Source organism: Ylistrum balloti, unplaced genomic scaffold, assembly GCF_031769215.1.
Source record: "Ylistrum balloti isolate Yb309-2 unplaced genomic scaffold, AGI_CSIRO_Ybal_v1 Utg369882, whole genome shotgun sequence".
In the NCBI taxonomy this organism is placed as follows: domain Eukaryota; kingdom Metazoa; phylum Mollusca; class Bivalvia; order Pectinida; family Pectinidae; genus Ylistrum; species Ylistrum balloti.
This window is the reverse complement of record NW_026782019.1, coordinates 1,745,187-1,802,555: the sequence shown is the minus strand read 5'-3', so window position 1 is coordinate 1,802,555 and position 57,369 is coordinate 1,745,187. Positions and strand designations below refer to the sequence as shown.

The 57,369-nt window shown below is 34.7% G+C and overlaps 3 protein-coding genes across 3 annotated transcripts; 1 reads left to right on the top strand and 2 right to left on the bottom strand.

Annotated features, from left to right (window-relative positions):
- Nucleotides 1–11,842: 11,842 nt before the first annotated feature.
- Nucleotides 11,843–33,040, bottom strand: LOC132546286 (ATP-binding cassette sub-family F member 1-like). The gene is made up of 19 exons (XM_060209996.1): nt 32,798–33,040; nt 30,745–30,828; nt 30,413–30,530; nt 29,640–29,716; nt 28,653–28,769; nt 27,938–28,038; nt 27,592–27,677; nt 26,786–26,925; nt 26,199–26,431; nt 24,892–25,016; nt 24,419–24,531; nt 17,282–17,456; nt 15,612–15,686; nt 15,262–15,332; nt 14,967–14,999; nt 13,924–13,995; nt 12,958–13,119; nt 12,598–12,670; nt 11,843–12,189 (listed from the first exon to the last, which is right to left on the bottom strand). Exons 1-19 carry the CDS (start codon nt 32,957–32,959, stop codon nt 12,011–12,013), a joined length of 2,196 nt encoding a protein of 731 aa, XP_060065979.1. The 5' UTR covers nt 32,960–33,040; the 3' UTR covers nt 11,843–12,010.
- Nucleotides 33,041–35,231: 2,191 nt separating this feature from the next.
- LOC132546317 (uncharacterized) lies at nt 35,232–36,708 on the bottom strand. The gene is made up of 4 exons (XM_060210042.1): nt 36,660–36,708; nt 36,263–36,411; nt 35,434–35,601; nt 35,232–35,302 (listed from the first exon to the last, which is right to left on the bottom strand). The coding sequence occupies exons 1-4, from the start codon at nt 36,698–36,700 to the stop codon at nt 35,232–35,234; spliced, it is 429 nt and encodes a 142-aa protein (XP_060066025.1). The 5' UTR covers nt 36,701–36,708.
- A 3,434-nt stretch (nt 36,709–40,142) lies between these two features.
- LOC132546298 (neutrophil cytosol factor 2-like) lies at nt 40,143–51,514 on the top strand. Its single transcript, XM_060210021.1, has 6 exons — nt 40,143–40,329; nt 43,914–43,996; nt 46,324–46,432; nt 47,940–48,077; nt 48,506–48,619; nt 49,808–51,514. The coding sequence occupies exons 1-6, from the start codon at nt 40,168–40,170 to the stop codon at nt 50,405–50,407; spliced, it is 1,206 nt and encodes a 401-aa protein (XP_060066004.1). The 5' UTR covers nt 40,143–40,167; the 3' UTR covers nt 50,408–51,514.
- Nucleotides 51,515–57,369: the final 5,855 nt, after the last annotated feature.

Below are 57,369 nucleotides of genomic sequence, written 5' to 3'. Positions count from 1 at the left end.
ATAGACGCCTTCAGAAATAGTTCCGGGCCAAGGAAAAACGGACCAATGACAACAAAATTGAAACAGTAACTTTATTAACAACAATAAATTGACATTCCTTGTCAAATAAAGCATATATCAAAACTAGATATACATATATCCATTATCAAAAGCCATCACTCCACAACTATTTTTTTATTTAAAACGAAGTCAGAAACACTTGCATATTTATATGTAGCCACAATGGCTTGTCTAGATAATTAAGATAATAAAAATAATTTCGAAAAGTCCCTGTGATTTTGCTACTTCTGGTTATTAATTTTGTAAATATGCTTTTTTTTCTCACATGATGTACAAAATATTGCCCCATTAGGATATTCTGACAAGGTGAAGTTAACGACGCCATCAAAAGACCATGGCTGCAATAGTAATAATGGTATTGACTTATCTGCAAATAAATTGGCAACCATACAACTTAATGCTAGAATCACTGTAATTCCTCCACCAGTATGAGTGATTTACATTATTCTGATAGTGTAACAAACAAGCTCTGTCCCGTCAGTTTATCCTAATAGGGATCTATGAAGGTATAATGGAATGCTGACAATATTCATATATTGAACAATCATTTTAATTTGTCACACGAAAAAAAAAAAACAAACAAACAAGAGCCTGTTTCAGGTCACGAAATACGCCTGTGATTTTGTCTGACTATCACCTACACTATTTATGCTGTATATAATATATTGCATTTGTTTCAATGGTAATTGCGTAATACTTTGCAAAGTTATTGCACCGACATTGAAAAGGTTACAGACATTAATGGGCCGTAACTCTAAAAGTTGTGGATCAAAAATCATGGAAATCAAACTCAATCTAGCTTTGATTGTACTTAAGCTTGCAATGAAAGTTAAAAGAAATCTGTTAAGGCTTAATAAATTCCAAAATCGCTGGGACATTGAAATGTTTACGAACAGAGGGACATACGGACGGAAGATGGACGGATGGAAGACGAGAATACCATAATATGTCCTGTCATTTGACGGATGTATAAAATACATAAATATCAAACAAAAAAAAGAAGTAAATAAATGTAAAGATCATAAATCTAAAATAATAAGCAAAATCACTTGAGGTACGCATATTGTGCATAAAAATACATTGAAAAATTAAATTAAGATTAGAAACAAGAGGCCCATGGGCCTTATCGGTCACCTTAGAATCAATCACTTCACAAGCAATGGTAAGAACTGACAGTATTTCTGATATTGATTTACATTTATTATTAACAGCTAATAGTTGTCTGCTGTTTAAAGAATTATAAAAAAAATCATCACATGTTTTGTTTTTTATTTGTCTATTTCATTATATCTAGGAACATTTATCTTATAGTGATATAGTGACAGCTGTCAGTTGCTCACTTATTATGAGTCCATACTAGTTTATGGAGAAATTACTGAAATTAGCATGTCTATGTGTGCTTGATGATGAAGATAATGATGTTGACTGTGTCTAAGAATCTGTAGCATCCTTATGCATGGAAGTTAAAGTGTGTGAAGAAGCTGATAATGAGGATGTGTGATGCTGCTGTGTGATGCTGCTGATGTTGGTATATATGATGATGTTGAGGTGTGACGATGCTGATTTGGTATGTGATAATGCGGATGTGTAATGCTGCTGAAGTGTGATGATGCTAATGTTGATAGGTGACCATAATGATGCTGATGGTATGTGATGATGCTAATGTGTGACGAGGATGATGATTGTATATGATGACGTTGATGTCAGATGCTGATGTTGTTTGTATATGTAACAATGCTGGAGTGCTAGTATGGCTGCAAGTTATAAATATATGTTTAGAGTGATTGTGTTACATAGTGTCTATGATAGTTAAGATATAGTGTGCAACTCAAAATGCTGTGTGTTTAGTGGTGAAAATGATGCATGACTATACTCTGTAAGTGTGTGACGATGGGAGTTAAAGACTGATAGTATATATGAATCTATTTATTCCTCATGTGTTTTTCGATAAATAAAAAATAAACAAATATATATAAATAAATAAAAATAAAATTGATATTATCCCTGTTAATAATTAACATTTAAAATTACTTTTGCTAAATGATTCTCTTGGCATGTTTAAATGGGTTAAAATTTCCCTTGCACCGGTTGCAGTGCGCTTCCATAAAATTCTACAACGATACTACGCGATCTCTAAAAACTACAGCTCAAGCACCATTTCATCAATTAAATAATATTAATATAATACAAAAGAACTATTACTTACGCATAAGAACTCACCACAGTTCCCCTGTAAGCAATTTCTTTCCGTGAGGTGCGCGTAATACCCGCCATGCTTACATAAAAATAAAATCAGGTAGGAAAGCTCCGTGCGGGGAGGTAACTCTGCACGAACGTCAAAAATATTCTGATATGATATGTAAAGACAAAAACTGAACTATGTGAGGCGTCCGAAGGGGCAATCAGCTGATACAGAAATATTTTTGGGGTCGAGCTAGGGATATTCCCGGTTGTCCTAAAAGGTAAACTAGCAACAAGGAAAACCACAACAAGTAGCCAGAATCGTGTCAAATACGAGAGCGACTGCTACACAATACAGGCTTTTATACTCGAAGATTCGGCCGAAATCGAAAACGTATGTAGTAAGGGTAAAACGACATCGGAATCGACTGAGGGGATTCTAACGGACAGTCTGATTGTTGGTACTCCGCTACATAATGCCAAACGCAATCAAACTGAACCAAAAGTGACAAAAACCTTTTGAAAATGAACTTTCTGAAATAGACAACAAAAGTGTTCATCATTCGTTATGTGAACGATTATAAAGCGTCAAGGCCTCCTTGAAAGAGAGCCACAAAAATGACTGTCAGATGCTGACAATATTGGAGGATTTTCGTATGGAAAACAAAGAACTTCGAGATAACCTTACAGAATTATACAGCATTTTCTCGACAGTTGTCACAGGAATGAATAGTGTGAAGTTGTACTCCGATGTAGTCACAGGCAGCGAGAACAACGTAAACAACATATACAGGTAAAGGTGAGACGACCGCTTCGGCGACCAATGAACCGCGACGATCAAGACAGTGAGCGGAAAGTATGGACGCCAATACTGACCGAAATCAGCGCAACCAACGTCAAGATAGGTCGACGGGTGACGCTATGACGAACGAAGCTAATGCGGGTGCAACACACGTTTCGAGTATAACACCGACAATATCCGAGGATAATATGATTGAAAACAACGAATCATACGGAGACTATCATAGACCAGCTAATAACAAACTGTGCTCTGTAGGAAGCGTGACGACGGGCGATATAAGGCAACCAAAATATTTGAACAAATACAAGAACAGTAGGACTAATACAGAGCAAACCAATGAGGATACAGATATATTTGTTGGTGGACAAAGGCGAAAACGGAAAGCAAGGTTTTATCTCAGTGGTATCGGACATCAAACAACTAAGACTGGTATCATCAATTATCTACACGGAAAAGGCGTTAAAGTAACTGACATACGGGTATTCGCACAACGCTTTGGGTCATATAAGGCCAAGATAAATGTTGAACATATTAACGCCGACATCCTGGACAGTCCGGGATTCTGGCCAGATAGCGTTGTATGTAGGCCTTGACTTAGCAATAGGAAATGGCAGGAAAACCTTGAGTCCCAACAACAAAACGAAAACAGGTCGCGATCAACGACACTCATTAAAGACTCTTTGTGCGATGATAACGACGAATACTATAACAGATACAATAGAGGAAACGAACGTTCTTGGAACTACAACGATGCACGCGACAACTTTTACTAGTGTACAAAACTTGAACCGACATTTTTCCCTATGAAAAAGATAACATTTCTCGCGAGTATAATGGTTTTTACTGTAATGACATGGAACGTCAGAGGAATTTTCTCCTCAAGCAAATATGTTGCAAAACTACTATGAGAAACGGATTGTGACGTTCTGGCAATTACAGAACATAATTGTGCTACACGTCCCATGAATATTTAGACTGTATCGACGGAAATAACTATGTAATATTCCAAACTGCTGTGAAAATTCCAAACGTGGAACAGGAGTTGCGTTTTTAATTAAAAAGTCTGTGCAATTTGGCATTCGAAAACTTGGCGATGTAACAAACGAACGCATAGCTACCGTTGAAATCACAGGTGCAACTCCGGACAGTCTCGTAAATATATTTGGCGTGTACATGCAAAGTGATAGCGACATAAATACATACTGGCTTTACATGATCGATGTACTGACGTTTTGTGATCGAAGAGGAAAACTTCTCGTAGCGGGAGACTCCAATGCAAGGGTATTTTGACAATCCGACGTATTCTATTGCAAAACAAAAGGCAAACGCGGTGAAAACCCTTGTTCATAACCTTAATCTGTGTGTTCTTAACAAGCATCCTTCAAGAACTGGCCAGGGTTACACGTTCAGATTCCCAGCGGAGATATTTAGATGAAAAATGACCTCTGTCACATCAATACACATGTTTGTATTTGTTTATAGTAATAAATTCGTTAGCAACCAAGCGTGTACACATCTGGACAAATATTGTGTTGACGTCTATGTTCTTCGGGATGTTCATCAAAGGTATATTTTATTATCTAGAAAATTGAAAGTCTAAAAATCTACTTTTTATCACTATTGTTAGTTGGCAATATATAGTACTGTAACGGCGTAACTCTTTACAGTGACAGTAACTGTTACCTAAATTGAATGAAAGTTGAGAACGTATTAGATTTTAAAAATGGCGCATCACTTAATTTGAACAATATTTTTATTCAATATTCAACAATTAAACACATATTCATTTGATACTTATGGGATGGGAAAACAAGCTTAGAGCTTATATGAAATCTTTTTCCGTGTACATGCTACAAGCTAAAAAAAAATAATTTAAAAAAAACAAAAACAAAAAAAACAAAAACAAAAACAGAAACCCAAAAAACAAAAAGATCCTAAATGGATCTTGGCGTCCACCATTGTTTGTTATTCATTTGTTCGTTTCTCTGTTTTTTCTCTAAGAGGGATACCTGTCGCTCATTCATTTTATTTGTCTGATCAGTCCCAAATCAAAAGGGCACAAGGGACCAAGGGGAAACTATCCATAACTTCTTAAGAAATAGCCTAATAAAACTTTCATTGTCAAAATTCTAAATGGCCGCCTGTCAACCATTTTGAATTTCTGAATATTCTCCATATCAAAATGGCACAACTTCAAATCTAGGGGAATATGTTTATGAAATTTGAGAAAGATCTATCCGATACCTGTCCAGAGACTGCGATAACAAACTTTTATTAACAAAATCTAAGAAAGTCACCTGTCGGCCATTTTGCTTTTCTGGTCATTCCCCAAAATCGAAAGAGCACAACTACGAACAAAGTGGAGTTTTCATATGAAATTTTAAAGTCATCCAGTGTCTAAAAAATTAGCGATAACAAGAAACAAGAATTGTGTACAGGTGGACGATGGTCCACTGACATAAAGCGATCTGACGATGGTAAGCGTGAAAAAAAAAATTAAGTGAAAAGCATCTGTTCCTTCTTTGAACATGAATACTTATTCGCTTTGTTAATACTAAAACTGAAACAACAAAAGTAGATTTATTCTTTTTAAATGAATTCAATGTTCCATTGCTCTTTGCTGGCAAATTAAACTACAGTTCCAAAATAAGAAAAAATAGTAAGCATTATTCAATATCTCTTATAATCTGACAACGACACATCGAAGTAATGTCATGTACACAAAATAAGAACTGGTATAGTGACAGCACTGAACCGTTCTACTTCAAAAGCAGAAAACGTTGTCTTAACGAGATTATGATGACCAACATAAAATTTCCCCCGAGCCTTTATCGTCAACCTGTACCATCAGTCAGCTCCATCATGGATATTGGGAATACGTTATTTAATATAAAATCGAGCGCTAATTATGTAGGTAAATACTGTAACATTAAGAAACTGAATGGTGACTAATAAAAAATAGTCTTAGCAATGAAATTAAAATTACCAGGTTTTCATACAACTTTTGTAGACTGTTCATGTTCTTTATGACAGAAAGAAGGGACTGATATAAAAGTAAACACGGTAATTTTTTTTCCGTGTTTAACTGGTTTTCATTCTGTGTGGGAATATGCCGAAAACTGTACGAATGATACAAAAAGTGTGTATAGTGGTGTTTTATGGCTGCAACAACACCTTTAACAAAACGAAATAGGATGTGGTCAGAATATTGCAAACGGGATGTATTTCTCCATTAAAAGGCGTCACAGATTATTTGAAATCCAAAACTGTTTGGCTGTAACCAGCTCATATATATAGAACCAGACGTTCTGTCATTGGAATACATTCATGTGTTATGGGATGAATATTCTATCTGACAGGAAATATTTCTTTCACTACGCATGTATGGAATTCATAAAATGCGCAAAATGTTAAATGTTTTTGTGAACCAAATCGTTTTTAATTTACACCAGGATGTAAATCTAACATTTTAAAACCATTAAAAATATTTTTGTGAAAAAAAAGATGAAAAATCCCCAACCACAGCCATTAGAGAGCTTAACATGGAAATCTTATCCTTTTCTAAGAAATAACGGTGGCTGTCACCTTGTGAATGACGTGGAAACGTTTGTGTATGATATTCTTAGTGGATTTTTTTATCAGCCATCACACTATACAATTTTCTGTTCTATGAATAAATTGGGTTGACTGTTCTAAACGTTAGTCACTTATATATGTGAAACATATTACTCAAACCTGGACTCAAATCACCTTCAGTTAAAATTCTTTCTGAATAGTGATAAGTGAAAAAATGAAAACTTCATCGTTTATCAATTTTACCTCCCTACTGCTTACACTGAATTCTGATTTTAATAAACACCATCAACTCCATAGTATTATTAATTCAATTTTAGTTCGTTGTCGCGTTTTAACTTCATCTACTGTTGGTGGATGTTGTTTGTATTTTCCCTTAAAGAAGCCTACACTTGTCTGACCTACAAATCACATCCCTTGTTTTTTATTTTTCTTAATTGCTCTTGGCCAACTTTTAATGGGTGGATGACTTTTCGGGATCAATGTTGTGTTTTATGTCTATTTGTCGTGATAAAAAGCCAAAATGAAACCAAGAATAAAGAGTAATTACAGAGCAGAATGAAATGTCCAAATTAGAAAAAAAAAGAAGTAAATGTGGCTCTTTTCGAGGCTACTTAAACTTTAATATTACTCCCACAGAGTTAGTCATCACAGTTGACATTAAGTCAAGTGGATCAAAAAGGGATTTTCGAACCTACGTCGCATTATCAAAGACGTAAAAGTAAATTTCCATCGCCCACAAAGTAATTAGAGCCAACTGAAAGCACTAAACACAGTCTGCATCGTAACACCGACTACAAGTTGTTCTGATGAAGAGCAGAAGTTGGCTAGGATAAACATTATGTGTTACATGTACTAGACTGTGCACTCGGCAGACACGTGCGTAAGCTTTTCTAAATAAAGCATAACTTCAGGAAATAATGAGGCGTGGTGGCCTGTCATACTCATTATAAACCAGTCCTAGAATTCAATGATTGTAAAGAATGATATGCTATTGATCTGAAGTGAAACGCAATAACTATTTCTGTTATGTTTTCTTTCTCATTAGTCAAGCCTCTCTATACCTAGAGACGTTTACAGAAACCTCAAAACGGGTTTGCCCGACGTTTCTAGTGGGAGAGGAATCCCCATACGTCATTACTGTAACTAGCAACCCTTCCTACACAAGTGTCAAATAGACGTAGTAATGTGGAGAAATTCAAATACATTGGTACACAAGTCGTTATTAGTTTGACTAATAATTTCCTAGTATTGGAATGCTGTTTTTGCGATGTGTTAAGTTACCGTTAAAGTGTAGCAGCAAGCCAAGGTAGCAAACAATATCTATATTTTCAAGCAAATGACCCGTGATAATCTTCACGACTTACTGAAAAACATAATTTTGGTTTTAGATACATTAGCAGCTAGAGAACACTTTTCAGGGCAGTTGTGAAGTTCTTCCAGTATTGACTGTAAACCATGTATACTTTTAGAAAATAAAATCATGTTATCTGTGTACAATAATAACAAGTCTTGTAATTCAACCAGCTGTATACCGGCCAGTAGGAATTCAGATTCACAATTAATAAGCTAATCAGGATCGGGGAGATTACCCCCCGCCCCCTTGCAAAACACCGCGCTTTTTGTTTCTTTTTTTTTTCTTTAAAAGAGACAGTTTTCCCTCCAATGAGGACACGGGATTTGATATGACTTTACAATGAATTTACCATGAACACCAAGCTTAGCGAATTTATACATTATTTTAAATCGCTTTTTGGTTATCGACAAAAACGACAATACAGTTTTTCTCATTACAAATAAATTAACAATAAAGTGTTACGCAAATATTGCGTCATCTGCTCTCATGCCTGAATGGAAACCAAATGGGGCATTCGATAACATGTTGTTCTCGTCTGCCCAATTACTCAATCTCGTATTGAATACACAAATCAATGGTTTTATTATGTTTTTTGAAAGGCTAATTCCTCGATAGCAACTGGGTTCAGTCGCGTTGCCTTTATTTAATGGGGTCTGTCGTGTCGCCTTTTTTAATGGGCATAATAAAAGCCTCAAACAATACTTAATGGAAATATCCAATTCTAAACACAGCATTGAAGATTTTGTGTAACAAGGGAAGAAACAAGTAATTGATTTCAATAAAAAAATAATTTAGAAACTGGTCCGATCCGTGATTTTCTATCTTTTAAGTTTTGTAATTGCCGATTCGATTTCAGAAAGTGAGATACCATACTCTATCTTATCAAATATGTCTTCAATTTACAAACAAAACTTCCATCAGTATCACCACTTTAATCAGTCAAGTTCTTAATGTAATTCTAAAAAACCATCAAGATTTGCATTTTGTTTTACTTTCGATTTCGTTTTAAAGCCTTTACAAAAATTATTTTGGGTTGTCCCCTCTCAGCAAATCCATCATATTACTTTAAGATTTCAAATATGGTTTTCTTGAGACGAGGAATAATAAGATATTTTCAAAACATACGTATTTCACTTTACCATGGCTTGTCACATGACATATAGGGCTAACCCCTCCCCTTCTTCCCTTCATAGGAGGGACTGCGTTACTCCCCCTGTTACTTTGTATAGGTGAATGTAAATGAATGAGGGATTTCACAGTATCCACAAATGAGGTAAAACAGTTTTCGATACCAATTTACGTTGATAATCGTACTCGTCCACATTCCGGTAGACAACAGGCACACTGCATTCACTCCTACGCAAGAGACCAAATCGAACCATGTCCTTACACCAATGGCTTAATCATGAACGCAGCGTCAAACACCATTATCCCTTCACAAGGCAATTACCAAAGAAGCGACCTGTTCAAACAGCGACGGCCAAACCAATTCAGTCGCAGCCATCGCCATAGACTAATAGAATATTTCACCCATTGGAGGTGAGATAGAGGAATTTCAATCACAGAGGATTTGTTTAAAGTTAGTAAACACGAGACTTGGCGAGTTTTGTCGAGGTTTGAGAGATCTATCGATGTGACGCCAGTGAATTGTTACTGTAACGTCATACAATTGTCTTAACAAGGAAATATGCCCATCTCAACACAGGTGAGACTAATAGAATATTTCACCCGATTGGGGGTGAGATAAGTGGATCTCAACACGAGGCTTGCCGAGTGTTTGCAACTTAATAATCTTTTCCTCGTGGTTGAGATCACCCTATATCACAAGCAAAGGTGTGAATGATTATTTTTCTCTTACTCTGCTGGTTTTAGTAGGTGTTTGTGTGTGTGTGTTTGTTGTCCAAATGCTTTGTATCGTTGACGTGACGTCATATCATTTGTCCAGACAGGGAAATCCACCCTCACAGCCCTAGGGTGAAAAGCGGTGATTCACCTGTCCAGGATAAGAGAATAGAACATTTCAACCCCTTGAGGTGAGATATAGATAATAGGTGAATCTCAAACTTAGGGTGACAAACTCGAGGCTTGCCGAAGACCAATTAGAACTAACTGTAAAGGACTGCCTTCCTCGCCTTGTTACACAAGTCAACATTTTGACCATAAACTTGCACCTTCAAACATCTAGGTCTCATACCACCTTATCCAATACATTGGCAACCATCACGTCTACTTTGTTATAAAGGGAACTCCCATTCATCCAACTCTCTCCCCAAACCTACTGACGCTACCACGCATCTTATCCGTGGTCTGCGTACACATGTAAATCAAATATCAAATTACCTTAAACCACAGCTACAGAAGTATCACTAGCTGCATATTGAACAACAGCACAGCCTTGTCATCTCAAAACGAAGGCTCTTACATCACTGACGAGTCCAAGGACACAATAGATCTATGGTGCAGTTTAATTCATTCTTTGTCTCTGATGTTTAAATATAAATTTGTATTAACACGTTATTGATTTGAGTGTCTTTGGTACAGAGTATAGCTGATAGCAGAGAGACAGTATTGTGCTTTCCTTTGTCCCCAGTATTGTGGTAAAGAACAACAGCTGTTGTCTACAGTCAAACGTCCACCAACACCATTACATACCGCTATACATCACCTTTGGGATGGGTAGGTATACACTACTGAAACTCATACACTACATTCACAATGCATTTCCTTAAGATCAATTTTCAGGTTTTCTTCTATTGATACTATCTTGTCCAAATAATTTTACAAACTTTTTTGGAATGTTCATATTATTGACAGGCAAATGCAACCATCTCAGAAAGTTCAGAAAATTAAATTTTATTATGGCCATTTTCTATAATACAATATGATAATTTGTTTTCACCTATATCATTTGCAGGTTCCCTTTGGTCTTTTGTTGGCTTGTTTAATTTTGTAATAGCATTAAAAAGCACAACGACAGAGAGATGTACATGTCGACACTTGCAGATTGTTGTAACTGTTTCTCAAGATGCAAAATGATGGATTGTTTTGATATCTTCCATACACAAAATATATAGACTTCACATATCATCACTTTTTACAAACAAGGAAAGATTGCACCAGAAGGGAAAACCTTGGATAAGGAGAGATGAGGCAGTTTAATTCATTTGGTTATAATGTATTTAGTTCTAAATTTATATCTACTTGTGTGTCTTTTGTACAATCCCTTCCATAGAACTATTGTTAAATTCTAACAGTGATACAAGCTATTTGTCTCTCCTGGACTGATCATACTTTTCCAGCCTCATCACACAAAGTCTGATACTAATCCTATTATCCTAATGTTATTTGTCTTTTAGTGTTCCCCTCTCCCCTAGTTACCCAGGATAGTCCGCTAAACACTATGAATATACACTGAAAATGAATCACAGTCGAGTACAGTTTGTAAAATACTGATTCAGACTGAGGATAAAGGACTTGATATAGGGCGAAAAATGTGCTAGAACAGTGATTGTGATCATAAATTGCTACTGCCTAAAATTATTTAGGGCCTAACTTTTCACCTGAAGTTATGGACAGGATTAAGGTTTTCACATATTCACAAAAATAGTCTTTACATTCCTTCAGAACATTTTAAATCTTGGTAAATTTGTGAAAGTAAGAAATAACAAAATACTTTTTGCATTGTCTGGAAGTAGCCATTTTCCCCTGTAGCTAGAAGATTAACAAATGACAGCCATGACTTAAGATGGATGATAACTAGATTTACCAGAGTGTTCATAGCTTAATACTGTAAGTTGTTTTTTACCTACTCCTTGTAGAATTGCCTTCCAGGAAACCAATTACCATACAATGAAGTAAGACATCTATCATTTTTTGAAATTTTATGATTTTATTTTCATTTTAAACAAAGATGACACATTTTTTTTCATTCTGAAACAGTTTACATATAAATAAGATTATTTCTCTAAGAAGAGACCCAATCTTTCTGCCTCGTTTGAAAGTCTTCAAATAAGTTACAATCCGTTTGTAAACACAGATTATTCAGCAAGTATTTCTGGCTGAGGTAACATCACTTCCTCTCCTAAAGATTCTAACAGTTCTCGTCTGTAGTCGTCAAACCCTCCATCGATCTCATTCACAGTCTGATCCTCTACAACCCACAGTTGACAATCCGTCTCCCGAATCAGTCTTTCATCGTGGCTAACGATGATTACTCCTGCAAAGTTAGGTATGTTTTATTGAAATTCAGGAATACAAGAGGTACAAGTGACCTGTATCAGTTTTAAATACTAATTTTAGAAATGAATACTTGAGCATTATATTGCTTTCAGTTGGTATTTGTGGGCAATATAAAAGGCGACCGAAATCAAAGTAAATTCATTCTGTCTGCTGAAAGGCTGAAAGGTCGTAAAAATGGATGTAAGACCTGTTAAACAGCTAATTCAAAAGAATATTTTACATGAAATGAAGTCTTTCACTCATAAAGTTAAAGATACTGGTCAGTTATGAATTTATACTTGGCTTTGTGGTGTATCAGAATCAGATGTATTCACGTGATATTCACCATACTAATGCTAGTGTCAGGAGTTGAGCTTGAGCCTGGTAATATTGATAAAATTCTTACCTCCTTTATATGCGTTGATGGCTTCAGCGAGAGCGTCGATAGATTCAATGTCTAAGTTGTTGGTAGGTTCATCCTGAAACAATAATTACATGTAGGTATTTACTTGTGTGATGTACAATCGTGTTTAATATGAAGTCATACTGTAGTAATATATAAAGTATCAGTATGTACAAATTTGGTGAGTACTACATTGATATTCAATTGATACACATACAACACAATTTAACTAACTGGACATCAAGATGAACACACTCCAATGTCACTGACAATAACACTTACAAACTCAGTACCAAAGAAATTCAGAAATTCATATGTCAGGAATTTATTTTTCCATATCTGACGAATTTCTTCTACACTTACCAAAATAAGCACATCAGGAGCCCGACAGGACAGGTCAGCTAATGCGACCCTGGCCTTCTGACCTCCAGACAGATTGGTGATTTTGATTGTGTGGGCATGACTAGCAAGTCCAAATTTTCCCAACATCTTTCTAGATTCCTGGACTGGAAGATTGAACAGTCTCTGCAAGTAAGAAAAAAATCATGTCCAAAGTATTTCAAATGTTGATTTTGTTCCTAAGCATTATGTATTTTTACTGTCCTGAACAAAGAAATAAGGAAGTAACTTCTTAATTGTATAATAAAAATGAAAGTTAATAATTTCTATAGTCAATTAAAAAATATTTCATTGTCAATATAACTTAAATACTTGTATATACTAATATCAAGTTCAACAGGAAGACAAGTGATGACAATATCAGTCTATTCTATATTTCTGTAAAGTTAATACGATAAAGACCCAAAGTTCGTCTATTAAATGCTTGTAACAATAACCATTAGATGTAGAAATGGAATCACTGATAGAGCTGGAGATATCAATTTGAGGCGTCTCTCTTTTGTATCATAGATATCTGGTTATATTTTATCAAAATTGTTTTTATTTCAAGTATTAAATAATATATATCCACAATGTTTCTCAAATCATGGAGAGAAATTTATATTTTTTCAAATATAAAGTATGAAATTTATTTGTTGTACAACAATAACGAAACTAATGTAAGCTCATATTAATCTCTCTCACTGACTTGGACAGAAGCCTGCAGAGAGTGTTACTATGGGAGGAAGCCAGAGTACCCAGGGAAAACCCATGTGGTTGGGTAGGTGACCCCATACCTTTTCAAGTTCATTTTTGGAATGGAACACTGGACACCTAGGTGAAAGGTGTTAGCACTGCTCCACCTGACCACCCAAACTTTTTGAAAATTTTGCAAAAGCTTACAGGACTAAATACATGGTGATCATGTTGATTAACAATACTTAAAACTACCTGTAGGTACTCCACAGCAGATTCATCTGCATTTAGCTGGTCACCTGAGTGCTGATCATATTTACCAATTCTCTGTAAAAACAAATATCACTACCATCAAACACTATATGGATATCATTGGTGAATATCATGACACAAGCAATATTATCAGTCCCTAACTGAACAAGAAGAAAATTGAAGAGGTTTTCCTTAATTTTTTTCTGAACAAAACACACATATGGGAACAGAATACCACTCTTTCATGCTATTTAAACCCATCCTTGTGATGTCTCAGAAACTAGCTTTGAATATGGCCATCTTTGGCTTCAAAGTAACCCAAAAGTATCTGTTAATGACCATGAAGTGATAATTTTTTATAAAGGTGAGCTTGTTACAGCTTCATCTATTACCCTATAATGACAGAGTGAAATCATGTTAAGTCAATCTATAGGTCTCTATCAATCAAATATTTATCTGACAAGAACAATGCCAGTTTACAGGATGAGAGCTGTTAACTAGAAAATATAGGGCCAGGCTATATGTAGTGTGGAAACTACTCTCTAATCGGAAACCAACTTGCTACTTAAACTACTGACCAATCAGAAAACAGCTACCAAACCAATGACCAATCAGAAATAAGCAACCTCTCTAAACTATTTACAGATCAGAAATTAACTACTTTTCTAAATTACTTATTTTCAGATGTCGGCGGATACCTTGCTAAACTATTGACCAATCAGAAATCAGCTTATTACATAAACAATTGACCAATAGGAATTAAACTTGCATCCTATCTACTGACAAACCAGAAATCAGCTGGCTACCTAAAAAATCACCCCATCTGATATTAGCTACCATCATAACTATTGACCAATCAGAAATACGCTGTACCCCCATATATATATATATAATAGTATGTAGTAGAATATTGTGAGGACAATCAATATTTCTCATCTCCTCATAATAGAAAGAAAGTCAATATTGACAGAAAATATTTTCTAAAGTTACGGGGAAAACTGAGACAATCAACGATAGAATTCCAAATATAGACAGTAACGACTTACTATTCTGTGGTTCTTCCTTACTTCTCCATTTACCTGAAATGACAAAATAAAAGTGAAAGAATGCTACCATTTTACCCAGCTATTCCTCCATGTTGAAAAATTTGCCGAATCCATTTTAATAGTATGAACAAATCACAGAAAATCAATATTGTTACTTTAGTACAAATTCTACCAGAATGCATTAGATTCTCAAATTTTACATTCCATTTAAAATTACTGCATAATGATTCGTGCCAATTATAACATAAATATTGATCTGCCTGTAATTACATCAGATTTAACTTCATTCACTTACTGGATCTAGTTCCTGTGTCAGCAGTTTTAGGAATGTACTTTTTCCAACACCATTGGGTCCAACTATAGCAACTGTAGACAGATCATTATAAATACAATCAATAACACAATGTAACCAACTGTTAAAAAACAATAATTTGAACACTGAGTTTCATATCTTAATCAAGAATTTAAGAATGAAAAGGCTCCTGTATGTGTTTTATTTCCATATATAAATCTCGTTCTGATAGATTTTTTGCTTAAAATCTGAATCAAAGTGAAAGATTTTTCTGTTGACTGACCAGTAACTTTAACAAATGGTCACCAGCATCACTCCTACATATCCACAATGACTCTCTGTAAGTTACTTACCTCTAGAACTCATATCAATTCCAAAATCCAGGTTCTTAAACAATATTTCACTTTTCTTGTACCAGAAATTAACATCTGCAAAAATTAAACATAAATTTGTTCTTTTCTGCTTCCAAAAGAAAATATTCTGTAGCACATCTAATGAAACATGAACACCACATGGCTGAACAACATACATTCGACCCATGCCAAAGGAACATTCCTGATTAATTGTATTAGAATGAATACAAGTATGGAAATGGTATTAGTGAATCAAAACATGGAGAGGGAAAAAGAAATTTCAAAGAAATTGTTTGAAAACTAAGGGAGGAAATATCTGTGGCAAAAAAAAACTCAAAAAAAAAAAAAAAAAAGTCTATGTAATGGTTATGATGACTACCAAGTGCCAGGGAAATTGGCTATAAACTGAGAGCATAGATCTTCATACAAAATTAAAATGCCGAAAAATGCAAAGGGCAATAACTCTTTCAAAAACTGTAGGCATGATTTGCTGTGTAAGAAATTGGTTAAGAACTGGGAGCATAGATCTCTGGACAAAATCAACATAATGAAACAAGAAAGTAAGATTTCAAAATAAAGCTGAATCAAGCTGCCATTCTGGAAACATTGTGAAAACAACAACTTACTCCTAGCCCCGAGGATTGGAGGGTTGCGCGGTGTGGGACTGTACAACGTAAAACAACTTACTCATAGCCCCCAGGATTGGAGGGGTGGGCGGTGTGGGACTGTACAACATAAAACAACTTACTCATAGCCCCGAGGATTGGAGGGTTGAGCGGTGTGGGACTGTACAATGTAAAACAACTTACTCATAGCCCCGAGGATTGGAGGGTTGAGCGGTGTGGGACTGTACAATGTAAAACAACTTACTCATAGCCCCGAGGATTGGAGGGTTGAGCGGTGTGGGATTGTAGAAACTTAAAAACAACTTACTCATAGCCCCGAGGATTGGAGGGTTGAGCGGTGTGGGATTGTAGAAACTTAAAACAACTTACTCATAGCCCTGAGGATTGGAGGGTTGAGCGGTGTGGGACTGTACAATGTAAAACAACTTACTCATAGCCCCGAGGATTGGAGGGTTGAGCGGTGTGGGATTGTACAACATAAAAACAACTTACTCATAGCCCCCAGGATTGGAGGGTTGAGCGGTGTGGGATTGTACAATGTAAAACAACTTACTCATAGCCTCGAGGATTGGAGGCTTGAGCGGTGTGGGATTGTAGAAACTTAAAACAACTTACTCATAGCCCCGAGGATTGGAGGTTGAGCAGTGTGGGATTGTAGAAACTTAAAACAACTTACTCATAGCCCCGAGGATTGGAGGGTTGCGCGGTGTGGGACTGTACAACGTAAAACAACTTACTCATAGCCCCAGGATTTGAGGGGTGGGCGGTGTGGGACTGTACAACATAAAACAACTTACTCATAGCCCCGAGGATTGGAGGGTTGAGCAGTGTGGGACTGTACATCGTAAAACAACTTACTCATAGCCCCGAGGATTGGAGGGTTGAGCGGTGTGGGATTGTAGAAACTTAAAACAACTTACTCATAGCCCCGAGGATTGGAGGGTTGAGCGGTGTGGGATTGTAGAAACTTAAAAACAACTTACTCATAGCCCCCAGGATTGGAGGGGTGAGCGGTGTGGGATTGTAGAAACTAAAAAAACTTACTCATAGCCCCGAGGATTGGAGGGTTGAGCGGTGTGGGATCTGGGAAATGGAACTTCACTGTATAGTCTTTAGGCCGTTGTAACAATTCAGTCTTTTTTTCTTCCTCAGCAAACACTTTCTGTTTTTCTCTGTTCTTCTGCTGTTTTCTAGTCAAGGCTTCCTTCTGTTTTGCTTCCTATAAAACATAATTGAAATGCCACATACTGTTCTATACAAAAACACTTATACCAGAAGAACAGCCAGAGGAGGAGACATCTTCAGGGTCACTTTGAAGACATCTTTGTGATTTGCATCCAGCCTTTCTGATAAATCTCATCCAGATAAATGTGACAAGATACATTAAAAGAATGTACACATACACTGATACAATGTTTATAATCACAAACACAATGTATATTTACTTCAGTAAAATGTACACATACACTGATACAATGTTTATAATCACAAACACAATGTATATTTACTTCAGTAAAATGTACACATACACTGATACAATGTTTATAATCACAAACACAATGTATATTTACTTCAGTAAAATGTACACATACACTGATACAATGTTTATAATCACAAACACAATGTATAATTACTTCAGTAAAATGTACACATACACTGATACAATGTTTATAATCACAAACACAATGTATAATTACTTCAGTAAAATGTACACATACAGTGATACAATGTTTATAATCACAAACACAATGTATAATTACTTCAGTAAAATGTACACATACACTGATACAATGTTTATAATCACAAACACAATGTATAATTACTTCAGTAAAATGTACACATACAGTGATACAATGTTAATAATCACTAACCAAAAGAAGCTAAAACTAGCACAACATTGTATGTGGTAATTTATGTAGGTTTTTTTGGTGGTTCAAATTTTAGCAGTTTTAACAACGCCTGAACTGCAAAGAATGATTATTTTCAAGGGAGTCACATAATGGCTGGTTACCTTATCTTAATACTTTTTGAAAATACAGCGCGTCTTTTTCTCATGAGTTTATTCCATCCTCCAAATTACTGACAAATACAAGTCCCTGATAATAATAAGTTTTACAGTAATACATATTTTTGAATCGTAGGATTGTAGTAAGGTATCAATTTCTTCTCTTTCCGAGTACAGTGAGAAACAAGGTATTATTTAGAAAATAATGCTTTGAATTTTCAAATCTGCACATTGAACTAAGTTTACTGACAAATGTTACGGGAAGTTATTAAATAAAAGCAAGGAAATAATTTTACATTTGTAGATATGAAGATATCAACTATGTGGTCATGATGACCTGGTACTGGTGTGACCTGTAGGGGAAGTTATCAGGGTTGTAAAACCGGATCACTGGGTAACTAATACATGACATGGAAACTGTGCCAGGTTTTACCATCAACAATGTTCCTGTTTAAGATGATCACTTAAAAATGTATTGCGGAAAAAGAAAGTTAGATAAGAATGAAAGATATTGGTTTTTTATATTTTGTGTTAAGTAGGCTACATAGATACAGAACAGGGTTTTCCTATTTTTTGATGAGCTTTGATAAAGGGATTAGGGCGTATTAAACTAGTTTAATGCCAAGTTACAAGAGCAGGAAAATAAAATCTGAATTTTATAAATTTCAGAACTGTTGCCTGGATAGCTGACTAATACGCCTGCTCTTACAACTTCCCCCCCCTCCCCCCATGGGGTAGGAAAAGAGAGTCTAGTTAAAAAAAAAGGTGGGGTGGGGGGGATTTCTTAACAAAATACATAGTAGGACAGCATTGCTATTTTATTACTTATTTAATGTGGACACATATGCATGCAAAACTGCCAAAAATAAAAAGCTATTTTCAAACATCGCAATCACTATGGGTTAAAACCTTGATTTCATTACCTATAGCCATTGTGTTTCATTTGTCATTGTGTGTGAAGCACCATTCGCTGTACATAAACTTTCAATTCAATCAACTTCTAATGATCAAAAGGCCAAGAGTACTTCCGTTAGGTTTGTAGCATGCTTGGACAAAGGGGTACCAAGTTTAATCATATGAATGACTTTGACCCACTCTTAAAATCTTTAAATGACCTCCTCTTAATAACCAAAAGTCGCAGATTGCTTAAATCTTGCCTGTAGCATGCTTGGATGAAGAGCTACCAAGTGCTTTTTTCCCCAAATGAAAGAATCTGAACAAATTTCAAGGTCATAAGGGTCAAATGTGTTAAAAACCTTCTAACAACTTCTTTTAATAACCAAAAGGTCCAAGCCATTAACATTGCTTCTGTAATATCAGTTGATAAAGGATGACCCAGTTCTGTTTCAATGATTGACCTTGACCCACTTTAAAAGTCACTCGGGGTCAAATGTGTTGAAAAATATTTTTTTGTTTCTGTCAACAAGTAATAGGTCCTGGGTCAAGGTATTCTTGTAAAAGCATATACCAGGAATAGGGTTTCAAGTTTGCAGAAGTTGACTTTATGAACTAACTAAAAAACCTGTAGAAAAGGTAACTAATTTTGGCTCATTGGGTCATATGACTGTCTTGTTTATTTTGTTCACATTGTGCATATATTATATACATTATCAACAGACATGAGTTTTAAGACCAAAGAAAAGTGATTGATTAGTCCCTGAGAAAGGTATAGAAAAAGTATAAATAAATTTAAAAAAAAAAAAAAGAAGAAAATAGAAATAAAAGGGCCAATATGTTTTCATCATTGATCTGGTATTTAATGCACAAATTCACAAATACATTATTTCACATCAATGACATTCAAATCATTTTCTAGTTCAACAAATTTGACCCCTGTGACCTTGGTTATAACTCAAGGTCATTTCTTTTTGTAAGCACAATCAGGATTCATCCAAAAAAACTACCAACCAAATATCATGAATCTAAATCTTTTGGTTGATAAGAAGAAGTGGTTTGGTCGCTTCAATAAATCTGACTGCCGTGACAGTTCAAGGTCATTTCTTTTAAATGAAGTCCAGAAAAACATTTTTGGATACACAGCAATTTAAAACAGATGGCTTGTTATTAAGTTTACAATCTATACCACTGATTCACCCTTTTTCTTCACTCATTGCAAACATTTTACGGATTCAGACAAGACATACATAACATTACAAATGTGTCCTCACACACGTTTGCTTTCATACTTACACACATTGTTCACATTTCGCATATGAAATACATGAACACAAATACACACACACACACTTGAAGTCTTACATGTTAATGATTCCAACCAAATTGTGAATTACAAGCATTTTCGTGACTAAGATGAAATTACAATAGCCATCATTTCCTAGCACAGTAAAAAGTAATAATAATATGTTTAAGTACAGTGTTTTTGCAAGACACACGCAAACATAAAATAATGTAAACATAACATAAACAAACTAAACATCGTAGCACAACACGATGCTCACTCCTGTAGAATTTTAATCCTAATATCAATTAGTTAATTGTTCCTATTGAAAATGCATTTCCTTGTTACATTGTTATTACACAAAAGGCTACATACCTTGCACACAATATACATTCCTACATTTATACATAGATACACAAAAAAAGTCTAAGCTCGGTGTGAAAGGGTGAGCTAGGTCAGAAGGCCTGACCCTGTCATTTCTGCTAATGTGTATTGTATTTTCACATACTTGGTAATTTAATACTTTATATCATATAACAATCTAGTATTATTCCAAATAAATCAAACTTTAATAAAACCTGTTTGAGATTAGTTTATGATATTTGGAAATACCAATTTGAATCTATTTGCTATTGCTGTAGAAGCTTTTTGGTGGTCAATGTTTTTTTAAGTATCGCATATTTTTATCTTTCTTTGGATTGGGTGTGATAACTCCTTTGAAGTTCTGAAAGACAACCAGTACTTGACAATTTTCGTAGTTTTCAAAGCCTCAGTTAATTTGTTTATTGATAAAATTCCTTCACAACTATCTTTATCAGTTTGATTTTATTTGATCTAATATATCTAAATATTATGAATTTTCAACTTGGATTGAGTCTGGTTGTTTAGAACTATAATGATTTATTAAAAAATCAACCTCGGTCTGGATTATCTCCCTTGGATTAACGAGAATTCCAACATCTGTAATCAACTCTGTTACAGATTTACTTGTTAAGTTCCTTTATCCTAAATCACAAAAATATTCAGTTGCCCTTACTCCATTCTCATACCAATTTGCCATAGATCTTTATTATCAACATATCTAAACTTCCTTAATATTTCTCTAACTGATTCAACTTGATAATAGTGATCTTAGATACAGTTGTGGGATCACACAATAGGAAAACTAGACAAAATGAGCTATTTGTGCACATGTTAGCTGTTCTTTTAGACAAAGGTGCAATTCTATCGTGGTTGATATAAATTTAGAAATGACATGTGAATTTATTTTCTAAATATATAAGAATATAACTAGGTATATTTTTAAATTAAGTCATTAATATATAAGCCAGACATGTGTACATCTATCAGGAACTGACTGAATAGTTATATACATTAGTAGTTTAGAGTGTTTTGTTTACAAAGTGCCACAGGTGACCGGTCATTGTGTATAGAGACTCATTATATATACATCATACATGTTAACATTAAATGGACATCCTTTATGTCTTGACGAGGAATTCTGTGTTACTCTCTTGTAAACAAGAAATGTATATGCTAAGGTAAATTTTAAGTGTTATTTTTGTTACATAGGAAACCTAGCCGGTACGGATCTGGATATGTCATGTATATGTTGCCCGAGGTACATCCATCTCCACTTTCTAAAGTGTGAAACTATACACTAGAAAGACTTATTAATGCAAGGTCTGGTGTTATATGGAAAACTGTTAAATTAAAAATGACTTTCATAATCACAGATCAATGTTTAATACACTTATGATCGCTATTTAGTAATAACTACACAAGTTTTCCATCCAATTTTTAATCATTAACATTTCTGAACCATTTTTACCAAACAGTACAAAATGTGCAATCTTATCACACTGTTGGGCTACAAAGTATGGTGCCTGTATGTAGATGATGTGTGCAGGATACATGCACAATGTGTACAAAAAGTTTTGGTACCTTTCGGCCCAAATACAAAAAAATATAGTTCCACATTTTGATAACAACTCACATCAATGCTTTATTTAATGTTCAACAGTTTCACTTCATAGTGCTAAAATGATCTGGTCCTTCGGAAATAGAAAATTAAAGGTGAGATCCATCAAACTTAACACTGACTGGGGTGACTGCATTAGCCCCGCCTCATGTTCAACCTTGGGTCTGCATTGCTCATCATTAACACTCATAGTCTTGGTAATAAAAGCAGGTTCTCTCATTGATATACCATTGACCCTTATCTTTTCTTTTTTTATCTATTTAGAAGTTAATCTGGATAGAGGTTCAGGAGATATTCTGTGCACAAACTTAAAATACATGTATATGCCTTAATTGCATTTCGGTTTCCTTCAACTGTCGAGTTTGTCAAATAGTCTCCATACTGATCAGTATCATATACCCTTTTAGAAACTGCTTTAACATTTAGCACATGCATTCCTCATGACTTTTCACTCAACTCTCAGGTCTTTTTTCCCACTCATTTGGGAATGATTCTTTTCATCTCACTTTTGAGAAAAAAAATAATCAGATGGGAAGGAAATTTTTAGGAGTAAACTTTTTTGAGAATTTGGCGATATGAAATATATAGTGTTGAATTGGACCTATATTCAGCCCAATAGAGTCACTGGAAAAAGGCCGGACTGTACCACACCTTTGATGTATTTCTAAAATGTCTTTCAGTTTACTGTCCTTGACTTTATGTTTGCTTAATACTTAGCCTTCATGAAAAGCTTAGCCTTGTGGGCATTATTTTTCTCAAACATATCTTGTTATTTCAAAAGAGGTAAATGGTGAACTTTGACCTTTAACTGATGACCATCAAAAGTTAATAAGGTGATTACCTTGGTGTGGTGATGTTTATATCTTATCATCATACCTTATACACAAGACTGTCACAGATGCAGGGACACATGCTCCCACTACCGCAGGCATCCACACATGCTCAGACACAGACACAGCGACAAAGTGATTACTATACACTATACTATAGTGGTGAAATGAGAGGTCATCTGAATTGTTACAACTTTGACCCTTGTGACCTTGAATATTGACTGAGGTAGTTTTTCTGTATTAACTTTGTCGGACTTCATCCCAGGCATGTTTCTGCCAAATATCCAATTTTAGGCTTTGTGCTTGATCAGAGAGGTGGCATTTGAATGGTTTTTTTTTTTTCAAATTTGATCACTGTGACCTTGAATATGGGTCAGGTCATTTCTATAATCTAACTCTATTTGTCTTCACTTCAGGAACCTTTTCAGCCAAATATAGTTTATAAGCTTTTTGGTTACTGACAAGAAGTTGTTTCATGGGAAAAGTTGACACCAGACAGACAGACGTTATATACCATACCTATGCCTAAGCTCACCTGATACGCCTCCCTATATCACAATTATTGCCATAACAACCGATGTTAGCAACAGTCAAAGTTAGGGACATTCACTGTTACTGGCAGTCAATGTTTTGTGGCAAACATAATGTAATTTTGAATGTTTATCCTAAAACAGCATTAATATTTGACTTTGCATATATAGTGTATACAGTCATAACAAATTGCATAAAACCATAAGTATACAGACATCGGCAAAGGGAAAAATACAAACGACATCTGGTGTAGAATACACTCACTGTGGTAGATATCATCAGAATGCACATCTTACAATAAGATCTCATTTCCAATACTAGTGATCATCAAACCACATATCATAACACCTTTGCTCCCTTTATTTTTCATAATCTTTTACAGGAAATTTTATTTGATAACATTACAAAAAAATTCAAGATATGAAGGTGATGTAGAGACTATGGAATCTTCAGCGTGTTTAAAACATTAAACTGACAACAGGTTTAGAGATAAACCACTTTCCTCTTGTTAAGAGATATATAATTTACAGCTATTTAGAGATAAACCACTTTCCTCTTGTTAAGAGATATATAATTTACAGCTATTTAGAGATAAACCACTTTCCTCTTGTTAAGAGATATATAATTTACAGCTATTTAGAGATAAACCACTTACAGCTTGTTTAGACGATTTTCCTGAGGATTTCATCTCCTTCAACATCTTCTCCTGCTTTTCATAGGCTTTCAGCTGTTCTTTACGTTTTTGTACCAACATCTTTTTAAATGTTCCTAAAAGAAACCAAAACTGACAGAACTAAAAAAGTTGAAATAAATTTTCGACGTGAATGATTAATGCACTCAGTTGTTGGAAGTGACAATAACATCTCATTTTCTGCTGACAGGATACTAACTTTATTTATCTAGCAGGTTGATACTTTTTCAAACATTTTCTTTCATAGGCTTTTCCCTGTCTTTCTTGTAATCTTTTTAATGTTGTACTACAGCTTCCATAAAGCTAGCAGCAAAGTGTAGCTATCAAGGAACCTGTTAAGACTAGGATAAATGATTCATTAGAACCCCTGGTATTTTGACTTAATATCTGTACAACTGGATAAAAAGGATATGGTGGTCCTGGACTTCTTGACTTACCATAGTTTCCCCTGTAGTAGAATAGTTTCTGCTGATCGAGGTGGATGATATCTGTACACACGTTATCAAGGAAACTCTGGTCATGGGATACCACAAGTAATGTTTTTTTCCAACCCTGTAGATAACTGACAGAGCATACAAAATTAAATACTGTCGCAACTAAAACATTCAAGGAATCGTTAAATTCATTAACATTTTACAAAATTGATTACATTTTCATACACTGAATGTAATTCTCAAAGTAAAAAAAACAATAAAGAAATTTTGGAAAGCAAAGCCAAATAGGTATGACGGCCACACTCAAACTGAGGCTTGTTGGATATCATGAATTTGATACAATACTAATAAAGCACCACAATGAAATGGTTTAGGGTTTATGTCAATTCAAGGGAGGCTATCTACTTTTGTAACTCATGATTTCAAAGGTAACTATCTTTGCTTTTTTCAATCTTTTCTTAACATGTAATTAATTTGGATAGAACAAACAGAGGAAATGGTCTTTCCCAATAATATTCATACAACATTTATACACACACGTTTCCATTTAATAGATTAGAAACTTGAGCTTTAGGAAACCTGTCGAAGAATTTTCATTTTACCTTGACAGAAATGTATCTAATTGAAGCTTCTGTTTATCACACCTCAAATGAAATGTAACTTAATGAAGATTCTTCTTATCACATAACTGAAGATATATGTATGTCTGCAGGATTTCATGAAAATTGTATTCCCCAAGATTGGTATGAAATCTAAGTGTTATCATACATATGACCATCATAAAATACATGTAATGGGTGTTTTAATTACTCTGATAAGAAGGTGGCTATCTAATAAATAAGTAATAAATAAATAATAAACATTAAATAAATAACAATAAATAATAACAGTTTCTAATAGGCATTATTCTTTGTGCATTGGAGTTCTTGGTTCTACAGAACATAGGCGCTAAAAATCCTCGACGACATCATATTTTGTTCAACTTAACAGTCATCCTATATAAAGAAATCATCCTTTTCTGTTATTTTTTATTCATATCGAGTAGATAAAATAGAGGTAGTGTAGTATTTATTTTTTCTATTTATATTTTCAGTAAAATGAAGACAGGGAAGAACTTGGAAGTGATAATACTGGACATTGTCAGGATTTGCTGTTCTATACCATCTTTATCATCAATGACTACCTACAGGATTAAATTTTGTTGAAAATGAAACGACTGTGTTCTTTCCAACAGATATCATATCTAAAATGTAATTTCAGCCAGATGAAAACACAAACCGAGAACGACACATCAAACAGAATACACCTACTTATCAAGCCAAATGACCGCATTGAGATCCAGATGATTTGTAGGTTCGTCCAACATAAGCAGTGTGGGTTCAATAAACAGGGCCCGTGCTAATGACACTCTCATTCTCCAGCCTCCAGACAGTGCGACAGTGGGTCGGTTCATCATCTCCAAGGTAAAGCCAAGACCAGCCAGAATTCTCCTTGCTTTGGGTTCTGCTGCATCAGCTCCAATAGCTATCAGCTCCTCATATACCTAAAAAACCCCACAAATACCAGCTTGTCATGTATTCCCACAATATAACAGTTATGTGTTTCCTTGAATTTAAACTTTGAACTGGGAGGCAGACAATGGAGGGAACAGCGTTAGATTGAACACATAATCAGTAAGATGTGAAGCTGTATAAAAGGTGTGTAAATGTATATTTCTGAGCAGAATTTTGAGTAATTCCACTTGTTATCATGTGTATTGCATACTCAACATCTCAAATCTTTATCCAAAGTCAGTGTGCAATTGGGGTCAGGTGTAGGTAAAGGGAGATAACTTAATTTCTTTACACTTTATCATCCACAGTAACATTACTGCAAATCTTGATAATTTTTTTCATACCTCTTTTAGTCGATCAGCATTTTTTGTTATTCCTTTCTCCTGCTCAGCAAATAATGCTTTCTCCTCTGCCATCAGTTCTGTTCTCTTAACATCTGCCTTTAATACAGCATCAATGGAGGGTGTTTCATCAGCCACAACCTCTGTAAGGAAAGTTTATATACATTTTACATTTATAATATAGGTAGCTATGGATGAATTTTCTAGGTGGAAAAAAATCCTTTAAATTAATAAAACTGAAAATAGAATACATGAAAAAAAAATCTCTCTGAACATTTCATTTTCATGTATCATAATTCACAGCAGTTTACATTGATGAGAAATAAAAAAAAAACCCAGCATTATTGTGAGCAAATAAATTTTTTAGACTGCAATCCAAAGATAACCGAAATAATATTAAAAAAAAACTGTAATGAAAAGTAGAGAACATTGGTTCAATACATTGCTTATAAATTGAACATATCAATGGTTCAGCCTTATTATACTGACAACAGCTTTCTGAAGTTGTGACCCAGTCCTGCTCACCCAAACATTAATACCACTAAATATGATCCATTTGACTTACAATGTTTATCAGGTATATCAAAACAATTTAAGTACCAAGTAATGCCCATGTAAACAATGGAAATCTTTACTGAAATTTAACTCTTCATCGGAAAATCAAACTCAACACCACAGGAAGCTTCATACAAAGTCTGTCTATTCTTAAATAACAGAACATTTATTGTTACTTGTAATGGGGTGGAGATCTTCTATGAGTTGTAATACATAGAGTATTAACATTTCACAAACAGTGAAACAGAACTCACCCTGCTCACAGTATAAAACATCTATATTAGACGGGATGTATAGAGCTCTTTTCTGTATGTGTCTCAGCAATGTAGTCTTTCCATGTCTGTGAATGAAAATGTTTAGAGCATTCACTGAATAAGTATAGACAGATTTCAGAATGTGCATCGGGGAATATGTGTGAGTGAAGGTGTGTACTCAGGTGAGATACATACAGAGATCTGTTTGATAATGATCTAAACATCTGATACACAGACAGAGATCTTTTAACAGAGTACCAGGTGTCATAATTTAATGTATTTTGTCTAAAAGAATTACAATAAGTAATGCTAAAGCTGAACCAACAGCCATATTTTTTCAGTTTACCCGTTAGGTCCGACGAGTCCATATCTGCGTCCTGCCGTGATGTGAAGACTAGCATTCACAAATAGATCTTTTCCTGCTGCAGATATAGAGAAATTTTCCACCTAAAACAGAGAGAGAGAGGAAACAGTGACAAGCATTCTGCCATTGAAGAGGAAGCACTTTGTACAAAGTATGTTCAATTCATAAATATTATGTAGTATTTACTGTAGCATGTGACTTACTTTAATCTGTGGAAAATATATAAGTTTATAGACTAATCATACATATACAGGTGAACTTATATGTGTGTTGTGTAATAGAATCTTACATGGGTCTGTTCTAAGAGAGGGATATCTATTTTGTATAAAGTTTTGGCTGGTCAATATGAGATTGGCCAAACTCTTACACGAGGGTTGAGATATCCCTGTCTATAAAACAGTTTAATTTCTATCCTCACACATCTGAAAATCTGTGACAAATTGTAAGTGGTTGTGAAATCCATTCATTGTTCTATCTTATTTTTATATCTCATCTTATTCCTATAACTACCCCCATATTTGCCGTCATGGGACCACCCTGTGAAGTATGCAAGATAAAATAATCTTATTCCTTTAACTATCAACCACTAAATCTCCCTCTGATATGAGATAAAGTTACCACATCCCTATACTAGCCATCATGGGATTGCCCTGTGACGTTTTTGAGAAATAATCTACATACTAATGATACTAATTACCTTGATGTCAAGTTGGTTGTCAAGTTGTGATGTTTTAGAGGACCTCTCTGCTTGTGACACTGAGAACTGTTCTATACTATCAGGACCAAGGCTCTCCAACTGTTTCTGGTACTCCATCTGTAAAACAAAATATCAGTTAGCATAGAAATATTATCTAGTACTCCATTATTGTATTAAGTACTTCCCAGGGGCACCCAGCATCTTTTTGATATTCACCTGATAGTCAGGTCTTTCCTTTTCCTTCCTTTCTCTTCTTTCTTCTGTTTTTGAGCTTAATTAGAAATAATTTGAAAATTCTTCTTTTGGGATAATAATATTTAACTGCCATATCCAAGATGGTCACCTGTCATCCATCTTGTTTATCTGATATGTTTCGAAATCAAATGGGCACAACTACAGGCCAAGGGATGTGTTCATATGAAATTTGAGAAAGATCCATTAAAAAATAGTGTTAACAACCTATGATAATAAAAAAAACCAAGATGACCTCTATCGGCCATCTTGTCTTTTTTATCAGTCCCAAAATGAATTGTACCTATGTACAACAAGGAATCAAAGTGAACCTACATATACAATTGAGAATTATCCATCCAGTGCTTCTCAAGAGATATCTATAATAGGTAGTATTTCAGGATGGAAAGATGATGGATAAAATGTCATTTAAATAGGTCACCATCTGATGATGACGGGCTAACAAACACCATTAGTAACCACAAATAAAGTAACTAGAACGACATAAAAAAACCGTCAGTAAGTGATAGTGTCTAGTATTTCATCTAAAAACGAAAACATCAGTAACCATAATGAAAGTATCTATTGCTCCACCTGCAAATCAGTAACCAATTTATATCTAGTAATAGTTTAATAAAAAATCTACAGGGATAAAAGTTTCATTGAAGTTAAGACCGAGATGTAAGGATTAGTAACAATGATTTCTCTTGTTAAGAGATTACAAAGTGTGTGCAACTTCTCTCATATCCTACAAACCTTTTTCTTCATTTTCTTTAGTTCTTTTTTACTAAGTTTTGGTTTTGCTTCTTCTTCCACTTCCTCTTCTTGACTTCCTGTAACAGAAATGGGTTCTTTTTATCAAAAATCAATATATCAATTATCTCATTAAGAGAAAAAGGTTAAGTTCGGAACCAACACCCGGATGCCAAGAGCTTCCTTCTGAGGTAACTAGCTGTGTGTATTTATTCACTATATAGTGACAGTTGACCAGTTTTGAATCTTTAGTGATGCTTCATCAGAACTGTCATTTTCACTGAAGTAATTAATTAAAGTTCAGTTCAGGTGGACGTTCATAAGAATCCCACATTCAAGCTTGTTTAAAACAATGACTTTTAAATAATTGGATTTCATCCATTTTGAACTACTTTATATTGAAAGTACAGTTCATGCAGTTGTTCTATTTATAGCATCAATTGTTAAATCTATTTTTAAACTTCTTAACTGCATGAACTGTACTTTAGCTAACTACTTAAATGTAAATGATGGTTCTAATGAAGCATCACCTAAGATGTGAAACCGTTCAACTATCACTATGTAGCAAATGAATACAAGAATTGGCTTGGTGTGTTGAGGTAGTATTTCATCATATCTACCACATAACAATCACAAAACAGTTACTTATATGTGAAGTATATCGTACCTAGTTTTTATTATGATTCTACCTGGTTTTCCCATTATAATGATCACACATGCTAACATTATGGCAGTTGGATAAGAAATTTCAAGTTCTAATTGACAGATCAGCTTACCTTTTTCCTCGTCACCATTCATATCTTCTTCAGCATCCTCATCATCATACATATCTGGTGACACTCTGTCGACTTGGGAAGGTTTCTGTGTTTTTGTTTCCTCTTTTGTATCTGTGGACTAAATAATAAGAGCTTAGTTACTTTACAGTTTTAACATGTTAAGTGATTAGTGCTTGACTACTAAATATATTGATTACGAAAAGCAATCATGTTTCTTTGAACTGTATTCCAAGATAAAGTTGATGTTAATCATAAGTATCTCATTATTTTCCTTAAAGTTTTACAAAAAGAAGAATTTATGTTAAAATTGTATGGAATAAGCTTGAACTAACCTCTTCTTCTTTTGAAGCCTCTTCATCCCCTTCATCCTCAGCAGCCAAAAATTCTGCCAATTTTTTCAGCTTTGCAGATTTACCCTAAAATTATTAACGTGTCAACCATTCAAATTTGATATGTCTATGAACAAGTACCTTTTTGTGAAGACTAGATTTCGTGGATAAATATAGCTTAAATCTACTTATATTAATTTTAACAGCTGGTGGACATGAGAAAAAAATGAAGAATTTGTGGATTAAGATATTAACATTTGGAATATCACTACAACAAATCAGTTCTCTATCAATGAATTGTTTACATTGGGAATAGAATTTTGTCAGCTGAATCATAAATGTATTATTAGTAATCAAAGTTGTACACCTGTACAATTTATCACAACACTAATTAAGGTATTGCCAGAGGGCCTGAATTCGAAGTCACCCATAACCAGAGAAGTTTTGCACCTTGAGCTCATGTGAATGAAACATCAAAGACCAAAGCTGTACTTGTAATATTGTCATGAGCTGAAGTCTTACGGCATTGTTGGTCACTTAAATCAGCATTTAATTAGGTCATTTCTGTTGGATGTTTATGGAAATTAATTATCAGATATGGGAAATATACAAATTTGATATTATCTTCCAACAGACATTTTACTTGTTATGTTGATGATGAGAACTTAAGGAACAGCGATGAACATGTTGACACGATCCGAGAGAAATTCTTTCCCAACTGTTGCATGACTAATATTTGTTTTTGTTTGTATATAGTTTGAATTCATGTACTTGGCCTTATACATATAATGCAGGGAACCATTGTACCAGATGTGGTTTGAGTGCAATTTTCATATATACTTAAACAGTAAAACGATTTATGCTATGAAGTACTTTTATGATTATCGTATAAAAACATATATACATTTTAATAACAATTCTTTCTTTCCCTGAGTTTTGAAATATGAAAGGATATGTTTGTGTTTTTACATCTTTCAATTACCTTTGACATATTTACATTCTATTTACATTGAGTCACTGTAGATACCATTCTGTTTCATATTGGTACATAACTTTCACTTTAATATGGCAGTGATGTGGTGTAACAACTTCCATATTAAAGTGGAAGTTACTTACCATATGTCTAAATTAATTTCCAATCAGAACTACATCAAAATTTTATTTTCATATATCTAGCTACAGGCTAAACATTTCTGTCTCTAAAATGATCATTTATGTCAATATTCACATTTATTATGCTGTTATTGATATTTACATTTCTTAAAGATTGTGTTCATTTTAGAGACAGAACGGGTGTTCATCAAAGTGGTAGGTAGCCATCCATCATGGATGCAATAAATCAAACAATTATTCCTACAATGAACCCTGATTTCAAAGCAAAACAAGCTAGTTCATTTGCCTGACTACTTTTACATTTTAGAGAGAGAAATGTTTAATCTGCCTGGCTCTCTATATACATATGTATGTAGCTAGACTAACATGTTACTCTGCTGAGATTACAAAGTCTTGATTTCCTTCTCAACGATGGGACAAACCAAAAATGGAAGCAGTAAATGGATTCATTTGATTGGGTATCGTGTGTCAAGACTTAAGATTTATTAACCTGATTCAGTTAGTAAGGGACCTAATACTAAACAGTAACTAAATGTTTTTCTCTTGAAAACTGTTGTTAAACGAAACCAGTCTGTGAACCATAAATATCGCTTCTGTTTACGCTGTTATTGAACGTCACTTGTCCCATATGTTATTTCCATATACAAATTATCATGTGTATATTGTACATCACGTAAATACTATTCATAGACTGCTTTTATAGATTGATTTCATCGTTACCTGTAAGTATTTAATCAATATCTTCAAAATAAACAGATCCAGAAAGCTATTTAGGCTGAAATATGCACATAATTTCAAGATTTACCATAGTACCGGTGTTCTTTTTGTTTCAGAGCTGTTTTTTTAATAACATATCGATTTAAAATTAATCGTAACAAACACACATCGGCTATGTTTTAGAAACAGCATAATCATGTATAGCCATTTATAGCGGAGTTCTTACTTTTTCTTTGTTTTTCTTCTTTTTCCCCTTTTCTGGAATTTCAGCACCACCGTCGTTCTCTCCGGTTCCTAAACCCGCCATTCTCTCTTCTAAAGTTTTATCATCATCGTCGTCATTCCACTCTTCCTGTTGCTTGGCCTTAGATTTGTTCTTTTTAGGCATTGTGTTTATGTAGTTTTAAATAAACCAACAGATTGTGTAGTGGATGTTGTTTACTGCGTTTCCCTCACAGTTAAACTAGCACAATATTGACGTGAACCGGAAGCATGTGGGAAATCTTTATTTCTCAAACGAGTCTCTACATTACGCAACTTCCGGTATAACTATCGTTAAAGCTGCATGTCATGCAGAAAAAGTGAAGGCGTTAGTATTTTTTCATAAGGACGTATTGTGAATAAAGATATCCAACGAAAGTTGGAATAAAACTTGGAAAATTTAAAGAAAACTTTAAAAGGCAGCAGAGAAACTGGTTGCAAACACACCGAATTAACGTTAGCTCATGCAGCAATCTCCCGGGTTGAATTGCAGATACTTAAAATCATTCATTTATATAAAGGGTCTGACAACATTTCACAAGAACTCATGTTCTGGTGACCCTTCCACCCTCCGTACTACATTCAAGGCTAACGCATGGTCTAATGGATGATGTCATCTCCGGCGTGTCATTTCGTCACAGATTTGCATGTAAATAATATGCTCCAGCTTTTTTTGACAAGTTGTGACAAAATAACTTTTTGCACGAAAGGATTACGCAAGCTATGTCGCCCACGGCCTTCAAGATTCGGTAAGCGACAATTTGATTAGCTGATACAAAAGTTCATCAGAATATGACTCCTTACGGAATTTTTTCAGCTCCTATGAGAAGAGTAACGTTATGTACATATACATGTAAGTGCAATATCTCCATTTCCATACAACATAATCGGGTTTAAAATTGCAACGCCTGCATCGTTTCAGTTCCAGAAGTGACCTCAGTTCGATAGGACTAGAGTTTCTACTGCACAGTAAACTCTGTCTAATTGGAGTGATATATACGTCACTGATAAAACCGTAATTACAATAGATAGTAACAATCAATTATTTCCTGTATGTACCGCAGCCTCAGATTTCTTAGAACCCACCTTGCACTGATTCTTTTGAAATTCCAAGATTTTATTGATTATTATGGATGACTTCCGTGGGAAATTTCCAATTTCTTAGCTGTCATAGTCTCAGCCGAATCTGCATCAATACAAGGATTTCCGGGAAAGTGATTTTAGGTCATTGAATGTATCGGTGGTGAATGTCTGTGGCAATTTACTTTGTAAGCTCCTTGTTAACCTACGCTAGGTTAAAAACCAAACTCTACCAAGTAATCTTACTCTCAGTCCTAGCGTAATGTACCTTAAAAACCTTTCTGCTTTCAGGTAAACTTTTCTAGAAATTCGGACCCACTTTTTATTTTATTTTTTTTTAGTTTCTAATTTCGTGTGTTTGTGTTAAATAGTAAAAGATTATTTTCATTTACACCACCAACATCACGTAATACGGCAACAGCCACTTGCTGACGATGATTATATCAATATTTGTCCGCATATGTATCAGAATATTTTGTTAAAAGTGAGATTACAGTTAGTTTTTTTTATGATTACTTCTGGAGTCAATGATTATATCCTTTTTCTTTCCTTTTCTCTCTTAAAGAAACCATTTGTAGAGTTTCGCATGTAGATACAATGCTACTAAGAGAAGGGAAACATTCGCTAAAGATTTTTTCGCCCACGTATAAAACATCTAACACCAATGCTAAAAGGGTGAGACTGGCGCTTTATTCGTTCGTTTTCCTTAGATATCTGACAACTTTTGAAAACATCTTAACTGCCATCACACTCGCCTACGTCTTCTGTATAAAACATTCACCTACGCCTTCTGTATAAAAACATTCACACACGCATTCTGTATAAAACATTCGCCTACGCCTTCTGTACAAAACATTCACCTACGCCTTCTGTACAAAACATTCAAACACGCCTTCTGTCTGACATTCGCCTACGACTTCTTTGCAAAACATGCCTTCTGTATATAACATTCAACCATGCCTTCTGTATAAAACATTCACCAACGCCTTCTGTATAAAACATTCACACACGCATTCTGTATAAAACATTTGCTTACGCTTTCAGTATGAAACATTCAACCATGCCTTCCGTATATAACATTCAACCACGCCTTCTGTCTAACATTCGCCTACGCCTTCTTTGCAAAACATTCACCCACGCCTTCTGTCTAACATTCGCCTACGCCTTCTTTGCAAAACATGCACCCACGCCTTCTGTCTAACATTCGCCTACGCCTTCTTTGCAAAACATGCACCCACGCCTTCAGTAAAACAAACAAGTGTGACTCAGAGACGATAGCTTTATTTCACATTACTTTAACGTGTATTTCTTGTGGTTCTTTATGAAGGAGTAGTCATCATGATTTTGATCCATTGGACCACAAACTCGGCTTGTGAGATTGTACCGCTATCTGTAACAGAAATGAAGACAAATAAAACATTAAAATACACGTTGTCAGATTACTGCACAATCGCCGATAAAACACTTCCGTGACCAGTATAATACATCAAATCACATAGCTGCTTTAGCCTTAAGACTCACGATCGCGGTCGAAGAAATGAATGATCCAGGGTAGATCAGTGTCTTCGTGGATGACGCCATCCCGGTCCACATCAAGGTGATGGAACAGTACCACGGCTTCTATTGAGTCGCCCAACTTCCGGGCCATCCAATCTGTCAGGAACTCGTCGGCGGTCACAAGAGTGTCGTCTACAAATAAAACAGTTGATAAGTTTAATGCTTTGTCTTGGTATCATTGATATGTTTGAACAAATCGCTTACAACATCAGTCTGACAGTATCCAGTATCAAGTTCTCGGAATGCAATCAGTCTGACTTTGAATTTTGTCATTTTAATTGCTTCCGGATATGTAAGACTGATATCTATTGTTGAAGACAATATTGGTACATCTCATAACTTCTAATAGTAACTCATATCTTGGCAATCTTAATTTCACAAGCAATTTATGTGGAAGATAACAAATATATGTACTGAGCGTTTACATCCCGAGGAATTTTTCATCAACAAGAGAGTGCAAGACAGTTTTCAATTCTGACATGACCTACATGGGAATGGTATACGAGAATGAAACTTTTGGATTTCTAAAATAGATAGCCCCCTAACCCAGTCATGAAGGAGCGAAAAAAACATTATATAATTTTCAAATGAATTCAATAAGTCCGCTATATATTTTTCTTTCTAAATTTCCAATTTTATCGATATCCCCCTTCTACATCGAAATCAGATGGACCGTGGGTTGAGATTTCTGCCATCTAGATGTGCTCAATTATATTTTCGAAGTCTTGTATCGGGGTTTGCCTGTCACACCTTCAAACAACACAATTGATATTATGTCTTTAAAAAGACTCACTGTTCATGTCGAATTCGAGAAAGACGCTGTGCAGTTCTGATGTTGAGAGCATGTAGTCGTGATCTATATCAGCCATTAGGAAAAGCTGCCGAGCCTCTGGACTGTCATGGGGCAGAGTGGCTCCGTGACTATGAGCAGCTAGTGCACCTCTGTTTGGAAAGATAACCCCGGCAGGGGAGATAACTTGTGTTCTAAAACCCAGCCAAGGGAGTTAAAACGTATATAACAGTAAACCGACTATAAGCCACGTTAACATAATATTCCATGTCTAGTTCATAATGAAACCTAATATTTTATAATCTGCTCTCTACGCCATTTAAAATTATGACCTATCGCTAATTATGGGTATGTGTCTTCAAATGATGTTCTCTTGATATGCCAGTAGATGCATACTCACGTGACAAGGCACAACCCAAGAATGAGTGTTAGGAACTGCATCTCTTTCTGAAACTGGAAATAAACGGGAGCAGGAGAGATTACAAATCAGTTGTCAGATTTTTGTCTATTAATTATCGGACATGATTAATTTTACTAATGACAATATTATATGATTATCAAATCATTTAACAGTTCGGAATATATCAGCACTACAGGCAGAAAACAGTCTTCAGTGCAGTTTTTCTATCGATTCCCGTTACATTTCAGCTCCGTTGAGCAAAAAAAGAACAACACTTCATCGACCCCTTTTCTCTAGCATTCTTATTAATTTTCAGTTAAGAAGCAACATTGGAACATAAACAGAAGTTTGAAACGTGTTTTGTAACATGTTACAGTTGAATTCAATTAGTGGAAATACAGAGAAAGTTCAAAATACGTGGAGTTCAGGGAAACCATGATTGCGCAATCACATTACAAAATGGCCGCCTTTGATGGCATTTTGAACTTTTGACAAGATTAAGTCGGCTTCCTTTCCTTAACATCCCTACCACTAATTTTCAACCCAATGACACCAGTAGAACTTGAGAAGAAATTTAAAATGTGTATTTCATGTCGTGGTGACCATATTGAATTTCAGACTAACCTGAAAACAAAATATGTTCAGACATGGCTATATGCCGTCTGGAACCTTCGGGTTAGAAGACCTAACATGAGTACATGGAGATTAGGACATTAGGACGAGTTGCAGTATATACGGAGATGTTAGACTGAGGGAGAGTAGACACCAAAAACCCATGGCAGAGGAAAGGCCGAAAACCGAAGTAAGCAATCTAAACGATACGAGTTATTGGAACAATTAGGACAAGGGGCAACGCAAATTTTTGCCATCCCCGAAGAAGTTAGGATGAGGGGACAGTGTAAACATCTTGGGTGCATAGGGATGGTGTGGACGAACGGACAAGGAGCAATTTTAACATTATTGTCGGCATTGCAAAATGTCGAATTTCTTTGTACAGATGGCTGATGGGATGCGCACCTGTTGCTCTACGATAGCGCCAGTTGGGGACTGATAAGAGTTTTACATTTAGATATCTGTAAAATAGAAACCATCCGATCTCAAACAGAAACCTATAGAATAGATTTGTACCATGGAAGTCGACGCGGATTACAGGAAAAATGTTAGAATAAGGGGGAAAAATTCAGAAGTATAAATTACTAAAATTGAAAGTTAAGTACAAACCTTGAGAGTTGGCAGATATGGACGAAATGAGCGGCACTAAAGGAAGTGTAGTGACTACAGATAAGAATGGCAAGAGGTCAAATGTTCCGATTCCGATACCATATGCCACGCAGTGCAAGTGTGACAAAACATGTTAGACTTTACAACTGTATATAACAACATCGTATTTAACATTATATATATATATATATATATATATATATATAGTAGGGTGAATAAATGGTAGTTTGAAAATAACATCCGGGAACTAATATAGATAATACCGAACGGTGAGAGGGAAGTGTTTGTTTGTTTGTTTTAATGTGTTTTCTACGAATTGGTTTTGGAAGTTGGTGTTGGAACTGGCATGTTTCGAATACTGTAGAAATCACAAAAGTGTGGTTTTATGTAACAAAACATAAAATTACTTGACACGGTATCCCAATTCAGCAGAGAAGAACATAGAAATATGACCATAACGTGTTTTATACCTACCTACTACACAACAATCACTGGAACATGCAGAATTCCAATCATTTCTTAGTAATTTCCTTCATTAGCTTAAATTCTTCGGCTATATTGCCATTCTTTTCATACAATATGAAAAGATGACAAGATCGAGTTAAATCGATTTTTTTATTTCATGGGTCTAACGGTCCATATAACGAAACAACAGGGAAGCGACTACATAATATCCACATACACACAATCGTGACGGAAACAATAATATCCTGTGCTTGATTATAACCGGTTCGCCGACTCTAAATCCGTACTTGACATGTACTTAATAGGATCTTGTTGATGTACATTTCCACAGAAAACGATAACATGATAACGTTATGGTCAGTAACCATGTCACTACCGACATCCCATTCTTTGGTGAATCTTGCATGCTGCTCTGAATTTTCAGTTTGTCCTCTGAGATAAATCATTTAAACACTTATTTCTTCATTCTCTGTCTCCTCGATTCCATGTGTGTTAAGCATGAGCTTGTGTCAATTGACAAGGACGTAGAACCCAATGTAAAATAAATCATTTCACGAATATACACTGGCATGCACTTGACGCTATTCTAAAATGGTAAATATGTGAAAATTATGAATTATTTAATTATGGGGCTGCTGTACTTCCCAAGCGAGATTTTGACTTCCCCAGCTAGATTTTGACTTTTCCAGCTAGATTTTGACTTCCCAAGCGAGATTTTGACTTCCCCAGTTAGATTTTGACTTTTCCAGCTAGATTTTGACTTCCCAAGCGAGATTTTGACTTTCCCAGCTAGATTTTGACTTTCCCAGCGAGATTTTGACTTTTCCAGCTAGATTTTGACTTCCCAAGCGAGATTTTGACTTTCCCAGCTAGATTTTGACTTCCTCAGCTAGATTTTGACTTTTCCAGCTTGATTTTTACTTTCCCAGCTAGATTTTGACTTTTCCAGCTAGATTTTGACTTCCTTAGGCAGATTTTGACTTTCCCAGCTAGATTTTTTTCCAGCTAGATTTTGACTCTCCCAGCTATATTTTTACTTCCCCAGCTTAATTTCTACTTTCCGGGCCTAGATTGTTTACTTTTCTTTCGAATACATTGGTTTGCCTTGGTCTCCTCACAGGCTTGTCAATCTATGTCCTTAACAACACTGGCGAGACCTAGAAGGATGAAACAGCTGCATGATGCAGTTTAATTCATTGTTTGGCACTACTGTGTCAAGCTCTAAATCATTAAAGGGTGCTGTTCACTTGTGTGTCTTTTGTACAACCAATGATTAGATCGTAAGACAATGATGTGTCTCATGCTTAAGAGTACGGTACCATGGGTACGAATCCTTGAAGATATAGAGGAGGCATGGGGGACCAAGAAATGGAAAGTTCGCTTAAGTAAAATCAACAAATTGTTACTGTTAGAACCTAATGGTAATCGGTAAATGTGAAACTCGGTAACATTATTTAAATTATGTCGAACTTCTTATCACGATTCCATCCTTGCTTTTATTTGAGAACGAATTTTGAAAACAATTAAGTCATTTCAACTCATATACAATCACTTTTGCCTCAATGAACTTGCCGCAAGGTAAGCCAGAAGTCCCGAGTTCGAATCTTAGCACAGGCATCAAAATAAAAATGAACTCTTGCAGATTCTCATGTCCCTGTGTTTCGAGCGGGGAACAATAAGGTATGTAGGTACGTGCCCGAGGCTGATCGAATGAAGTAGGAAATGATCGCGGAACGCCCCATACACTCGGTCTGTTTCGTAATAGATAGCTGAGATATGGAAGGTTAGAAGCCAGTTGAGCAGGACCACGAACTCAAGAAACATGGCTCTGAAAGAGACCATAGGTGTTTGGTTCGAAGGTACACAGGCATTCGAGGAGGGTAACGTTGAAGGTGCGCGGGACACGTTCCTGTCTATAGCTGATCCGAGTGCTCGGATTTTATTCAACATTGCCCGTGTATCGAAGTTGAACGACTCCATCAAGGTATTAAACATGATAACATTGTTTATGTCATATATAGAATTTCTGTCTGTCTGTTGTAGGTATACACTAGATGTTGTTGACAAAACATGAGCGAAGTTCACAGTTTATTAACACTTTTAGGACTGCTGGGTGGCACGATGTAAACAAATTACTCCTGTATACCTGTACGTTTCCAGGTACACGTTTTTAATGGTCCGTGTCCTGTAGCTACGTACGTTGTTAGACAAGGAATTTTGAATACAGACTGTATGTCCAGTACAATTCAATAGGGAAGTACATAATTTCAATGTATTAAAAAGGGAAGATAAATTGAAGTTAACTAGCCTGTTTACTCTTATAATTATTAATCTTTTCAAAATGATTAGTACAATTTAGTAGACATCTGAATGATTTTCTACTTGTAGATGACAATTTTTACCACAAAAAATCAACTTTGTATGTACTTGTATATATCCGTGTTTCTTTAAATCTTAAAATAGACCATTATTGATGCAAAATGCATGTTTAAGTCATTTAGTTATTTATCTTTTGTTAAGAACTTGAATATTATCTTATATTTCAGTAAGGTCACCATATAATACAGAGAACTATATTATATATTCTGACTTCAGACAGAAATAAGATGAAAACAATTGTTAATTAATGTCATAAAAATTTTAGCTTTCTAGTAGATACACATAATATTTTAATGATACTAGTTTGACAAAATGACTGGTCAGGCCAGTCCGTGCTGAGTTGACACTACAGTCCATGATTGACTTCACAGCTCAGTGGACAAAAACAAAAGCTAATGCCAGATAACCCACCACTGAACCTTGTTTCCTGTCCCAGCATTTAAATTTCCTTTGTATTTCGAGTGAAAATTTTTGAAAAACAAAAAAAAAACAAAAAAAAAAAAGGTACATTAACATAAGAAAATAAGCCTTGTTGGATGACATCAAAGACAATTTGTCAACTTTTAGAAATATCTGTTTAAACAGTGTTTTTAGAAAAGCCATGTTTTTTTTAGGGTTTTTAGGATTGATGTGCAGTTCCTATAATGAACCCCAGCAAAGATTGCAAATAGAAATGACATTGGGCAGTCTGTCCTTGCATTGGTCCATTTTCACTGCCACTGTGATCAGTTTGTTAAATTATTTGGTGAAAATATTTTACAAGTTGGTTCCAAGGATGAAATGAAATAAAGTTTTCTACAAGAGATAATCTTGACCCAAATCCAAGATCATCATGGTTCAATTTTGTTAAAATAAAAAAAAATTCTGAGTTTAACCAAAAGATTTACAGCTAGAATAAAAATATTTAGCTAATATTGTAGATTCCTAGGATAAAACTAGACAAACTTTGCTTAAACTCTGAAATGACCTTGACTTATATTTTTCAATTTCACAGTGGTCAAACTTGTTAAATATTCAAATGATTTATTCTGATAAACCAAAATGGAAAAATATCATTACAATGATTGAAGAAGTCCTAAAAGAATGTTTAGTATTAAGGTACCATACTACCTAGTAGTTTACAAAGCTGGTTTCGATAGATTTCATTTGAACCCTCTCTGAATGTCATTGTAATAAGATATTAATTTATTCATGGAAAGCAGAACTTAATCACCATGAGATGTAACAGGTCAATTGAGCCTCTTCTTTTCAGTGAAGAAAAACAAATTCAAAAAGGATTAATTTAACTTTACAGCTACAATTGATATAAGTTTTTATCGAAGATCCCAGTCTAATCATCTTTCTTGTTAAACAAAAATAAATGATATACTGGTCAGCTGATGATTGGTTTCATTGTTGTAAAATATCAAAATAAAGTTGAATTATAATCACCGCTGATAATTATATCTAGCCCTACATGTACACCTTGTCACCTACATCATGTACGTGTGGATTTTATTCAAGTCATTCTGATATCTGAGTTGTCAATAATCAAAGTAAATTATAGCTAGTTATTTATATACAGTGTATTTGACATGATTGGTAAGATACTAATTTGGATATATTGTATTAACAAACTCCACCAGTCAGTGACTTGTGATTCCTGTTTCTGATATCAGTCATTACATGGGTACAGCCTTGTCATTTCCTGTATTAGATCTTCTCTGTCTTACGTGACTTTGAACATGTACATACACTAAGATGATCACACACTGATAGCTCATATATGCTCATATGACAATTCGTAATGGCTATAGAATATTGGAGCAAGTTTTGACTATTGCAAATTATTAATTAAACAAATTATACGCTGCAAATGGTTAACCTTGAAATAGACTATCATATTCAATGTTAATGGTTTACCATATGATTAAAAAAGAATATTTTCTGTTAATGCTACTATTTGATATATTGTCCATTGTGTAAGATGGTTCATCACTTAGAATAGAGCAATTTTATTGTTATAGTTTACCATGACTGAACATATTATTCACTGGTTTACAATGAAATACACTTTGCACTGTTAATGGTTTACAATGAAATACACTTTTCACTGTTAATGGTTTACAATGAAGTACACTTTTCGCTGTTAATGGTTTACAATGAAATACACTTTTCACTGTTAATGGTTTACACTTTTCACTGTTAATGGTTTACAATGAAATACACTTTTCACTGTTAATGGTTTACCATGAAAAACATTTTTCACTGTTAATGGTTTACAATGAAATACACTTTTCACTGTTAATGGTTTACAATGAAATACACTTTTCACTGTTAATGGTTTACAATGAAATACACTTTTCACTGTTAATGGTTTACAATGAAATACACTTTTCCCTGTTAATGGTTTACAATGAAGTACACTTTTCACTGTAAATGGTTCACAATGAAATACACTTTTCACTGTTAATGGCTTACAATGAAGTACACTTTTCACTGTTAATGGTTTACAATGAAATACACTTTTCACTGTTAATGGTTTACAATGAAATACACTTTCCACTGTTAATGGTTTACAATGAAATACACTTTCCACTGTTAATGGTTTACAATGAAATACACTTTCCACTGTTAATGGTTTACAATGAAATACACTTTTCACTGTTAATGGTTTACAGTGAAATACACTTTTCACTGTTAATGGTTTACAATGAAATACACTTTTCCCTGTTAATGGTTTACAATGAAATACACTTGGCTCACTGTTAATGGTTTGATAACTTGCCTAGATATAATAGTTTATCAATTTGTTATTTCTTATTTGTTTACAATAAACATGTTCACTGTAATGGTTCACAATGAAATACACTTTTCACTGTTAATGTTACAATGATGTGTTTTCACTGTTAATGGTTTACAATGAAATACACTTTTCACTGTTAATGGTTTACAATGAAATACACTTTCCACTGTTAATGGTACTGGTCTGATAACTTGGCTCTACATACTGGGCTGATAACTTGCCTAGATATAATAGTTTATCAATTTGTTATTTCTTATTTGTTTGAAACAGTAAACATGTACAGCCTACTACCAATGAGGGCATTAGTACACAAAGAAACAGTAGGTTTTAACTTTAGAAATAGAACATTCCTTGAGGAATTTTGAACTTGAAGTATAAAATGATTCATTTTTTCACTATTTCAGTATCTGACAAACGCCATTGCCAAAGATCCTCATCTGGCTATAGCCTACTACCATAGAGGGCTGCATTACTACGCAAAGAAACAGTAAGTTTGTACAACCTACTACCATTGAGGACTGCATTACTACTCAAAGAAACAGTAAGTTTGTACAGCCTACTACCAATGAGGACTGCATTACTACACAAAGAAACAGTAGGTTTGTACAGCCTACTACCATAGAGGGCTGCATTACTACGCAAAGAAATAGTAAGATTGTACAACCTTATACCATAGAGGGCTGCATTACTACACAAAGAAACAGTAAGTTTGTACAACCTAATACCACAGAGGGCTGCATTACTACACAAAGAAACAGTAAGTTTGCACATCATGCTACCACAGAGGGCTGCATTACTGCACAAAGAAATAGTAAGATTGTACAACCTAATACCATAGAGGGCTGCATTACTACACAAAGAAACAGTAGGTTTGTACAGCCTACTACCATAGAGGACTGCATTACTACACAAAGAAACAGTAAGTTTGTACAACCTTATACCACAAAGGGCTGCATTACTACACAAAGAAACAGTAAGATTGTCCAACCTAATACCATAGATGGCTGCATTACTACACAAAGAAACAGTAAGATTGTACAACCTAATACCATAGAGGGCTGCATTACTACACAAAGAAACAGTAGGTTTGTACAGCCTACTACCATAGAGGGCTGCATTACTACACAAAGAAACAGTAAGTTTGTACAGCCTACTACCATAGAGGGCTGCATTACTTCACAAAGAAACAGTAGGTTTGTACAGCCTACTACCATAGGGGCCTGCATTACTACACAAAGAAACAGTAAGTTTGTCCATCCTAATACCATAGAGGGCTGCATTACTACACAAAGAAACAGTAAATTATAATAGAAATGATAAGACACCAGTTAATTGATAGAAATGTGATGCTTGAGGTTTATCTGTGATGCTGCCTCAATTGTTTCAACCTGATAGAGACAGTCATCAGAGGATTTTTACATATTACATGTTTGTAATTACAGTGCATGGAAGATTTGTAGGGTGCTATGATAATTTGTAACTCTAGAAGAATAAACCAAAAACCATTTGTATATCAAAACCAACAGACTACTAATGTAATCAAGCTGGAAGCTGAGCTCTAGCTCAAACCTTCACATTTAGGAACAAAGATTTAAGTGAGGAATAAGCATATGGAAAAATCAGCAATATGTTTAAATGTATTGTTTATAATTTTTGCCATTTACCTGTGAAAGTAGTAGAAAAATTGATAGGCGTTCAGGTGTGACTGACATTTTCTGGTATACGTTCCTAAGGTTTTGCAGAAGTTTATAATTTATTATAACAAAATAGGTGATTGCATTCCTGTAGTTTTACATGTAGAGATTTATGACTGATGTCTATTCCACGGTCGGTTGAACCTTTGTTAAAGTTATTTATTGTTATGCTACTGTGAAACATTCCTTAGAGCTAATATTATCAGGTTAAGTTGTCATTTCATTTCGTAAGTCATGCAGAAATCATGATCGCTCCACATTGACGTGACCTTACATATACTATATACATATCTGACAGACTTCCTGGCTTGTTACGGCACTGAGTAAGGACGAAACTTAGTGAACCTAATGCTGTTGTTTGACAATATCTAGTCAACTTATATGATAGCAGCTCCACCTCAGATTTATTTTTTATGCCCCGTTGGTTTGGGATGAGCATATTGTGCTCACAGTACTATTTACCCTTCTTTGTAGCGGTAATTTTCTGTACAGACATACAGGAGTCCTTGTGTAATGAGAAATTTTCTTCAGTAACTTGACTGTAGCTTCTTGTGGTCAAATGCTTTATCTTAATATTCTTCATTAGCAGTGTGAATTATGTTCCAAAGAAAAGAAATGATTAATTCTTTCCTGTACAGCTTCTAATGACAATGTATCCCAAGGGGAACTGATGTAAAGAATTGAAAGTGTGAGTGAGTCAAAGGAATGAGTAAATGGAAATGAAAGAATGTGTAGAAACTTGAGTCTATTGGTGACGTATAATTATGAATATATTCTAATTAATAATCTATGATTACTTATGATGTATATACCATCAATGGAGAAGATTTATATGTCCAATGCCTATTATCAAATCCATTTGATTATATCTAAGCAGTAAAATTTGTGGAAATGAAATGAAAAAATCATTCAGTTTTTTAATACTGTATCAATACAAAATATGGTAGTTAGAATAATATCTACATGTAAATATACATTTCTCCACTGAATTCATTGTCTGAATTGACCATTCTTTATTTATTAGCAGTAAAGGAAAAATGAGCACTGCGGTTAAGATTTCTGGACCGTTGGTTTACTACAATTTGTTCACGTGTCTTAATTCTACCTTTGAATGCCACAGGTATGATCGTGCTCAACAAGACTTCAACTCGTCTGAGGAGAAAATGCATGGTCGCCCAGTACTGGACTACAGTCAGCTGGGAATGGCATTCAAGCTGCATTCTGCAGAGGTAAGTGTCTAAGGGGTTTTAGAAAACAGTTTTAGTCAGCAAGAGGTGTATGTGTTACCCTAGAACACAATTAGCCATTTTAAGTTGTATATATAGTCGAACCTCATTAACTTGAACTCATATTACCCAAAGACTATGTTAAATTCAAAGCATTTCTCTGCTTAACTTAACACAAAAGGTTTTCACACTCTTAAAACAAATACTCAAATATCTTGGTTTTCCCATGGTCCTGCCAAGTTTGAGATAACAAGGTTTGACTTTATATGCAATTATGCATTGGTCATATTTGGACTGTGGTCAACCTTGCAAAGTTGTTGCTGTAATGGATCCAACCAGGACCTCTAACCAGTCTTGTAACTTAAAATATTTGGTTTTTAGTTCACCTGTTAGGTCAAATTTTCCCTTTAAACTACTTTTTCTCAATAACCAAATGCTCAAGGTGCTGATATTGGCTTGTGGCATTTTTGTTGAAGGAGTAACAAGTTTGTGCAATGATTGACCAATTAGGACTGCAGTGGCCAGATGGTGAAGACATCTCACTGTCTTTATCACTAGCCCTCCATCTCTGGGTCATGGGTTTGAGGCCTATATGCGACTGTCACCAGGTACTGACCACAGGTCGGTAGTTTTCTCTGGGAACTCTGGCTTTTCACCACCACCCAAACTTGGCATATCCTTAAATGACCCTGGCTGTTAATAGGATGTAGAGAAAAAAAAAACAAAAAAATAAACATTATTGACTGACTTTCATGGTCACATGAGTGAAACAACTTCTTTGCAATAACCAGAAGGCCCAGGGTGCTGATATTCAGCATGTAGCATGCTATGATTAAGGGATACTAAGTTATTCAAATGACCCCTTTTTAGGCCACATGATTCAAATTTGTTAAGAACTTAAGATTTCTTCTATTTAACATGCAACAGGTCCTTGATCATGGTGTAGAATTGTGCTTGAGGAATAAGCTTTCAAGTTAGTAGAAATTGACAGGTTTTTTTTGTATAAGCTGGAAAGGTGAGTGATTCAGGCCCATTGGGCCTCATTTTCCAACCTCATACATATATATTTCCAGCAAATGACAGTATAATCTGGCTGTCACACTGTGGTGAAATGGGTCTACCTGGCAATATACTCCTCCAAGTATGCTCAAGTTCTGTTCAGGCAACTTGTCTTGTAAATGCCAAGGTGCGCTAGGGCAGGTCAGCCGCTGCTTGATGCTAGTGCAAGATCCTTCGTTAGTCAGTCTATAGAGTAGCGGGTCGGTGAAGACATAGGTTTTTACAGATCCACTTAGTACGGTACTTGTAGACCATTCTAGCCGGGATTAGTATATATATCAGTACTTCTGAAATATCCTTGGTATGTACATATGTACATAATGAAAGTTGTTGTACAATGTAATATTATCTAACCTGTTATACTTACATGATCTACATTTTCACCTGTACATTATCTACATATATAGTCATTCTTATGTTATTGTCATCAAAGTTATACATGAATTCACAGGTAGCGATCACTAAGGCAGCAGTGTGGCAGAGGAAAGGTGAAAGTGAAAAGGCTTTAGAAATCGTAATTACAGCCAGTCAGGAAGCTGAGGAGGATTCAATGAAAAAAGCATGTGTTAGTGCTCTCCAAAAACTCAAGGTACATACAGTATGGTCATGTTTTATTTAAATTTAAATGTCACAAAATAATAACATCGGTGATAGGTATCTGTCTGATGGTACTGTGGTAAAGATTCAAACTTTTGTAGAAACTGAACGTTGAAAGAGTATGTCACTTGATAAGTCTTTGAATAATGTAATAAACAACATGTTTGTTGATATCAATCATTCAACTTTTACTGTGACATAATGAATATGTTTATATTAAGGTATTTTTGTCAACTTCAGCTCTGTTCAGATATATAGATGTTTAATCACAAGTTCACTGGGATAATGAATTTTTGTTAAAACATGTGAACAACTTGAGAGGAATCAGCCTATCTAGAATCAGAGGTAATGACTGTTGAAGGATATTAAATGTCACCATGGTAGATCATGTATTATTTCAGTTCTTGTTTCTTTTTATAGAGTAGTAGTCATGGTGCTCTGGAACCTATATCAATACCAAAACATTGTATTTTTCACCCTCCAAAAAGTTTGATAGCCAATTTGAAGAAGAGAGAATATGTTGGCAAGGCGAGGGTATGTCTGTTTTTTATCAAAGATTAATTATATTTGTTCCCTTTGTATTTTTACTTTGATTTCATGTCTTTATTGAGATTTACCTGTTGATGTCATTAATTATCTCACCTGGTCTGAAGGACCAAGTGGTTTTATGTCATGGTGCAGTGTTAATTGTCCATATATCTGGTGTCAGCCTTTCCCTCGAAACAACTTCTACCCAAAAACTAAAAAAACAAGAATCAAGATGTTTAGCTAGAATTCTCCTTTTATGAAGCCAGACAAATTTTGTGAAAAGAAATGGCCTTGCTTCATATTCAAGTTCACAGGAGCCAGATTTATCAAAAATTCAATCTACACGTCTGATTACCCAAAAAACGCTTAGGTTCATGACATTTGACTGGAAGATTTTTTAGATGAGGCCCAATAAAGTTTGCAAGAAAAAGTGACCTTGACGCATATACAGTGTCACAGGAGTCATTAATGTTAAAACATTTGAGTTGTTTCTTCTCAATAAACAAAATGCATAGAATCTTGATTAGATGGTAAGTCTCTGAAATGAAGGCAAACAAAGATAGAAATTACCTTGACCTGTATTTGTGGTTACAGAGGTAAATTTGTTGTAGAAAAACAAGCAACTTCTTCTCAATAACCAAACAGCCAAAATGTTAATATTTGGCTGTTAGGTTTCTGGATTGAAGCCAAGGTTTCTAAATAAAATGGCCTGAACTCATATTCAAGGTCCCAGGTAAAAGTTCTGGTATCATGATATTTTGCTAGAATCCCAACAATGTTTTTTTTTTTTTTTTTTAAAACACAACCCATATTTATAGTCACAAAGATCAAACTTGTGAAAACTTTCAAATGACTCCTTTCCATTAACCAAATGTCAGTGTTGTCAAATGTTAATGTTTTTGTGAAAATCATTGAATACTAGGTAAGAAATAAAGGCCCAAGCAATGCAGGACTGATGGGGCTCCTCTGAAATTAATGTTTTCAGTTCATTTTGCAATTTGAAATAAAGGTCATTCCTCATTATAAGTTTTGATATAAACATATTTATAGATGTCGTAGACTGAAAACCAATTTTCTCACTACATTCCTACTACACATGCTACTAAAATGACCAAAATGATGTAGCTTTGTGGGTAGATATCATACTGTAAACAGCACCAGCAAGTTACAAAGCCAAGCTTTGTTTTTTTACAGGTGGTGTCTGACTACCAGCAGAAGAGCAGAGAGAGTTCGCCTGAACCCACCAGCAGGCAGTCGAACAATCAGCCCCCGGATCTCCCTCCCAGGCACGGTAACCAGCTGAATGTTCCCCCTGAAAGACAGAGAAAAGCTCAAACACTACCAGGAAGTATAGAACCTAAAGCACACCAGGCATCACAAGGATACAACTTAACTGTTGATGGACAGAAAAAGTCTGCAACAATGGCAGCCCCTTTTACCACGAAACATTTGCCACCTCCTCCTAACAGAGCAGCACCTATATTAAATATCAAAGATTCTAAGTCAGTTGAAGACCTATCTTCAAACAAACAGAAAAATTCTTTATTTGTAGAAAAAGATAGAGTCAGAAGACACAGCCATGACATTCCTAGAGAATTGGATTCACAATTACAGAAAGCTTTAGCAGACCATCTTAAGAAAACGAAAGGAGAAGCTTCAAGTAGTAAGGACAACAGTGATAGAAATGGTAACGCACCACCCCCTCGCCCCCCACGCCCCCCTCCCCCTGGGATTGTGATAGAGTCTGACATTCCTCCTCCAGTTCCTAGAAAAGACTACCCAAAACCTCGATGATGCACATATCTATTGTTATAAGAAAATGCTATTGTTGTAAATTGGATTGTCTTTGTCATGTGTCATGAAGAAGGGCTGTGTTAGATCTCACTTTTACATTAGCAGTACACGGTAAAGGCCCATTAAAGATATCATGTCTATATCAGCACCAGCAATTTCTCCCAGAGTGAATTCAGATACCCTATGTAACCGCTTAAGTTTGTAAGTCGGAGGTCACATGTTGTTAAAAATAGAACAACAGTGACTGCCATGCTTTTTTTTTCTATGTAATAGGTTCTGATTTTATTTAGGTCATCAGGTCAGAGGGGTGAAAGGTCAAATGAACAATTACTAGAAATATGATCTGATTCTAAAATTAGAAATTCTCAAACTGTATATACTCATCCAGTCCTGATAATAATTATTTCAATGATATTGATGTGGGTCTGCAACTAATCAGTATCTATTTCATGTCCCCTGAGACGGTGTCCATAGCAACACAAATTTGGTCCATAGGTGTATCAAGAAGTCAACTAGAGGAGTTTTGTTGTCATAACAACCATGAACAAATTGAGACATATGATTGGTTGAAATGCCAGACTTGCATAATAAATTAGAAATCTTTCATGTTTAAGAGACATACCAGTGATTGCTGGCAATCACAATGTCTAGTTTGATGTTAAATAAATCTGAAAATTGTGTCGGTTTCATCTTTTAAAAAGGTAATTTACCTGTAGACAGTGAATCCTTCATGTAATGTACTTTCATGTAGTCATTCTATACATTGTCTTAATCCCCTGAAGGTTATTTGCAGGGATTATATGACACATAAATTTGTAAACTAGGAAACACCTTTAATCTACTATCAGTCATTACTCCATCTTGTTATGATAAGAATATGTATGACCTCAACTTCAAGTGTGATAGCAAACTGATTACAGTGGTGTAGTGTAATCAACAACAGCTGTGTTCACTTCCTTGATATGTAAATGTAGATAATAGACACTACCCATGTTGATTTAAAGTTTGAATTTTACATCCATCATTTGTAGTGTAGCCATACAGAACATCATATTATATTATATAATAAAGTATCATATTAGCTTTATCACATCATATCACATCATACAACATTTTATCACATAATATCATATTCCATTTTATCACATCATATAGTAAGGTGTTAATCACAGTGTGATAACGCCTATATATATAGAGAGAGAGAGAGAGAAATATGTAGTATACCATATTATGACCAAATTTATGTCTAGATTATGTAACATGAGTATTGTCAATAGCACAAGTTTATACATTTTCAGCATTACATGTTTTATATCAATTTTGATGACCTCACAATTGTTTTTTCCTTTTATTGGTCTGCTTGTCCATACAACTTCATGTATATTATACCATAAGAACAAACAGATGTGATTTGATCTATTTTCATAACATATTCCCTTCACACACACATAGTAAATGAAGTGGCATATACAACATGTGTAGTGGTATATGTACAACATGTTTAGTGTTATATACAACATGTGTAGTGGTATATATACAACATGTGTAATGGTATATGTACAACATGTGTAGTGGTATATATACAACATGTGTAGTGTTATATACAACATGTGTAGTGGTATATATACAACATGTATAGTGGTATATATACAACATGTGTAGTGTTATATATACAACATGTGTAGTGGTATATATACAACATGTGTAGTAGTATATGTACAACATGTGTAGTGGTATATATACAACATGTGTAGTGGTATATATACAACATGTGTAGTGGTATATATACAACATGTGTAGTGGTATATATACAACATGTGTAGTGTTATATATACAACATGTGTAGTGGTATATATACAACATGTGTAGTGTTATATACAACATGTATAATAATTGTCTATGTGTTTATATGTCTTTGCTTAAATCCATAGTACTTACCATTATACTTCTGATAAAGATATTACATGAATCGCTGAGCTGATTAAACTTGTATCAATACCAAAGTGACATGTGGTGGTGAAGATTGTGTTAGATGTTAAGATGTAGATGTGTAGGTATATGTAGAACTCTTATATACATTTCTTCATTATTTTACCTAGTTATCACATTTGAGACGTACAAAATTTTAATTTTACACTCTTTTAATCGTCTATGCAACCCATTTATTAGCATTGAAAAGTTCTCAAATTTGACTCGCTCATCGAGGGTTGAATGTGGTGAACTTTGACACTATTGCCCAGGTTGGAAAAGTGCTAAACTTTGTCACACCTTCCCAGGGTTGGAGAAGTGCTGAAATTTGTCACTCCTTCCTAAGGTTGGAAAAATAGTAAGATTTGTCACACCTGCCTAGTGCAATAGCAAGTAGAATATTCTTTTCATTACTGTGTGATTTTTTTCTCCATGAAGTTTATATTTGTGTTCTAGTTCAATAGTGCAGAGTTATGTTCAATAGATTTTTAAAACATTTTGATCATTGGTTACCATGTGTTGTCCCTGAAGTGTACAGTGACATGATTCTTCTTGGGAAATATTTCATCCTTCTATATAGCAAGTAATATTGTGGTGCTATACAACCCACATGGGAACATTTCGTAGCAAAATACATTCTAAAGAAATCTTGGTGTGAGGATATTCTACAAAAAATATATTGTTTGTGTCACTAGCAGCCTTTAGCAATAAAATGTATATTGTATCACTTCTGATAACGAGAATGTATTACATTATACTAGTAATGTACATTGTAGTGATATTTATGATGTATTACATTGTTCCAGTAATGTACATTGTAATGATATTGATAATGTAATACATTGTTCCAGTAATCTACATTGTAATGATATTGAGAATATATTACATTGTTCCAGTAATGTACATTGTAGTGAAATTGAGAATGTATTACATTGTTCCAGTAATGTACATTGTAATGATATTAAAAATGTATTACATTGTTCCCGTAATCTACATTGTAATGATATTGAGAATATATTACATTGTTCCAGTAATGTACATTGTAGTGAAATCGAGAATGTATTACATTGTTCCAGTAATGTACATTGTAATGATATTAAGAATGTATTACATTGTTCCAGTAATGTACATTGTAATGATATTGAGAATGTATAACATTGTTCCAGTAATGTACATTGTAATGATATTGAGAATGTATTACATTGTTCCACTAATGTACATTGTAATGATAATGAGAATGTATAACATTGTTCCAGTAATGTACATTGTAATGATATTGAGAATGTATTACATTGTTCCACTAATGTACATTGCAATGATAATGAGATTGTATTACATTGTTCCAGTAATGTACATTGTAATGATAATGAGATTGTATTACATTTTTCAGTCATGAAGCATTAGTGTATAGATCACACTTTTTGATGCTTTATTCAGAATGATATTCCCAGATAGCAGTTTAAAATTTAAGCATTTCAAACTTGAAGCAAGTTGTAAAAATCAATATTGATTATCATAGGGATCTGACAAATCCAGTCACACTATACAGTTGACTGATATCCTGACAAGGGACACAACTCTTTGCCAAAAAATTATATACATGAGTACTTTCCTGCAGTTATGACTGGTAGTGGTTGCTTAACATGGTATATAACCACATCCAAAATTGCAATGAGAACATTTTAAAGAATACTGTAGGTTCACCAACTTGTTCAAATTTCCATAACAGAGTAAAATCTTTTCATATATTACAACAGTTGCCTAACAGTCTTATTAGATAATTTTCATCATTTATGATGGCCCCTATTGAAGTTTGTGGGAATCTTGCAAAGGGAGGAAACCCATCCAGGTGACTTCATACCTTCTTATGTTCAACGGGGGGAACATACCCTCTTCCCCATAGGTCACCACAGTGTTTCCCGACCACCCAGTCAAAAACATTAAGACTTAGACAAGTTTACTTGTAGACCACATTTTCACAAACAGGTACATAATACATCATCAACGTTTAGTTTTTCCTCATGTAAATTTGATTTTGAAACCATAAACACTTTAGATTTTATTGATATTCAATGTCTACAATTGGTGCCAAAATTGGTCTCCCTCCTCCTAACCAAGAAGGTTTAGGAAAATGCATAATTCTATGTTATTGATATACTCTTAACATTCCATGAATTATATACTCTAACATTCCACTGACCGTACAGAAATAGATTCTGAAGATTTCTGCTGATTTTGTAAAGTATGGACCTATGGTCATGATCTTCATTTGACCATCAGGACCCGGGGGTTACTGACCATGAATTTTTTCAACAATTTTCATTTACCTATGGTAAGACAAACAGCTTTTAAATATTTTGATATCACAAATCACAATAAAGTCTTGAAGTGGATGAATACAAGGGTTGACGCCAATATAACACGTTTTAAAGGTTGCTTTTTAATCCAGTGTAGTAATTTATATCTGGAACTTCACAAGTTAAGGTTATAGAAACTTTTATTTTATCTAGCAGGATTACAAGGGGTTGCTGATACTTAACCTGTGGTTCACTGGAATATTTATACCAATTTTACTCATTCTTTTAATCACAGTATGCAATTAGGTCAGAATGTTGTCAACACCATGAACAGCAGGTGCATAATACAGGCCCTTTGTGCCTTTCTAATTTATTAATAATTCTGATTTATATTTGTATCAAATTCTTGGTAAGTAATATACATGACATAGGTATAATATACAAATGTGATATTTTTTATTCTTAATAAAACTTGTGTTAACTGAGGTGAATGTTTTATAGTTTTTTTTCTGTCATTGCTAGTATTGTGTACTGACATTGTACCATATGTGGAGATGGGCATATTGTTTTTGTGCTGTCTGTTGTCAACTTTAACCTTGCCCATAACTACTGCACCCTAAGAGATAGGGCTTTCATATTTGGCATTTGTGTTCCTAGTGACAAGACCTTTCTTGTGATACCAATTTTTTTTTTTAACCATTTAACCTTGACAATGAGATTTGACCCACATTTGAAAAAAATTAATATTGGCCATTACTATTGCATCAAAAGAGGTAAGGCTTTCATATTTGGCATGTTTGTTCCTGGTGACAAGGCCTTTCCAGTAGTACCAAAAGTTTTTACCATGTGACACTGACCATGACCTTTTGACCTACATTTGAAACATTTTAATATTGACCATAACTGTTGCATCAAGAGTACTAAACAGCTTTCGGTCATCAGTTTTTCAATCTATTTTTTTCTCTTAAACCGTTTTGCTCTTGTGATCCGTAACTATCGCACCTCATTCGAACTGAAAGATTCGCCCCTTCAATGCTGAGGAAGAAATCGTGAACATGTTTTCATACTTGGGAATAAATGTAATCCGTTTGATAACAAGATTTTAAAAAGACTAGTGGCATATCCTGGTGGACTTTTGCACGGAGCATAAATCATCAGGAGGCACTCAGTTGTACTTAAGATCAATGGCTGAGTTCTCTACATGATTGATCAGACGGTCGGTAACAGTAGTGTTTTAGTTGCAAAGAAACTAAAACTTGAATCCTTGTTCAGCAATAAACATGAAAATGGGCGACAAAGTGTTTTTATAGAAATTGTCTGTGCATTATGTGTTTTAACTAAACCACAATATATACATGTAATCCCACTTTTGCATTGAGAATTATAAGATAACAAGCACTATGGTGATCTGAGAGAAAACTAGTGACAGCTTTGGAAAATATAACAGGATTGTTTGGAATGATATTTAACTAATGAAGAATAAGAGAATGTATTACAATACAGTACACCCAATGTATTTTGTTTTACTTCTAACGAAATCGACGTTTATACCTGTCGAATCTGTTAAAGTATTACTAACGATCCATCTATAGTCACCTAAATTCATGCCTAATTCCCTGCCATATTTACCACTGTGTCTCCAACAAACTAAGTATTCTTTAGTCATTAGTATATATTTCTTTCTCCTACCCGCTCATGATATCCACCTTTTCCAATTCGCACTTGTCTTTAACAGCTTCATCACCCCTCAATTCTTTATTGTTTGTTGTTTTTGATGATCGTTCACTCACTATCCCACTTCGACATCCCTTTAATATTCACTGTATTTATCTTTCAATCACTATTTCTTTATAATTTGAATTGTTTCTTCCTCACAATCCAGTCTTCTTGTGGATGCTAAATTACCTCTTCTCCAAACCACCCCACCCCACCCCCGCCTCTCTCTCTCTCTCTCTCACTCTTTTTCTCCTTCGTAATTCCGGACGACAATCCTTGCCCACTTGCTTTATCCTACGTTTACTGTAATTTGAAATACATTAATATAATTCTAATAGAAATCATTGGTATAAAATACATAAGATGAAGGTATATTCTACTAAAAAAGAGGTTGTGTCATAACGATGTTAAATTTTGTTCAGGTTAACGAAATCTCATGACTGCGCAGAAAAAAAAACCAAATCAATAGATGTTTTAATATTTTAGATACGGATGTCAAGAAATGTATTGACGACCATGATTGGAATCTAACATACCTCCTTAACATGAAATCGTTTAACAATACATGTTCACTTACTATGTGAGCGGCATGGACGGTATTTACAACTAAGCTATATACTTTTAAATTAAAACGTGACGATCTGTTTTATAGATTTTTTGTTTCTGTTTCCGGGATATTCACACCTGGGTTTGAGATGTTTGCTCCCAGTATCACGTTTCTTCAACAGGTGTCAAATTGACAGACAGTTATCACTAGCGACCCAAACTAGATGTATGGTGCTGTTTAAAACAATTCTTACATAGATTATACCAGGATACACATACAGACGATGTTATTAAATAGGGATATTTCCTGTGTTATTTTTTTTCAATTGTTCTCCGTTTATTTTTTTCTGTATTGCCAAACCTCTTATTTTTTTTCACACACGTCTGTAAATCGCTTTGCATTTCCCATGTCGATGTTCATTATTGCACGTTAGA

Coding starts and splice junctions, on each gene's coding strand:
- LOC132546286 (XM_060209996.1), bottom strand. CDS start 32,959: ATGCCTAAAAAGAACAAATCTAAGGCCAAGCAACAGGAAGAGTGGAAT. Junction 25,017..26,198: donor GCGGTCATTTGGCTTGATAA/GTAGGTGTATTC, acceptor ATGCTCTGTCAG/TTATCTACAGGGTTGGAAAA. Junction 13,996..14,966: donor TAAGGAAGAACCACAGAATA/GTAAGTCGTTAC, acceptor TTGTTTTTACAG/AGAATTGGTAAATATGATCA.
- LOC132546317 (XM_060210042.1), bottom strand. CDS start 36,700: ATGCAGTTCCTAACACTCATTCTTGGGTTGTGCCTTGTCAC. Junction 35,602..36,262: donor TCTCGAATTCGACATGAACA/GTGAGTCTTTTT, acceptor TTTTATTTGTAG/ACGACACTCTTGTGACCGCC. Junction 35,303..35,433: donor TCATTTCTTCGACCGCGATC/GTGAGTCTTAAG, acceptor TTTCTGTTACAG/ATAGCGGTACAATCTCACAA.
- LOC132546298 (XM_060210021.1), top strand. CDS start 40,168: ATGGCTCTGAAAGAGACCATAGGTGTTTGGTTCGAAGGTACACAGGCA. Junction 48,078..48,505: donor GTGCTCTCCAAAAACTCAAG/GTACATACAGTA, acceptor TTCTTTTTATAG/AGTAGTAGTCATGGTGCTCT. Junction 48,620..49,807: donor AATATGTTGGCAAGGCGAGG/GTATGTCTGTTT, acceptor GTTTTTTTACAG/GTGGTGTCTGACTACCAGCA.